Source organism: Notechis scutatus, chromosome 3 (assembly GCF_049901735.1).
Source record: "Notechis scutatus isolate UNSWTSFEM ecotype Mainland chromosome 3, rNotScu1.2, whole genome shotgun sequence".
Classification (NCBI taxonomy): domain Eukaryota; kingdom Metazoa; phylum Chordata; class Lepidosauria; order Squamata; family Elapidae; genus Notechis; species Notechis scutatus.
In genome coordinates this window covers 59,292,313-59,353,260 of record NC_142011.1, presented here as the reverse complement: position 1 = coordinate 59,353,260, position 60,948 = coordinate 59,292,313, and the positions used below count along the sequence as shown (strand labels likewise).

General features: G+C 40.4%; 1 protein-coding gene across 2 annotated transcripts; it reads left to right on the top strand.

The window, feature by feature from the left end:
• Positions 1-534: 534 nt before the first annotated feature.
• On the top strand, positions 535-31,968 carry POMGNT1 (protein O-linked mannose N-acetylglucosaminyltransferase 1 (beta 1,2-)). 2 transcript variants are annotated; one of them, XM_026665794.2, is made up of 22 exons: positions 535-699; positions 2,322-2,518; positions 8,404-8,509; positions 9,531-9,646; positions 10,594-10,659; positions 12,179-12,292; positions 12,822-12,939; positions 13,910-14,008; positions 14,758-14,885; positions 15,611-15,681; positions 16,705-16,780; positions 18,631-18,714; positions 19,074-19,115; positions 19,595-19,653; positions 20,213-20,285; positions 20,419-20,547; positions 22,895-23,020; positions 24,423-24,487; positions 25,681-25,725; positions 26,073-26,208; positions 27,652-27,761; positions 31,663-31,968. In XM_026665794.2, exons 2-22 carry the CDS (start codon positions 2,408-2,410, stop codon positions 31,742-31,744), a joined length of 1,956 nt encoding a protein of 651 aa, XP_026521579.1. In that variant the 5' UTR covers positions 535-699; positions 2,322-2,407; the 3' UTR covers positions 31,745-31,968. The 2 variants fall into 2 exon arrangements, with proteins under 2 accessions (XP_026521579.1, XP_087816327.1); XM_087960201.1 differs by having other exon boundaries at positions 562-718.
• The last annotated feature ends 28,980 nt before the right edge of the window (positions 31,969-60,948 follow it).

Sequence of the window (60,948 nt, the reverse complement as noted above, 5' to 3'; positions counted from 1 at the left end):
GGTGGCGGTTCTTCAAACCCAGGAGATTCCAGAACGGCAATTTCGAGGAGAAAACTGGTGCCGAAGCGAACGAGAGACCGCGCGGGTGCTTGCACACCGCGCCAACATTTCCCTCCAACGATATATCTGTATTGGGAAAACCTCGACTTCGATGCAGGCCCAGCCCGGGGAAGGCAGTTCTTCTCATCCCCTCGTTTCCTTCAGCCCAATGCGGGTCTACTCTCCACATCGCCTGGGGGGTGGGGGAGGGTAGGAAGGGAGAGAGACTGACTGACTGCTGGATGGAGTATTCCCACCCCCGCGGCCACTTTCAAAGGAGGGGCCCCAATTTGAATAGACAACCGAGATAACCAATCACAGGTTGCGGCTGTTTTCTTGCAGTTGGGTTTTGCCGCCGCCTAGCTGAATTGGAAAAGCAGAGAGGCCTCGCCTCTTCTCCGGCCGCTCCGCCTTCCGCCCCGTCTATCCCAACTTGGCCACTTGCCTTGCTTTTGAGCCGTCTCCTTTAAGAGCCGGGCTTCTAACCTTAATATCCCGCGCCGGAAGCCGAGCGGCGCGTTCAGTTCAGCTTTTCCGAGCAAAGGTATCGACAGCTGGGGTTGCCACCCGCGCTCGGGCAGGGGCGGCTGGAGTTCTGCAGGCGCGGGCGCTGGGCTATGGGGAGAAGCTCCGCGGCTGGCTTGGCGGGGCTCAGCGCCGGTAAGTGGAGAACGGCAAGGTGTGTGTGTGTGTGTTTGAAAATGAAAAGGATTTGCTTGGGAAAGCGGGAGGGGTGGGGATGTCCGTTCCCAGATTCTGACGATTCATTTTGCATCATCATCATCATCATCACCATCATCATCCACCCCCCTTCCGTTTGTATTCTGGGGGAAACGGTTCCTCCGGTTTATTAATTAGTTTCCCTTTTAAGGCGCTTTCCAAACCCGTCTTGTTTATTAACGGGCGGGTGGATGGTAGGAGGAAAGAGATCGTCCGGCCCACGCGTGGGGTTTGTTTTGAGACAGTTGTAGGATTGCCCGGCTCCTTTGTTTGGGAGCCAGTGCTGCCTTTCTTCTCCTCCCGCCTCTCCTGCGTGGGCATTGCTGCTTGTTTTTGTTTGTTGACCGCTTATCCGCCTTTTATTCAAGAGCTCCAGGCGGCATTCCCGTTTTCCTTGATGAATGTAACTCTTGATAATGAGCTTGCTTTGGGTTGAGGTAATTTGTGAGAAGGGTTGGGGGGAAAAAAAACGTCATGGGTAGTAGAAAACGGATGTTTTGTACAGATATTACCCCTATAATTCTCTGGCTGGCATGTCAATGAAAGGGACGTTCGAGTCATTAAGAGCTTCATGGGATGGATGGATGGATGGATAGAATACTTTATTGGCCATGTGTGATTGGACACACAAGGAATTTGTCTTGGTGTAAATACTCTCAGTATACATAACAGAAAAGATACATTCTTCAGGAGTTGAGAATCATAAAGTTCAACACTTAATGATAGTCATAGGCTACAATCAACAATCAAATCATACTAGGAAACAGAAGTCCAGAATATGGTAGATAGCAGATTGAGGAAAAAGCTATTTGGGGAAAAAAAATCCTCCAGAAAATATCCTTAGGGCGATGAAACCTTAGCACAGATGCTGATTCTAAAGGATAAAAATAATCTATAATATTTTATCACTTTGATGTGTGATCTGGATCAGAAGGCAATTCACTGAACTCTCTTAGCAGGATTGATTGGCAGGATGGTTCTGTATGGGAAATTCAGAGCTAGATCTGGTTCTTTTACAAGCATTGCAAACTTAGATCAGCCCCCATGCCATTTCTAGCAAGTTCAGTTTTTTTTTTCTTTTAATTTTATCTTTCTGAGAATGGAAATGGGACAAAATTTTCTGGATGCCTCTAAGATCTTGCCTCCCCCTCCCATTTTCTGCTTGTCTCCAACATCTACTTCTGTTAATCTGAAAATATGTTTTCTGGGGCGGGGATTGTACATATATGTACACAATATGAATATAGTAACTGATTTGGGGGGGGGAATATGGCATAAAACTCGAGGTCCTTTGCTTGGCTCCTTGTTCAACAGTCTTCATTCTTCTTTTAGTTTTTCCCTGACAAAGAATTCATTGTCATCCCTTTCAGTCTGTCCTTGTCACACCATTACATTCTGCAAACTTGCAAGTGTGCTGCCCAGAATAAATTATGTTAATTAAATATTTGTACAAACTTGGGGTTAAAAAAAAAACCCCAGCAAAACATAGTGACATTCTCTCGGGCATTTGAACCTAAATATGACCAGCTCTTCCTTTCATTTTGTTTACTTTGTCCTGCCAGGTTTAACTTGAAGAATTCAACTAGGGAAGAGCAGATGGTAAGAGTTACCTCATGTTGCCTCCTACTATCCATTTTGCCCTGCTGTGATGGATGAATGGAAGCCTAACCCACAACCCAAGCCGTGGAAGAAACGCAGCTGGTGCCTGTCCTGGAAGTACAAGTTGACAAATCAGAGGGCACTCAGAAGATTGTGTCAGGTGAGAAGATGCCCTTCTCCTCCTCCTTCTGTTTAGATAATTTGGTAATGGGGAACATTATATCTGATAAAGTGCTTAGCAAAGGTCTTTGGCTTTATATACTTCTGGATTATAGTGTTTAAAGGAACAGTAATCCTTGAAATGGAATCACGTGGAGGTGATATTCTTTATATAGCCTCAAGAGCCTATTTACACAAATGGATGCACTACTTTGGAAAGACAGGATGGTTGTAGGATTTTGCAAGCTAGCAGATCTATTATAATTCAAGCTGTTCTTCAGGCAAGAGTGCAGGCCATGAAAGCTCATGTTACAGTAAGAATTACTCAGCATAATACATTAAGACATTTGTGTCTCTTTAATGTGTCAAACAAGGTCATGTGATCTCCTAAATTTGTTTCTTTTGGAGGTTCATCTACTTTTTTTCTGTTTAGTTTATTTTTCTGCCTGAAGGCCAATTGCATGCACTTTGCATTAAATATATAAAAAGCTGTAATAAAGGGTTTTTAAACCATTTCCAGACTGATACATCTGATAATTACAAATTCATAAATTGTATCCTATTTTGATTGTATGAGTGCATGTTTTGAAAAGAAGTGGTTCAGAGCTTACACAAAAACAGAAATCTGTACTGTAAATTAAACTATCCATCTTACATAAGATGACCAGCTGGGCAGAGTACAATAAAAATCAAGAATTAGAACATACAATAAAACCATTTAAAATACTTATATAATCAAACACAAATAAGATCACAAGAAAGTTAGAATCAGAATGTTCCACGTGGTTCAGTTTACCCTGGTACCAAGAGATTCCCAGTCTCATGGGGGGAAAAAAACATGTTTTGAGGCCTTTCCAGAAGACCAAAAGGATTAGAGCCAACCTCACTTCAGGGGAAATGAAGATCCTTTTGTAACATAGTAATTTGTATCCCACTTGCTACAAATTCTGTTCTGGCATGATGATTTCTAAATGCACTAGACTGTAAATTCTCCTCCAGCATTTTCAGAATAGTAGTACTACATTGGGGATGATGTGCTAGTATTTTAAATCCAGAACTAGTAAGGTTGCCTTAAGAGGAGATCTGTGCTTCACAGAAGCTTCCTAGCTTGCAGCTAGACAGAACTTTTTTGTAGATTCATTGAAACTAACTGATGCTACAATGTATCCAGTTTCTATTGTCTGTCTGAACATAGAATTTTCTTTGCCTTCACCTTTACATGTGATTTATCTGTCTGCATTGATACATCTAAAACTCACTTGCATTGCTTTTATGGTTTTAACCAAACAGTTAAATGGGTCTGTTATAGATTGTAATGCACACATTGTAATGTAGTATGTGTAATCAAGCCAATTATGCCTTACTCAGAAGCGATGGTTAAGTTTGTGCTGCATCTGAAAGGATATTGGAAGCCAGAAATAATTGGAGTGTTCTTTGTTCTTTTCCTTTTTGCAAAGCAACTTGGTACTCAGGTACTTTTGCTGACAAGGAATAGGATGGGCAAAAGTTCCTGCTGAGGACCCTGTTAATGCTTGCATTGGATGTGGACGATAATTAGTTCATTTAAACAGATTCATATAACAGAATTGGAAGAGACCTCGGAGGCCTTCTAGTCCAGGGGTTCCCAACCAGCAACGAGGCCATGCAAACAAGCAAACACAAGAGATACAAACTCAATGTAAACCGCATCAAACTCGATTGCAGAAAGCACGACTTCAGCAACAGAGTGGTCAATGCCTGGAATGCACTACCTGACTCTGTTGTTACATCCTCTAACCCCCCACTCCTTTAACCTCAAACTATCCACTATTGACCTCACCCCATTCCTAAGAGGTCTGTAAGGGGCGTGCATAAGTGCACCATCGTGCCTACTGTCCCTGTCCTATTGTCCCCATTTATTTCCTATTTCCTGTATTCTTACTCATGTTTATATTTATACCTATTATCTTGTAAGTGATTGACAAATCAAATAAATAAATAAATAAATAAAAAGCCCCATGCACAGAATGCAGGCAGCATGCAAAACCACACCCCCTTTTTGTCTGTGGAAAAACCTTTCTCCATGGAACGAGTCCCTGGTGCCCAAAAGGTTGGGGGCCACTGTTCTGGTCCAATCCCCTCCTCTAGCAGGCAACCATATATCTTGATTGTCTCCTTTTTGTCAGGTTATATACAAGTGCATCAAAGTTGTAGTACTGGCTGAGGGAAGAGCAGCAGTTCATAACCACTAAGAACAATTGAATCAGGGGTTTCAAACTTGACAGCTTTAAGACTTGTGGACTTCAACTCCCATAATTCCTCCTCCAGTCATGTTAGCTCAGGAATTCTGGGAGTTGAAGTCCATAAGTCTCAAACTTGCCAAGTTTGAAGACCCTTGAATTAAAGCCTTCATTAATTGATTTATCCAGTTGAAATCCTGACAGTGGACTTGCATTGAGATACAGTAAATCATTGGCACCATTTCTGATACAAAACTCTATTATGGCTACTGACTGGTTTAGGTTTGGGGTTTTTTTTAAGTAATGTACATAAACCATTGGGCAGATTTATGAGGAAGGGCTATGATTTTTCAAGGAAAGGCTAAGGTTTTATAAAGTAAAAAAAATCCTTCCTTACTTCCTTATTTACTTACCTAAATACATTCTAATGTGCATGCAATCCATATATTGATACTTCAAGATAAATGCACACGTGAACTTGACAAACTTTCAGCTCCATGTTAGTTGTGATTGCCATGATCAAAAGCCACTGTGGACTAATAGCCATTTTTTCCTGTGATGCTAGGTAAGTTGCAGGCATGCCAGTTGTTCCATATGAAAAAAAAATGTGTTCATCCGAAGACCCCAAAAATGATTTGAAGTGAACTGGGGAAATCTGGGTTTCTCTTACACCCTCAACCTATTATATAACCAAATCACTTTTCCTTATGTAGACTGCTCTGGGCCTCCCAAGTCCAAGTCATTAAACATTTGTAGGAGAACATAGAATGGAAAATGGCTTTCTGAAATGCAGTTCCCAATTCTGTTTTGGATTTACTGCTGATGATTTGTGACTAATAATGGATTTCGTAGACATTTTATCTTCCTAAACAAAGGGGATAAATTTATCCTACTACATTTTAGAGACTGACAGTGCAGCAGTCAGGAAGGTATGACAAATGTATTGCAATATCTTGTTTGGATCCCAGTGTCTTAAAATAGCAAATTTAATACAAAGCTGTCAGTGCTGCAGGAGATCCTGACTCCTTAGCTATATGTAGCCAGGTTCCCATAGAAACCTATATGCTCTTTGTGCCTTCATCACCAGAAACTTAATCATTATAGTACCATACAATATGTTGTGCAAATGTGACATATTCTGCACATAGCATTTTGTTACCATATAATGAGAACAAGAGTGATATTCTTTTCCCGTTGATATAAATTAAGTACAAGAGAAGTTGGTTTCTTGTGGGGAGATTTTGTGCCCAATAGGAAATTAGGAAAATTTGAACACATGTAAGCATATGAATTGTAGGACATGTAGTTAAATGATTTTAGAATTTCTTGTTGGGGAAAATATTGTAACAGAATGAAGAAACAATTCATATTTTTCAATATAATGCCCAAATGCTTTATTTCTCAGTTTTGAAGCCCATTTTATTTATAAATTTTATTTTTGATCTTGTATTTTCATATTTTTATTAACACCTTTGTCTTATTTTTAACTTTAAAATGGAAAGCATTCCCATGAAGGTCTGATCCATTTGGCTACCTTAATTCAAGTTTATACAAAAGAATTTTCACCAAAAATAAGCATAGTAAAAATAAAAGTTAACTTTGTCCGTTTTTTAAAAAAATTCTTAAATCATTTGTTGGTTAAATTTTGTGTCAACATTTCCTGAATCTCTGAACCTTAATCTCTTTTTTATTTTTGTAATACAGAAAAAAAAAGTCACACTGACTTGGGGGGAGTGTTGTTGAAAAAGAAATCTCTACCTGTAGATTAGTTATATTCAAAGGTGGCTAATAAATGAGCACGGGTGGATTTAATATCCATATAGGCAATTGTGAATGAGGATGGAATACCACAACTCCTAATACCGCAACTCCTAATTGGCTCAGGAGCTGATTGCAAAAGCTTTTGTTCATGCAGTTTAGTCCTGAGGAGCAGCTGTCTGGAGTAAATATAGGCTTATCTCACAATCTTTTCTTGATCTGAAGAGATTTTACTGGCCAGTCTCTGCCCTCAGGTCAGATTCTCAGCTTCAGTGTTGGGGAACTCCTTCAGAAATGTCCAAGTTGACTTTAATCCCCATCAGATATCACTATTGAAATACACTGGATGTCTCTAAATCTTTCTGATTTCCAGCTATGTTTTAGATGTGATATGAATCCTGACCCCAGATAAAGATTAATGATTAAGTCCTAAGATTGTTGATGTGAAATCCGAGGGTAGAGACAGAAACACAGGGAAGTTTAAAAAAAAAATACATTACATAGTATCCAATGAAAATCTATTCATACCTGCACTACAACCACCTAGGAAAACAAAAGCTTCTAATTCATAGTGATGGGACAGAATTTTGCTGCAATTATAGAGACTTTCTAATGCTGATCATTTGGCAAGTAGTGTACAATTACCGTATGTGTGTGAGCTATATTATGCTATAGCATAAAATTATGTTCCGAAAAAAATATTTTATGTTTGATGCTCAAGACTCTGCTTTTATTTGTGCTTATTTGTGCTTGTCAGTTTGTCATCCACGCATTGCCATGCGTTACATTCTCAAGATTTAAAGTCAATCCACAGACCACAAAAGCTAGGGACTGTTGCTCTACTTTTACGGCTGTTGTCCTGAAAGAGAACAACCATGAAGATAGACTGAACAATAAGAGGCATTCTGATTTTATAGGCAAAATTCAGTGAACTTTATTTGGGAGTTTTCTCTGAGATAGAAAGCATAAATCATACTCATTTTGTACAGACAGCTCTCTTCTCTGAGACTATGCCTTCATATTACCCAGCCTTTTGTTTCATGGATTGTGCATGCTCCACTAAGAAAATCTTACTGCAGTTTGCACCTTTGCTGTGATTCCATGTTCCTATCAAGTAGCTTGTTTTCACTACTCTAAAATTTGTTCATAATTTGTCAGGGAAGGCAGCCTTTTTGAACCTGTTGTGGTAAAAAGAATTCTTCAGACAGCAAAGACCATGTGGGGTGGCAGTTCTGAGAGTTGTACTTTAAGCATTCAGATGCCAAGGTCTCAGGGTCATCTAAAAGCATGGTGGGGAGAGGTCAGAGTTATATTTTAAGTGTTGTATTTTAAGGGTGATACTAAACACAGATGAATGTATGACATGACCTGCTATTGTCACAACTATTATTAAGGGACGTGAATGCAGTCCACTTAAAGAGCTGTATGCCACTTACTTATTTCCATTAATAAATGATGGAAAACATTCCATATTTATGTCAAATGCCACTTAATCCAAAAATTGATTTCCATAATCAAAAGTCAGCAATTCAGTTTTAAGGAATAAACAGCCACTGTAGAAATCTGGATGTAACCTTCAGGACATTCAATATTTTCCTCTATTTCATCCTTTTACATGATCACGGAAGTACATGATACACAGTGATAGAAAGGCCTGCCAGTATGTCAAATGAGACTTTTTTAAAAGAAAAAAAAGGGATAAATGGAAGCAGGAACTAAAATTCATCCCTAAAGAACAATGGGAGACTTTTTACAAGTCCAAAAACTCTTGTCACTAACTTTTCCAGTGCTATGTCCTTCCTGTTATGTCTAGCATAAAAATCTGTGTTTTCGCCCTGAAGGTGTTTCAAGCATCAGGTTTTCCAAATGTATTTTTCCTAATCTAATAATGGAGACTTTTGCCTTACAGATGGGAGCGGTCCTTTTCTTGCTGGTAACTGTTATTGTGAACATAAAGTTGATCTTGGACACTAGAAGAGCAGCCAGTGAAGAAGAAGAATCAGCTCAGGATTATGGTGAGCAGGAAATGTGATTAGATGGTGGTATTAGAATGTACCGTATGATTGGTAGTCACGTTCTGGGAGAAATAGAATGTTCTAAGGAATGTAGACTGCTCTGTGATTGGAGAATGGAATTTTCCATGCAACATTACTGGTTAGTAAATCCCATCCCATATTCCTACTTGTATAAGGAGCATTGAACATGGTCTAAATTCTTGATAGTTTTGCTTGCAAAATAGTTTTCGATAGTTTAGAGAAAGATAATATATATAACAATGGATGGGTAATACCTTCCAGACCTTGTTTAATTTTCAGGTAAAATTAAGCAAGTAGGTTGCCATGGTTTTATATTCTGACTTCTGTCAAAAAATATGGCCAGCAGAAAATTGATTTAAGTGTCAAAGGGAAGCAGAACTGGAAGCAGTTTGGATTTCTTGTATTTACAAATGAAAACCAAGTAATTTAAACTAGTTTTACCAGGTAATCATTACACCTAAAATTTTAAGATCAAGTAACAACTCTGTTGAAGTCTTTAATCTTATGCTGCAGGCTGTTAAAAGCTAAATGGAAGGAAAACGTTAGTTTGCTTTTTATATAGACAACATGATGTCCTTTGGAGATAATGCCACCTGCTTCCACATCAAATGTTCTATCTGTGCTTTCGTGAATCAACCTCACCATACCTGTTGGTATACAGCTAGTCCTTGTTCGGTGTCTACATTGGGACTGACAACTCTGTCATTAAGCAAAGCAGTCACTAAGTCATATCCCAATTATGCTTACAATCTTACGTCAGCTTTCCTTTCCTTTACAAACCTGAGAAGCTCGTAAATGTGAGGCGTGATCACAAAGGTATTCTTCGTTACTGTCATAACAGTGAATGGTCGCTATTGGAAGTAGTCGCTAAATGAAGACCCTCTGTATACAGAAGGCCTTTCATAATGTTCATAATCTAAGGGGAAATTACCAGAGGATAAAGAGCATTAAACATATGGCCATAAGAATGTAAAATATGGTGCTTTCTCTCCTTTCCTAGATGAAGGTTTGCAGAAGCTAGAGATCCCTCGGCGGCCTATCAATAGCAGAAAAGTTCTGGACATTGAGGTCTATTCCAGTCGCTCCAAGGTTTATGTTGCCGTTGATGGGACCACGGTGAGAATCTGCACTGCAGCTGTAAGATGCAAGAATCAGGGCAATAATAAATTCTCACATGGTTTACTATGGAGGAGAGCAGGGTGCTTCTTGAATTGGACACTCTCTTCCTGCATTATTTGACCGTGTGTGTGTGTGTGTGTGTGTGTGTGTATTCAGGCTTTCAGTTTTACTGTGTCCTATTAGGCCAGCTAGTATATTTAGTAACTTTAAAATATACGATACTCAGTTTGTGTCTTTGGATGGTCTTTTATTTTTTAATAAAATTTCTAAGTGGATGTATTCATGGTGATGGAACAAAGCAATTTTTTTTAAAGAGCAATCTGTTCATTAATACAAAGTGAGCACATTTTCTGATTACAGTTTACAAGAATGGTGGTTTTGTAGGAATCACCACTGATTAAAGAATCAGCTCAGAAATTGTTTCATGATAGCTCTATAATAGTGTGTTTTACCTATGTGTTTGCATACCCACATATAGAGATATGCCTATCATGAAACAATTTCATGAGCTGCTTTCACCTTATAATCAGTGGTGGGATTCAATTTTTTTTGCTACCGGTTCTGTGGGCGTGGCTTGGTGGGTGTGGCAGGGAAGGATACTGTAAAATCTCCCGTTACAGGTGTTTATTTGCCAGTTCTCTGAACTACTCAAAATTTCTGCTACCGGTTCTCCAGAACTGGTCAGAACCTGCTGAATACCACTGCTTATAATGTTTTTATATCTCACCTTCCAACTTATTAGTATAACTCCAATGTGCTGGATTATGTTCTGAATAAAGAGCACAACTAAGTTGCATAAGCTAGTTCAGAGGCATTCTAGGTTACAAAACATCACTGTAGAATATTTCTGGAAGAAAATGATATACAAGAAACAAGGGAGGACTGATAAGCGTAACAGGTGTGAAAAGGATAGTTTGATAACAATTTATTTTGTTACTGTACAGGTTTTAGAAGACGAAGCACGGGAACAAGGCAGAGGCATCCATGTCATTGTGTTAAATCAGGCCACAGTAAGTGATGAAGAGCATAATCTGACCTAAATGAGGTCAATATGCTCCCTTTTTCCTGACAAAAAGACAACGTGCAATTCCTTACATTTCCACAAAACTATTATTCAGCCATCACTGAAGTCCAAAAAAGCTGTATTTTGGAGTAGATTTTTTTTGGTCAGCGTTCTTGGTTTTTGGTCAGAGTTGTACAAAAGTCTTTTAAACTCCACTGAAGGTTTTGCCAAGTTTCTAGACCTCTAGCACTATGTCAGGCCTATGTTGCCCAGTACTAAAGCTAAGTTTAAAAGGAAGTCTAGATAATAAAGGCAATTTTTGGCTTACAAACACATTTGAAGTCACAATGCCCCCCCCCACACACACACCAAAAGGTACTTATGACTTGGATTCCGATGGCTGGCGGGGGGGTCGGTCATGTGACCATATTTTGGACACTCGACAACTGGCCTGCATTTACGGCTGTTTACAGGGTCCTCCATTCAGTGATCGCAGTTTAGAATCTAACAACCACTGCAAAAAAGGTCATAAAATCAGATGTCACATGGTGGCCCACTTAACAACTGGAATGATGTAAGACCATAATTGCAAGCTCATTTATGGTTGTAAGTGAAGGACTACCTACATGCTACCCTCCCTGAATTACAGCAGACTTCATCCAATTCAATGGGCTAACAATGGTGATGGCACTTCCCAACTGGCTATACTAAAAAGGTGCTCACCATTCTGTATTTCCAGTTAAGTTCCTTTACTAGGGGAAGGAATTTCTAAATGCCAACTTCCTCCCCTCCGACTTTCTCCAAGCCTATAAGATGCATGGTTGGGAAGTCTTGCTTTTATAGCCAGTGGACCTTCCCTGGCATTGAGCTTTCCACCGCTGCCTGAATGTGACATATGTTCCTATCACTTTTCTTTAAGAAAATGAACTGGGATAATACATGCTAGAATACAATGTTATAATGGGGAGGAGAGGACAGAAATATTTCCTTATTTGGATTCATCTGGAAAAAAACTGCCAGATGTTTTTAACATATTTCCTCTGTTGCAGACATAGAATTGTAAAGAGTTGGAAGGGGCCATAAAGGATCATCTGGTCCAGGGGTGTCAAACTCATGTCATCAAGTCACGTGACATATTGGGACTTTCCCCCCCTTCGCTAAACCAAGCGTGGGCGTGGCCAGCGTGTGTGATGCATCCGGGCCGTGGGCCGGGAGTTTGACAGCCCTGATCTAGTCCTAACCTTTGCAATTATTAGGAAAGCCAGTTAAATCGTCCATGACAGGTGGCTGCTCAGTCTCTTCTTAAAAATCTCCATCAATAGAAAGTCCGCAACCTCTGTAGGTAGATTATTACATTACAATGCAAATCAAGAAGTTTGTCTTTATATTTGAACAAAATCTGCTGCATATTGATGTCTCAACGTCAGTTCCAAAAAAAAAAAAAAAAAGACTTGCAGTCCCAATATATTTGGGAGATCACAGTTTGAGAAGAAGTGATCGAACTACAATTTTGGATTGTTTTGTAGGGCCATGTGATGGCAAAGCGGGTTTTTGACACCTATTCTCCCCATGAAGATGAGGCCATGGTCCTGTTCCTCAACATGGTGGCCAAGGGTCGCGTCCTTATCTTCACAATTAAGGTAAGTTGAAATTGGTGTTGCATTTTTTTCCCCGGATAGCTGACATTTAACAGAAATTAAATTTCTTGTTTCACTTGAACACCATCTAATGAAGCTAGAAACACTTCGATAAGAGAAGGAAAGGGGATTGTGCCACTATTAAACATTAATTTTGGATTGTATCTGAAAATTTAATCTTGTTAATTTTGTATGTATTTAATCTTTCATTATTAAATCTTAAATTTAATCTTAAATTATTTAATCTTAAATTATATGACACACTAGAAAAGCAAAAAAAAATAAGTGTTACTTTGACATCTTATTACAAGTTTAAAAATAATAATAATGAAGCTTTATAGCTTAAAACATGGGTCTCCAACCTTGGCAACTTTAAGACTTGTGGACTTCAACTCCCAGAAATCCTCAGCCAGCAAAGCTGAGGAGACCCCTGGCTTAAAAGAACCGAGGCAGCATCGAATGATTCTTTAATGCTTAAAGAATATATAAGCCATGTATCTGTATTAATATTGTGGGATTTCTTCCTTTTCAGGATGAGGGCTCCTTCCACCTTAAAGACACAGCCAAGAGTCTCCTGAAGAGTTTAGGGAGCCAGATTGCAGCTTCCCTCAGCTGGCGAGACATGTGGACATTTGTGGGGAAGAAAGGAGGTCAGAATCGAGCAGGGGCAGAAATCTCCAGGGGAGAAAGGGACGCAGGAGAGGGCCCCTGGTGGGTTGTAACTTTTTCAAGGAGAAGTATATTAATCAGGCAAATATTTGGCTCTGCTCTAGCTTCTTGTTTTTTGTACATTCATGATATTGGAACTTCTCATCCCCACTAAATCGGAGCATAAGAAGCTGAGGATTTTTTCTGTTAATAATATGGGGGAAGGGCAAAGGCAACTGCAATGTTTCATATCTAAACCAATTTTCCCTCTTCTACAACAGTTGAGGGTGTCTTTATCTTCTCCTACTTTGAGTACCATAGAGCAGGGGTCTCCAACCTTGGCAACTTTAAGCCTGGGGGACTTCAACTTCCAGAATTCCCAAGCCAGCAACTGGCTGGGGAATTCTGGGCATTGAAGTCTGCCAGGCTTAAAGTTGCCAAGGTTGGAGACCCCTGCCATAGAGGGATTTGTCAGAGTGTTTGCAGCATGACTACTATTTTGAGACAACTCAGTAGCACAACACAGCACACAGAGGCTTTGTCTTTTAACAGTGGTTTATATACAAGACGGCTATATACATAAATATACATGGTAGGCAAATACCTGGCAAGCAATCAATCTTCTTTGCTCTGCACAGAGAAACACAATGGAGATAGAACACCCCCTCATGGCCTCATATATATAGACAACTTCTTAAAGTGGTAAAACCCTGTGGGACCCATCCTCAGTCTTAAAGCGGCAATAACCATGCTGATTCATCCTCATAGCATCAGCCTTACGACAACTGGTCAGCTATTAAATCTCAATACATTTGTTAATCTCTATTTTGCACTATAAAAATGTCCAAAGGAACCTAGTAAAAAAGTAAGATTACTGACTGATTGCCACATCAGGGATCAAATAGTGGACAAGCCAAAGTAATGAATGATTATTGGCTGCCTATTGACCATAATGTGTTGTGTTCTCTGTAGGTGAAGTCTATGGTGAGAAACATGCCAAGTCCGCACTGCTCTCCTCGTGGGGAGAGCCAGTCTTACTGAAAACGGAAGTCCAATTAACCTCTGTGGAAGGTATGTCATTCATTCCCAAAAAGAGTAGTAGACACTACTCTTGAACAGCTCAAAAGCTAGGAAATCATAAACCTGGCTGAGGTAAAGAATTGAGGAAGAAGACTAAAACTAATAAGGTTTCTGCTGAAGAGGGATAACAGTTTTCAAGTACTTTGTCTGTCACAAATATCGGAGACTAAGCCAAGGATAGATTGAGTTCCTACTCAGTATAATACAGGGTGATCCTCAACTCACAAACATTCGCTTAACAACTATTTCAAAATTACAGTGGCACTAAAAATGTTATTTGGAATCAGTCCTGACCCTTATGATTGTTGCAGCATCCCCAGGGTGGGATTCTACCGGTTTGGATAGGTTCAGAAATTGGCAGCTGCTATTATACTGACTTACAGTGCTGTTCTCTTTGGTTTCTCCTGAAGCAAATCCAATGAAATTAAAAGCTTCCTTGAAGACAAGACCGTATTTTGTTATTCCATATTTAAAAGAGAGTTTCTTTTAAAAAATCATTTTCTGTTTGGTAGCCAAGCATTCTTTGTCATACAGATGTTTTGAATTTTCAGTCAAAATTCACTCAAAATTCTTTGATCATTAGTGATGGTTTTTTTTTGCTTATGGGTATCATAGATTGAAACATCCTAAGAACGTTCTGAGCTGACTATAGCAGAACATAAACTGATAAAAGGCTACCTATCTCAAAGCTCTCCTATATCTCAAGCTAATCATATGTATACATATGATGTATTCCACAGAGGCAGAATGCCATTGGCCAGATACTGAGTTGAATCGGCGGCGAAAACGTTTTTGCAGCAAAGTCGAGGGTTATGGAAGTGTCTGCAGCTGTAAAGATCCTACACCTATAGAGTTCAATCCTGATCCAGTAAGTAAAATAATGGCCTTCTTCTTCACCAACTCTTTCTAGAAACAAAATTTCTATCTAATTACATAAATTTAACTGACCTATCAAATGATTAATGTGAGATAGATAGATTATCTATCTATCTATCTATCTATCTATCTATCTATCTATCTATCTATCTATCTGGCAATAAAGTTTACCAGAATGTGTAGCTGGGAGTCAGATTTTTTTTTTAAATGATCTTTTATATTCATCTGATTTTTGTATTTATCTTCATGACTTACTTATTTTTTACCTTTTCTGTCTTTTACTTTATTTCCAATCTCCTTCCTTCTTTGCCAAGTGCCTACTTCTCTGGATTTGAGATACATGAGACAAATATAAATACTACTAGAAATCTTTTCTGAATTCTGCAACACATAAGTAGCACACTTTAAAACCTACTCATACAATCCTAATTATTATGGAAGTGGTCACAAAATATTGGTTTGAGTTCATAATCTAAGTCTCAAACTATAGGCAAGGAAAAATGCTTGTTCCCAGTTTTCCCCTTCAATTTCTTAATCTTGGTAACTTGAAGATGAATGGATCTCAGTTCCCTGATTTCCCCAGCCATCCATTCTGGGAGGTTGCCAATGTTGAGAAACGCTTCCTTAAGAAGAAACAAAAATAAAAGGTGCAACGGGTGGGGAAAGGGGTTTTGGCAGTCTGTCTTAAATTTCTGTTTCTGGTGTTCCTTTTTTTAGCTGAAAGACAACAAAGTTTTTGATGTACCTGTTGCTGTCATTGCAGGAAACAGACCTAACTACCTGTACAGGTGAGAGAGGGTTAGTAGAAACAAAGTAATTGCTACGAAATATTAAGCGGAGAATTCATATTTCTTGCCTGCCTAGTTTCTGTTGGAACATAATCTCTAGTTCCCAAATAATGTGGTCAAGTGTTCTTGATTTTGTCCTTCTAAACCAGAGGTCTCATTCTCGCAGCCCGCGGGCCAATTGCGGCCCGCAGGACGATATCCTGTGGCCCCCACCATGATATGAAAGTATAATATTAGTGTATAATATAAATATAAAGTATAATATAAAGTATAATATTATGCGGCCCAGCCTCACCCAGACTCTGCCTCCAGCGGCCCCCAGGTAAATTGTGTTTGAGACCCCTGCTCTAAACCATGGGTGTCAAACTGGTGGCCCACCGGCCAGATGCATCATACACAGGCCATGCCTGCCCCAGCTCCACAAAGGGGGGAAATGTTGCAATATGTTACGTGATGGCAACATGATGCTGCGAGTTTGACACCTATGCTCTAAACCAGGGGTAGTCAACCTTTTTATACCTACCCCCCACTTTTATATCTCTGTTAGTAGTAAAGTTTTCTCTAACCACCCACTGGTTCCACAGTAATGGTGATTTATAAAGCAGGGGACAAAACCCCTACCACCCACCATGAAAGCTGGAACACCCACTAGTGGGCGGTAGGGACCAGGTTGACTACCACTGCTCTAAACAAACGAAGTCTTCTATCCCAAAAGGAAGGGAGAAGGAAAGCACATAGTTGTCACATCCAGAGTCAGCTGGAAGATTTCACCTATAATAGAACAAAAGTGTAAATCTGAGATCCGGTAAGTCTTATCCTTTGTTTATTTGTAAACAATTTATATTCTAAACAGTCAACTCTGAGTGGCATACAATACATAATTTGAGATTAACATGAACAAAAGTTAGTCAAGTTTATATCAGTAATGCTGAAGTATTAATCTAGTATTAGATATATATTCTATGAATACATTAAAAAGCTTTTTGGGTACCACAGCAAATACGTTAACCCTTCTCTCTTTAGGATGCTGCGGTCTCTTCTGTCAGCACAAGGGGTCAATCCTCAAATGATAACAGTTTTTATTGATGGATATTATGAGGTAAGTCATAGATGTACTTCTACTTTGGAGGTGTGTAACTTTGGGGGGTCCAGTTACAGAACTTTGGGTGGCCTTTGGGTGAGATTCTTTACACCAAAGAGTTAGTGAGGCCAGGAAAATTCTTAAATTTAAATGTAAATTTAAATTGCTCCCGTGCTATATTCTCTTTATGAAAGAATTCACTTCATTGAGAACTTTTGAAAAGGCTCTCAAGATAAATGCAGTGCCTGTAAGTGACTAGGATATACGTTCAGCCTTCCTTCACTAATCACTTTTCATATTGTTACTGTGCGAGATAGGAACTTTAGGAGAGCCATCTTTATCTGAGCATTGCAAATATATTTTGCCTAAAAACACTGAGGAGATTTTGTTTGATCTGTGCCTTATATTATTAATACTACTTTCCTTTGTGTTTTGTCATGAAATTTCTTCTGGAGGTAGTAGTAGCATTTACTAACTGGTATGCTTCAACTCAGATTTAGGTTTGTTGGTCTATACAGCAGAGCTGTTTTTCTTCCTGAAAAGGAATACCTCTATTCACATGGTAGATATTCCTTTGCAGAGTTGTTTTGTTGCCATAGCAACTGTGTCACTCGGCTACAGAAGGACAGCATGAAAGCAAGCCTTTAAGAGATATAATGATTCGGTTTTATGCTTATGCATGTATGAGAAAATAAATGGATTGGTTTTTGTATAGATGAGAAACTTCTAGATACAAAGCCTTGGTGTTGTGGAGCGGCGGCAGATACTGAGACGGACACAGGCTTGACTTTTTAAAAGGCTTTATTCACTCGAATAAAGGGTTGCCGCGGCTGCCGGGGCTAACTGGCAGTCAGCTGGCGGCAACAGCTGATGCCGTTTGACAGCTCCTTTTATAGCCGGCCATCAAACGGCATCAGCCAATGGGAACGGTCGGCGCTCCCGCCCGGGTGGCGGACCTGAGTGAGGACCGCCGTCAGTCTCTGAACACAACACTTGGGATCCTTGTTGATTTTAGAAATCAATCTTAACTAGATCCCTCAGCAATTGACCAGATCTATAATAAGATTGACACCACCTAACTACTGAGATATTTAATTGTAAATTGTATTTATGGTGAAACAAAACTATGAGTCATACCCCTTTTTCAAAGACTATTTCAGGCGCTTTGTTCAGCCCAATATCTGCCATTGGCTATCCATATAAAATAGTCTACTCTCTTTGAAACTGTGATGTAACTACTTAATAAAATGCAAATGGAATATATATTCTGATCTGCTTCTGTTTTTCTCTGAACAAAATGAACAACTTGTATTCTGTGTGCAAATGAAGAGCCTTCAGTATTTGGCATTGAAGAAGCATATCATAAAAACATATTATGACTATAATAATATATGCCAATGTGCCATTTTAAAAATATAAACTTTATGTACAGAAATTTGGATGATTTTTTAGAAGCAGACAATAATTGTTCATTAGGTACATGAAGTTATGCATCTTGGGTTGAGGATCTGAAGTTCTAAGATACGTAGGTCAGGTACACATTTTGAAAACCTGGGGATCAGAGTGGGCAGAACACTAATACAAAAGTAAGAATTGTGCACAGCTTTCACTTCATGTATCTCCTGCCTCAAAACAGTGATAAATTATGATTATTAAGCATTAATAGTTTCAAAATGCACTGAGGACTATAATGAAAAAGCTATAGGTTGCTATACGAGGCCATAGGTTGTTTACCCCTATTCTAGAAAAAAATCCTGTTCAGTCTTGGAAACCTCTAAAATAGAAGGTATGTATAAACCTGGAAGATGCAAATGAATGTGCATAGTTCAGAAAATCTTCTTTACCACACACGTTTCCTTCTTTTCCAGGAGCCAATGGATGTAGTTGAATTATTTGGCCTGAAGGGAATCCAGCACACACCCATCAGCATTAAAAATGCAAGAGTCTCTCAGGTGCGTGGCTCATTTTGTTGCCTTGGCTGCTGCTTCCATTAAACCATGAACTCCATTAGAAATCCTATTCTGTACTTGTTATCCTCCAGACTGATTTGTGGTGGATGAGCTCAAGCACAAGCCTTGGCTCTCCATTGGCACTCTGAACTTGAATTTGCAGCTTTGTGTGCAATTAGAAATGCAGGGTATGTATAATTATTACTTTGAGGCACAAACGAAGCCTAGAGAGAAAGATGGGTGGTCCGGATGTTCTAAAAAGTAGCTTTTCAGTAATGATTCTATTAGTTTCACCATATTTATAAGAATACACAGATTTCGAGAAAGGCCCCATTCTTACTGCTTCTTTTGTCCCCAAATAGCATTACAAGGCCAGTTTGACCGCAACATTCAACTTGCATCCGGTATGTCAGCTCTTCTATTTTTGCCAGCCTAGAGAGGATTATTCATTTAGGAAAATTCTGCTTTGGAATATGCTCTTCTATGTAACTACTGAGAGTTTTAATTAATTAAAGGAATTATAGTATTAAGCCTCTAATGCAAACCTGGAAGTTGCAGAAGCTGTTTTACTTAAACATGACATGATGGCAAATATTCATAATGCCATGCTTTTTAGAAATATGGGTTTTAATGATTTTGGTCAGAGGTCTTCAAACTTGGCAACTTTAAGACTTGTGGACTTCAACTTTAAGTCCACAAGTCTTAAAGTTGCTAAGTTTGGGGACCCCTGATTTAGGTGGCACTGAAAATGGAATGTTCTTATGTTTTGGTGAAGGTAATACATTGCTGGATTGTCAGCTTTCCAGAAATTCTTATTCTGAGTGAGAATATGTATATAGGTTTGAAGCGCTATAGGTTCCCTTCTATCCTGATTATTTTGTAGGATGCAAAGTTTGCTGTGGTATTGGAAGAAGACTTGGACATTTCCATCGATTTCTTCAGGTATTAATTGAATTCATTTTCTACCTTGCTCCTATTTTGTTTTGGCAGCAAAGATTTGCAGCTAGGTCTTGATACCTTTTCTGTCAGTGTGGCTGACCAGTTTTAGATGAATGTATTCGTCGCCAATGGAAGTATAATTCCATTGCAAGGGAAATACTGTAGGATGAGAGGTTCTCCATCAAGCCCAGCAGAAGAAATTCTGATGGTCAGGAAAGATAACTTAGATCACAGTAGGCAAGCTGATTCAGAAAAAGTCATTTCACTGAGAAGTATGCATTAGCATTTTAACACAGAATGAGTCTTTAGATCTTAGACAAAATGTCTGCATATGTTTGAAGGTTGTTCATTATCCCATTTTCCAATCCTTATACCCAAAGTGAGAACATATTTAGCTCAGGTAACTCATCCCTGTCCTTAGTTTTTCTAGTACTTCATTGACTTTTTCCCAAGCAATCTCCTTTTTAAAAGAATGCTTCAATCTTAAGCAATTCACAGCATCAACTTTCATAAATCAAATCAGTGTCAGCTTGTTCTTTGAAATTTTTCTCCATTTTCTTAGCTTTCTAAGCCAGTCTATCTATTTGCTGGAAGAAGATGACAGCTTGTATTGCATCTCTGCTTGGAATGACCAGGTTAGTTATTTGTTACCCTGATCCTCCCTCTTAATCACATTTCACCTCATTCCCCCAAACTTGCATGAAGGACTGTGTATAACGAATTTCCTGCTTGGGAAGATTTCCTAAATCTTTCTCTTTTGTTAATTAGGGATATGAACATACCGCTGAGGACCCTTCACTTCTGTATCGTGTAGAGACCATGCCAGGCCTAGGCTGGGTGCTAAGAAAGACTCTGTATAAGGATGAATTGGAACCCAAGTGGCCAACACCAGAGAAGGTCAGTCTGTTTTCACAGGTAGTTTTTCCTTACTGAATAAGTGTGTGTGTGTCTGTGTGTGTGTGTGTTAGGTTGATGGCCAGTTTTGCATTACTACCATCTGGTATGCAAAATGAGTTAATGATTGTATCATTGGGATTATGGGATACTCTTCTAGCATATTCTTTCTAACTTTACAATTTCCAAATAAGTAAATGCGGCATTCTTACTAACAACCCTGTTGGCTAAGGCTAAGCAATTCTACAAGATGAAATCCATATGCTGTATCTAAAGTGCAACCCAGGTTCAGGAAACCTGCTCCAACACTGCATTCAAAAAACTTCCTTAATTGGGAAAAGTTAGAACCATTGGAAAGGTTTCATTATTATTTTTTTATGCTTGTATACATAAATGCTGCTTTAAGATTTAAGCAGTCGTGAATTGTCCCTCAAATCATCTAGAGTTGTACAAAAAGAGTCAGGAAGAAAAATTTCAGAAGTTAGTACATCAAGGTTTCAGTAGAACAGAATAAAAGGAAGCCTTCCATCCTTCTGAGGTCACTAAAATGAGGACCCAGATTGTTGGGGGCAATATGCTGACTCTGTAAACCACTTAAGGAGAGCTATAAAGCACTGGGAAGCAGTATATAAGTCTAAGTACAATTGCTATTGCTATTAAAATAACTGACTTCATGATAGCTATCTAAAAGACTTCAGATTAGAAGTCTGCTGCTTTAATAATAATAGTAAGCTAATGTATCGGCCTCTTCTAATCTGAAGTCTTCCAAATACATTGAATTCCATTTCTAATCATTTCTAACCACTATGCTCAAAAGGGAACAGATTTGGAGGTCCTAGGCTGAGAAAGGCAGATTTAGTTTCTTCTTCTAAAGAAACACTTCATAAAGGCAAGCATTGGCAAGCTGTTGCTGTGCCTTTATCTACCATCTGCTTAGAAATCATTTTACTGATTGGACTTGGTAAAGCAATTGAGAATGCTTAATACAGATCTAACAATTAACGTACTTAAATAACACTTGGTCATGCATGCTTGTGTATTTTCTAACAACTTCACATCATTCCCAACTGTTCTTGCAATCTAAATATCACAGTGAGAGCATGCAAGTGTTTTTTAAAAATGTGGGATATACAAGAACAACAAAAGCATTACAAGAGAGAGGAAATGCATTTTTGAAGCATTCAGGTTTTACTCAAGTAATAAGCTCACCGACTTGCCATTTTCTCCCATTTATCAGTTTTTTATTAGTTTATAATGTAGCATACAAAGAAAATACAAAAGTAAAGAATAGGAAAAATAAGCAAGGGAAAGGGGAAGAGAAAAGTGAGGGAAAGAAAAGGGGAAAAAGAAAGAAAAGGCATTGACTTGCCATTTTCTAACTCTGTGACAAACTCAAGGCCTGTAGGCCGCATCCAGCCTATGAGGTGCTTAGATCTGGCCGGCGGGGCTGCCTTGGAAACAGCAAAGGACTGGCCCATGGTGCCTCTGCCAGTGAAAATGGAGCACCTCTGCTAACTAAAATGGAGCTTGGGCGGGGGGGGGAGATGACAACGATGCACTGGCAGAGGGCTAGCAAAACAAATGAAAGGAGAAATGTTTCCCCTTTTGCATTTGCGCATGCAAGAAGGGACAGGAAAAGAGAAAGGGAAAGAAGAAAGACAAAGAAAAAGAAGGAAAGAGGGGAGGGAAGAAGAAAGGAGAATGAAGAGGGAAGGAAAAAGAAGAAAGGGGAGGGGAGGGGTGGGGAGGGAGGGAGGGAGGGAGGAAAGAAGGAAGGAAGGAGATTATGAGAGTGAGGGAGGATCTGAGGGAAGTCCTGCCTTAGCACTTGGCCACCACAGGTGCCCCCAACATGAGTGACTTTGAACTGGCCACGTCCACCCTGCCCTCCCAAGGTCAAACACAATCTTTATGTGGCCCTCAATGAAATCGAGCTTGACACGCCTGCTCTATAATTTCCAGATTATTTTTTTTAAATCAAGTACCATTATGTGACTAGCAAATGCCTAAACTAATGCTATATAATTGCGTTAGTCAGGGATTCTAAAAAAGCCTGACTTCTAATGCCAAAAAAAGTAACTGAAATCGACCACAACAAAACATATTTCCATTTTGTTCAGATTTTATGCTTATGTATAAAGTATATGTTGGAACGGAAATCTCTTGAGCACTAGTGCCAGGATACATTCCATTTTAAAAACTGAGTAATAATAAGAGCCACATCTGAAACTTGGGCTGAGTTATCTTTTGTTTCAGAGCTTCAATTAAGCATTACAAATACTTATGGTGGCTGCAGTAAAATAAGTTGCTCTTCTCCGTGTTGTATTTTGCTTGTTTTGTTCTCTCTCAGCTTTGGGACTGGGACATGTGGATGCGCATGCCGGAACAGCGGAAAGGCCGTGAATGCCTCATCCCAGACGTGTCCCGTTCATATCACTTTGGCATTGTTGGCCTCAACATGAATGGCTATTTCCATGTGAGTCACCCTGCTATAAACTCAAATGCAGAAATAGTAGCTCCTCTTCGTATCCTTATTTATTCACAAAATAGCCTGTGTAGGTATTGAGAGGTGTGATGACCCGGGGCGTGGCACAAAAGCAACAAAGTCACAAAAATAGGTAAAGTCCCTTTAATACCTCCAACTTGGCCCCCAATGTCCAGTTATCATCGGCTGGAGAAAAAAACTCTCCCAAGAACAGTTTTTAAAGAGAAGAAATTCCATCCGAACCTAATTTCCAGATTATTTTTTTTAAATCAAGTATCATTACATATAAATTATAAATAAAAACCAACACAAACCACGCTGCAGCAATTAACGAGACTGGGCAGGATAAAGAATTGAAGACTTCAAAAGATAATGAAACACACACAGTTGGGAGGATGCCAGAACTCGGATAAGACTTGACAAACCAAAATAATTCACGCTTTGCTTCCATCAAGGAGCTGTGCGCAAACAACCTCTTTATCCTGTTTTCCCAGCTGCAGCTAATGAAGGGAATCAGGGCCTTTTTCTCCCCCGTCACCCACGTTGCTCCCTTCTCTGTTCCTCCCTGTGTGCCCTAGGATGAAGAGTGTGTGGGTCTGGGTCTTCCTCTGAATGCCCAGCTGGACTGTGCCCTTCTCCAGTTTCCTCCACAGCCACCGGAGCCACACTCCCACTCCCTGTCAGCTGTTCCACCTCTCCCTCGGAATCAGATTCCAACAGGGGCATGACAAGAGGTTTCAGTTGAAGAAGAAGCACAGTGAGCTTGTTCAGTGTCACGTGCTTCTTTGCCTTTGAGACAATGTCTACCGATGACAGCCTAATTTTGGAAGGAGGAGAAGCTGATATTTTAATAGTCTATGCTAATCTCCCATATTAGTATTCAAAGACCATTATAAGTGAATGCAACTTCTCTGGATGGGCAAAGTAGATTTTAAAGCTTCATCTTCTGGGACTAAAACAGAAGACACCCTCCTGCTTGTGAGCACTCAGAGAGAATTGAGTAACTGTTTTAGGTAATAGAGTAGAGGGCTGGATTAACTATGAATTGACCCAGGAAAGCAATCAATAACGTCTTCGGTTGATTTATTCCTTAATCCCAATGTTTGCAATTTGTCCTTTTAGTCAGACATTGATAAGCAAAACTCAGCAATTTGTTCACCAAGTACAGCTCTCTCCAAATGCTTGCTTTTAGCATTATCTATGAAACAAATGAGATGGTTCAGCTGTAGTTGTTTTTCTTAGACAATGATGGAAAATATTTTCCTTGCAAATTGTTGAATGCAACAGCAGTATCCATGGCACTCTCCCTGCTGTACTTCAGAAGAAAAAGTGGAAGGCTAGGGTAAATGATAACTCGAAACCACCTTTTTTTTCCCCATTCATATTTTTCTAGGAAGCTTATTTCAAAAAGCACAAGTTCAACACGGTCCCCAGTGTACAGCTTAAGAATGTGGAGAGGTAAGTTCAGTACATAGAGAATATGAACAAGCATATAACATGGATGCCTTCTGATCTGAGCATAAGCTTTCTTGTGTAGGCAGCTCACTAATATGAAGGTCACCATTTCAGAGTACTTTAGGAACATGAGCAAATCAAGATCAACCTAACATAATACTCTTGACTGGAAACCCTCCTCAGGATGGAAATTAGATTCCCTTACTATTTTCAGACAGCAAGGATTTGGATTAATGGAGGGACTGTTTACTAATGCCCAACCAAGGTAGACTTGTAAATTATAATTCAGTGGTTGACTCTTGGCAGCTTCTGGTTTGGTTCAAAAAATATGCACCTATAAATGTTCCATATCAGTTCATGAGCACAAGGAACAAGAAGAGACATTGGAATAAAAATAGAAGAGCAGACATGTAAGCGCAACTAGTTTGGTGCAGCTGGTTAATGGTTTAATAGGGGCTTCCATGTGCAGAGGGAAAACATTTTGTCATGGAAAACTGAATGAATGAATGAATGAATGAATGAATAAATAAATAAATAAAATACAATACATACATACATACATACATACATACATACATACATACATAACACTTCAAATTGTATATCACATTTGAGTAACAGCCTGCTGACTATAAAATGCCTTTACAGAAAAGAATGGAGTGGGAGATTTGGGATTAACCATACCTGCCTTAGTAACTGCGGCATTTACTGGGCTTGTATATCTCTGCAGGCATTATCTGCCATTCCCTGGATTATTATTTGAGCCCTATGTAAACACACACACCCATACACATAGACATATCAATGTTTGTAGATTCTGACTTTTCTCTATTGCTAAGGAATTTTTGGAAAGTGGGAGCAAACGCTGAGGCCTCTGGGCAACAATTCAGTAGAACTTCAGCAGCAAAATGGCTGAAGTTTAGCAGCCTATTTTAGGCGATGTTTCGAGGATCGGCCGGAAGTTAAGGATGGAAATAAGAGAAGTCTTCCTGCGCTTCGCCCTACTTGCCACTTAAGATTTCACTGTTTATTTTGAGAGGAAAGGATGTGGAGATAGGAGAAGATGCAAATCAGCCATTTTGACACCCTCTTTTTGTGACACAGTCTTAAGAGTATGCGAAATATTCCATCCGCCTATAGAGTATAAAGCAATTCAGTTTTGGTTCTGATTTTTTATTTCTCTTTCTACTGTATAGTTTAAAGAAAGATGCATATGAAATTGAACTTCATCGTCTGCTCAGGTACCTTATGTGTTAAACAATGGATCACTGAAACTGATAGAGAGGTGGATGTCTTATATGGCCTGATCTAATGTGCAAAATGTTGGGACTGGAATTATGAAATGCTAGCAAATGCCTGAAAAGTGATTCAGAAGTGCATTGTGGCCAATTTGGTAACTAGCATACCTTTTTTTTAAAAAAATGATTTTGAAATAAGAAAGGAATTTTATTATCTCTCCAAGCCAGTTAATATTTTTGGGGTTGCATGTTCCTGTTTTGTATCTTTAATGTGGCACTTGCTTCATATTGTGGACTTTTCTGTCTACTTGCCCTCTCTGATCTTGTCTTATTTTCGCCCACTTCTTCAGCGAGGCCGAAGTCCTAGATCATAGCAAAAATCCTTGTGAGGATTCTTTTGTCCCAGACACTGAAGGAAAAACCTACGTGATGTACATAAAGATGGAGCAGGAGGCAGATTTCACTACTTGGACTCAACTTGCCAAGGTATTTTTCAGACACGTGGACAGACAGACAGACAACCTACTTAGTAAAATATCTTATATCGATATGAAAGTTGAAAAAAGTGTTAAAATAAATCAGTATAAGTGTCATATTGTTATACAGTCATTAACTGCTTTAGACAGCATGATTTAACACAGTGGTCACCAAACAGTGGGCCAGGGACCACTGGTGGTCCATGAGAAAATTTTGGTGGTCCCCAAAGAAATTTCCCCCCCAAAGCACTTCCCCCAAAGCAACTAATCAAGGCTGCACGGGAACACAAGGCCGTGCCACCCACATGGCCCACCCACCCGCTGGCCCCCATCCTTCGGCCGAGTGCAAACCTTACCTTGAGTAGAGCCACACGAGCTGGAACTGGAAGATAAGACCAACAGCATGGGAGGGAAATCCGTCCCGGCTTGCTGACGTTGGTGGAAAGTCGGTCCCATATTCTAGAGCTGCAGTAGTCACAAGACTGGCCCTTTAGTCATCCCAGAGCAGCTCCTCCAGTCCATGGCAGGCCGGTGCACCCGGGTGGAGGAGCAGCTGCTCTGGGATGACCGAAGGGCCAGTCCTGTGACTACTGCAGCTCTGGAATATGGGACCGACTTTCCCACCAACGTCAGCAAGCCACCGTCAGTCAAAATTCATGTTAGTGGTCCGTGGGATTTAAAATTATGAGTTTGGTGGTCCCTGAGGTCCAAAAGGTTGGCGACCCCCTGATTTAACATATATATATAATAAGCTAATTAAAAAGCATTAACTTCTGTCTGACTTGGAAATCTTAATGATTTTAGCAGACCATCAAAAGGAGAAAAAGCTAAATGTTAAAAGTTTATGTTAGGAGAAAATGAACTTGAGACGTAATACAAATCTGTTTACAAAATTTTAATCCAACAATAATTCCCACATTCAGTTATATTTTCTATCAGATTTATTTTTTTAAAAGAAACTTGGTTTTAACATTGATTCATACACCCATAGAGTTATTTACCATTCTGTTACAGAAGGAATTCTTTCCTAATTTACCTAATATTTGCTTTTGTATTCTTTTTGCATGTCAGATTATAAATTAATAAAACTATGAGAATCAGAGAAGGAATTATGTGTACTTTCCATAAAAAAGTATGGAATATTCTAGTAACTGTTGCCATGTACAAATATAATTCTTTTTGTAGGTATATTTGGTTTAATAATTGGTAAAAAGATAACAGGATTAAAAGATTAAAAAAACACCCACCATTAAAGCCTGTTTATTTTCCCCCTTTACTTCTTGCCACACCTGTGATAAGGTTGCAAAGGCATTTCTGCTCATATTTAGGCTTTACCATATTGCAAGCAGGCAATGAAAGCTGCTTAGAAACACTCAACTGGTTTAGATTTTGAATCTTTAGTCCCATATTTCATCCAGTCTTGCTGTCAGACACTTATAATTTGTTTTTTTAGTGCCTCCACATTTGGGATCTGGATGTCCGGGGGAATCATAAAGGACTATGGCGGCTCTTTCGGAAAAAGAATCATTTCTTGGTTGTAGGAGTCCCTACCTCTCCATATTCGTAAGTCATCTTTGTGTGTCAAATTAGACTTTATGGTTGTATAAAACTTGTCTTTTTCCCGTCAGACTCCTATGGGGAGATTATTTGGCTAGCCACCTTCTCCTTTGATGTTACACATGTTGTTCTTAAATAAAATATCAGATCAAATGATTTTTCCCCCCAAAGGGAATAATGGAGACATCTCCTGTTATGAGCCTCTGCCCATTACTTGGATATTTAATGGATTTAACCATATTTAACCGCTCCGGAGCTGGCGCCTCCAATGCGGAAGCAGTGGCACGTTATGTGCCGCCACGTTCAACACCACCGCTCCCCTGCCACCTCTTATCATCCCCAAGGAGGCTGGCAGAGGGGCACTAAGAGGCAGCAGGAAGGCGTTCGAGGCACCGGCTGGCCCTGCAGTTTCACCCATTGAGGCGCTGGCTCCGGAGCTGTCTACAGTCAGTGGGTGAACCTGCAGGGCCGGCACCTCGAATGCCCCCCTGCCGCCTCTTAGCATCCCCAAGGGGGCCAGCAGAGGGGTGCTAAGAGGCGGCAGGGGGGCAAGTGTGTCAAATGCGGCCGCGGTGGCACGTTACATGCCGCGGCTTCCGCATTGGAGGCGCCGGCTCTGGAGTGGTGTTAGTCAATGGGTGAACCTGCAAGGCCAGCCGTCGCCTCCTTTTGGCGCCCCTCTGCCTGGCCTCCTTGGGGACGCTAAGAGGCAGCCGGAGGGTATTCAAGGCGCTGGCCCTGCAGGCTCACCCCATTGATTGTTGTACCGCACTGGAACTGGTGCCTCGAATGCGGCAGCACGTTGGGAAAAGCCACTGCCACCACTTTCCCAAAGTGCTGCCACTGTCACATTCTGTCTGTCTGTCCGTCCATCTGTCCATCCATCCAAAAGGTCTGTCTGTTTGCCTGTCTGCCTGCCTTCCTGCCTACCTACCTACCTACCTACCTGCCTGCCTGTCTGTCTGTCTTTCTGTTTACCTACCTATCTATCTATCTACCAATATAGATCTATCTGTCTACCTATCCATCCATCCAAAAGGTCTGTCTGTCTTCCTGCCTGCCTGCCTACCTAGCTATCTACCAATATAGATCTATCTATCTATCTATCTATCTATCTATCTATCTATCTATCTATCTATCTATCTATCTATCTATCTACCAATATATATCTATCTATCTGCCTGCCTGCCTGTCTCTCTCTCTCTATCCATCCATCCATCCATCCATGTTCGAAGCGCCGGCCCTGCAAGCACATTGGGAAAGTAGAGCAAAGCCAGTCTGGGAGGGAAGGAGGGAGGGAGAGAGAGAGGGAGAGAGAAAGAGAGAGAGACCTGATGCATCAGATTAAATGAGGCCTAGTTTAGACAGGCCCTTTTCCACATTGAAACATCTTTGCCAGCACATTGAAACCTCTTGGGCTTCTATTAAAGGTTTTGTGGACGAAACACGGTCAAGACTATCAGGAAGCTCTCACATTTTGTTGAGGCTTTAAATAGGATCCATTGGATCAGATCTCCACCCTAAGAATTACTTTTCCCCAATGTATTACAGTGCCAATTCTGAAGAAGGTAAAACCAAGATGTACTGGTAAATTACAAGGAGAACACACACACACACACAAACACACACCCTTCTAACCCTACTGGAGCAGGTGATTGGACTAGAATAGATATCTCATTATCTTTCTCCTCCATCCCTCCCTTATTTCTTTTTCTTTCTGTCCCTTCCTTCCATCCCCCCTTCTTTGTCTATCCATTTTTTCCCCTTTTCTCTTTCTTTTCTTCCTCTCTTTCTCTTTTTTCTCTCTGTCTCTTTCCCTCTTTCAGGCTCACCCTTTAGATCAGGGGTCGCCAAACCTTTGAACCTCAGGGACCACCAAACTCATAATTTTAAATCCCAGAGACCACTAATATGAATTTTGACTGACGGTGGCTTTCTGGCGTTGGTGGGAGAGAGAGAGAGAAAGAGAAAGAGAAAGAGAGAGGGAGGGAGGGAGGGAGGGAGGGAGAGAGAGAGAGAGAGAGAGAGAGATCTGATCCAACCTCTCTTTCTCCCTCCCTCACACACACACAGGCAGGAGTGGGATTTAGACCCCTGATCTAAAGCTCTGGGGAGGCCAATCATAAATTAGAACACTTGCTAAACAACCGGCCATTAAGTGAGGACCACTTGTATTTGGTTTGCCAGTCACCTGGCCACGCCCACCCAGTCACATGACCAGCAAGCCATGCCTACCCAGTCACGTGATCAGCAAGCCACACTCTCAAATAAGGCCACACCCACAGAAATTTGAATCCCACCCCTGGGTGGGGGGCACCAAGGATGAGTTTGTAGCACCAAGGGGGCGGTGGACTTAAAAAATTTGGGAACCACTGGTGTAGACCTTTAGAGCAAGAAGCACTAATGGGACTACAGAGACCTTGTAATCCTTGGCTGTAGTTCCAGAGGTTTTCAGAAGTTATTCTTAAATTGCAGTTTTTAAACATGCGGAAAGAAGAAACTGTTAAATTCGCAACAGGGCAGCAATCATATTAAAGTAGTTTTAATTACATTTACATGTAGATAACAGATAACAGATAATCAGAGTTGGAATGGATCTTGTAGATCATCTAGTCCAACTCCCCGCCCAAGCAGGAGACCCTACACCATTTCTGACAAATGGCAGTCCAATCTCTTCTTGAAAGTCTCAAGTGATGACGCTCCCATAACTTCTGAGGGCAAGCTGTTCCATTGTTGATCGTTCTCACTGTCAGAAAGTTTCTCCTTATTTCCAGGTTAAATCTCTCCTTGTTCAGTTTCCATCATTCCTTGTCTGGCCTTCGGGTGCTTTAGAAAATAGCTTGACCCCCACCTCTCTGTGGCAGCCCCTCAAATATTGGAAGACTGCTATCATGTCCCCCTGGTCCTTCTCTTCGCTAGACTAGCCATGCCCAGTTCCTGCAACCGTTCATCATATGTTTTAGTCTCCAGTCCCCTAATCATCCTGGTTGCTCTTCTCTGTACTTTTACTAGTAAATATACATTTAATAATATCAAATGTTGTCCAAGTCCCACCCTTTACTTTTTGGAAAGCAGTGCCCAGTCTTCAATGGCTCAAGGTTGACTCAGCCTTCCATCCTTCCAAGGTCGGTAAAATGAGGTCCCAGATTGTTGGGGACAATATGCTGACTCTGTAAGCCGCTTAGAGAAGTTTGTAAAGCACTATGAAATGGTACATAAGTCTAAGTGCTATATTGCTTAAAAGCCAGATGTGAACCTTGGGCCAGCATAAATTTTGCACTCTTGCTATTCTGTGAATCATAATGATTGTTCAGAAGATCTAGAGATATGAAGACATTTAAACTGAGGATGAGAGAGTCATAGGGACAACAGATTAGAAGAGTCACTTTGATGGGAATAGCAGAGCCTAATAAAAGCTCAGGAGGAAAAGGAAGGCCTCTACTGGATATATACAGCTTATTTGGTAGTGGATGGATGAAAAGTTCTATTGTGTATCTTCAGAATAGAACAACTATGAAACGATAAGCAGGAAGGGGCAAATGCTAAAAGATGCCCTGCATTTAGGACATACAAAATATTCCAAATTCAGTCCCCATGTAAAAGCACTGGATACTTTATTAGTTGGATATTATGGAAGACTGGTACAAATCAGACAGCACTAGGTTAGATGGATGTATCGCAATCCACTTTACCCAGCTTGCATTTCCCCTAACCTCAGTCATTGACTGATATCTTAGAATTCTAAAGTTGAGACTTGGTGCTTCTAGAAAACAGTGGATAAGAAAAACTCTGTAATACTTTGCCCCTTGAGACAGTTTTATATATTGTGTTACTCATCCTGTTGAATGTAAACTTTCCACCTCCCTTTCTGTACTGGTAATTCCAGACCAATTTCCTTTTTCCCTAGATTCAAAAAACCTCCTTCGGTGACCCCAATCTACATGGAACCCCCAGCCAAGGACGAGGCAGCAGGAGCAGAGCAAACATGAAGCAAAGCATGGAGCGTTGACCATATTGCCTTCATAGCCTTCAGGATAGGAGGGCAGAGGAACACTTAGAACTCTCTGGGACTGGCTTTTCTCTGGAAGTCTTGAGAAGTAGGACAAGCCAAAGGGAGCTCTCCCCAGCCCCCATCCTCAGGCTGCTACTGAGAGAGGATAAATTGCCTTGGAAGAACAGGCATCTTTAATATTTTTCTAAGCCACTGAAACAATGCAGTTGTCTCATTTTTAATATTGATGCTTTACTAATTGTGGGCCACTATTTCCCCAAATTGGGGTTGGCCTAAGGGAGCTGTTTGAAAGGGACTGAGTCCCTTTGGAAGCTCTCTCCACATTGTTTTATATATATATATATATATATATATATATATATATATATATATGTATGTATGTATGTATGTATGTATGTATGTATGTATGTATGTATGTATGTGTATATGTACACATGTACACATATATATTAATTTATTAGTTTGCTGCAGTGGTCAGCCACCTTCTAGAGGCTGTTTTCTTGCTTTATATTTCTGCTGGTTTTTGAGGTGAGTCACAATGATGGGAAATGTCTCTGGAGAGCATATGGGGCTATACCTTAAACCCACATACCACCGCCTGGCTAGTGACTTTATGACCAGTGATTCACATGCGCACAAAGAAGAGTTTTGTGACCTTGGCTTCGTGATCAAAGGATGCAAGCTGCAAAAGAACTGCATGTATTTACTGTGTATTGAATGGTCCTGATCACTCGGTCTCAGAATTCCCCTTTTTCCCTCTCTCATCCTCTCCTCCCATTGGGCAGAGATGTCAATGAAAGGTGATCCCTTTCAAAGCTATGGATTCTAGGTTCCCAGTGGGTCTGCCTGGATTCAGCTAAGGCAGTTGGTCTTGGTTGAAATACCTGAAAAGATATAGGCTATATGGTTTGGTCATTTCCATAAAATGCCTGCAGGAAGAGCTAAGCAGAGTAAAGACGAAAAGTGCCTTGAGCAAGCCTGTGCTGGCCTGGGAGGTGTATCAGGGTGCAGAAGTAGTAAATGAATCAGATTAAATCTTACTCGGGAGTGAGGCTGGTCTGTAGGTTTCTGAAAATTGAACTCAGAAGTAGCCAGCCATCATGGGGTCTTTCTACCACTAATTATGACTCCGTGTGCTCTCTCTCCTATGATATAAACTGACTCCTCTCCTGTTAAATGTGAGGTGCAGATACTAAAGGATTTTGCCCCCAAAGGAAAATCCAAAGGGACTTGTATGCACTGGGGAAAGTTTTGATACTAAGTCCTAACAAAGGGCAACTCGGGGCTCTACTAGATAGATAATCAGAGGTGAAAGGGTGTGGGGAGAGAGAGGAAGCAGCAATTCAGGGATAAAGAGGAAATCATAATTTCCTCTTGGATATCCTGTGCCTTATGGGGAAGAGGGAAGGTTTAGGTCTCAAATATGACTCTCAATATGTTCACACCATGAATAGATTAAGGGGAAAGAAAAGGAGCATTTCCCCTCAAGGGAACAGCTAGATTCTACTTTTGAGACCACCTTTCCTTCGTTTGTTGAGTTACCTCTTTGTGTTTTCCTCTTTTTCCTCACTGTCCTCCAAACTTGTCCGATACCAGTATGAGTTAAAAGAGCAAATATCTTTTTCTGCCCATAAGGCAGCTTGAAAACTTCTTGAAGTATCTTGTTTGGATTAGTTAGCTAATGCAAATTTCTCCTTGAAACCCAGCCTCCTGCTTATTCTAGAGCTCAAGGGTTTCTGTGCTTGAATGAGACCTCAAGTAGAACATATGATCTAACACTCTCCTAAATCCTATATTTGCCGAGGTCACTGGTCTGCTGCATCACTGCAGTTTTCATTGGCAAAGTAGCGAATAGTTCATGCGAGGATTTCCACCAACAAAAATTGTGGTCCTCTTGGCACTATCAGTCTTGTTTGTAAAGATGGTGGTCTTCCATTTGCAGGATAAATGCGAACTCCAATGTGGGAGTACAACCGTGCTGTTTTTGCTCTGCCTTGACTTCATTTCCTGCCCTGTTGTATGAAGAAAGAAACACAGAAGAGACATAACTTACTAAGATTCCTGAAAGGGATGTCGTTATGTGTGTTTTAAGTATGCAAATGTGCATAAGAAAAAAAAAACCGTTCTGTGCAAATGCAGGTGTATGAAATAGCTCTCATTCTGAAGCCAGTTGCACTTTGGCCATTTTGTGGAACTTGGCATAGAACTTCCTTTTTGGACTCATGTAGTCTCCCAAAGCTGAGAATATTAAGTAGCTGGTTCTGTTAATGGGGAGTAACTTCTAAATTCGGGGCTGAGAAGTCAACAACTTGAACTTACACCTTTTAGAAGCCTGTTGTGTTTTTCCCTTTATTTGTTTGGCCCCTTGGATTGATGAAAACAATCCAGTTCCCTGATCTATGTTCAACCCTTAATACTGGTGATAGAGACTCCATATCAGAAACAGATGGTCCTAAAGGCTGTTTTTGGGGAGTGGCGGGGCAGGAGGAGCAGGAAGAGATTTAATAGATTTGCTACCAAGTGAATATCAATCAATGCATGGCCCCCTTCTATTTGTAGGTGTAAATTCAGATTTAATATTAGGGTGTTCAAAATCCTTGATCTTGAAAGATGGAGTAGGCTACATTTGGTGGGGGGGAGGGAATTCAGGAACAGACTTCTGGCCAGTGCTAATCATTAATGTGTTGCGTTCTCCCTGCCTTCACAGCTCTGATGTCCATTGTCCCTTAAATCCTTGGTAGAGAAGAGCACATGCCACTTCCCTCTGTTGCAGTTTCATAGTAGAAAGGCCATTCTTGCAAACCTAGAAACCCTGCTCACTTCATATAATACTTCGATTAAAGTGGTGGAGGCTCTTACACTTACAAGGTCCATCCCTTTCAGAACTGCATTTTCTGTACAGTGATGCAAGGTTACTTTGTTAATACAGAACTTCTCATCAAGGCCAATTCAGCCTTGAAGGTAAAGGCAAAAGTCTAGAGATCCATAAATGCCTAGCTCTTCATTCATCAAAAGGCAGTTGGAGTGTATTAAAGAAAATTATTTGCCCCTGCTAAGCCTGTGTAGCCAAGAAGGAACAATTGACAGCAGGGGAAGAAAATGGCAAGAATATGTTTATGCTGATTTTATTTTCCTTTCATCTAATTGTTGTTTTTTTAAAAAAAATATCTCAGAATTGTTCTTTTTCTTACCAAAAATGCATCTTTGTAAAATTCCCTGAAAAAGTTTACACCTGATGCTTCTGTTATATCAATGTACGGTTTGGAGAAAAAAAGAGCAGTATTCATCTCCTGGATTAAAATGAGATTTTTTTTGTCCTCATCAAACAACAAATAAATTTAGGGGATCTGATATGTCTAGTGCCATTCTTTACAGACTGCACTGTACAGAAAATGGCAGGTTGAAGTTTCTCTCCAACTAGTTTCTTATGCTAATACACTCATTCTGGTTAGCCACTCTTGAAGACAGGCTACTAGGTGAAATCAATTTTATGAGAGTCTACAAGGCACTGATTATTTAGCTCCTTAAAACAATTGGTGTGTGTGTGTAGAGTGAAATAAGCAATTGATTGCCCTTTTTGAGATTTTGTTTAAATTTGAACTGTCGCAAAACACCTAGCAGTTTTCAGGCATGCCTAAAACATTGGGATATATTCAGATATTGCTGGATTGATGGTCATTTTGTATAAGATCTTGTGGCCTAAACTACTTATCAGAATGCAGGTCCAATCTCCCCCCGTTCTCGATACAATTATGCTTGGCTCCATACTTGCAACATCAAAACTGGTGTTATGGTCCTCTGAGTAGATTCCATCTTGGGTAGACTTACTCTTGCTGCCCTTTTTTCTATTGTTGATCTCTCTCTCTCTCCCTTCCCCTTTCCGTTTCTCTTTCCCTCTCTCCTTTATTTCCCCCTTTCTATTGTTCAACTTAAGCAAAGTATACCTTTGTGGCCTGAATGCTCCTGGTTTGTGGGGAGGCATCTCTTCTTGCATGCAGTCAGAGAGGGAAGGTTGAGAGGTTGAGTGAAACTGAGCTGGCTGCTTTGGGGGATCTCATGTGCCTGTGTTTTCCAAAAAATAAAGATGGCAGAATTGTTGCATCTCCTGTCTTTTACATCTCTGTGCATCGTGATGTCCCTTCCTGCAAATAAAGGCTGTCCTTTTTTAGTAGGCGTGACATAGATTGTCATTTCATCCTGAGCAACTTTGACAAAAGTGTTGTGTTCTCCACTCACTTATCCTCTCGGGTCCTCAAAAGGCACAAACAATAAATTCTGTCCTGGGGTTTACAGAAGTTTTCTAAATTGATCATCCGCAAACACTACAGTTAGTCCTCAACTTACAGCAGTTAGTGACAATTCAAAGTTACAACTGCACTGGGAAAAAATGTCTTATTTTTTAAAATAGTTTTTCACACTTAACAACCGTTGCAGCATCCCCATTGTCATGTGATCAACAATCAGATGCTTGGCAACTGACTCACATTTATGATGGTTGCAGGGGTCACATTTATGATGGTTGCAGGCAGGGGTGGGATCCAACAGGGTTAACTACCGGTTTGGTGATTTACGAAGTGCTTCCCTGCACGCTGCGTGTGTGTTTGTAAATCTTCATCAGCTTGCTGCCTGGGCAGCTGAGCAGCACTGCGTGCAGGGAAGCAGCGTTTGAAAAAGCACTTTTCCCCCTGCTTTTTCAACCGCAGCTGTGCCTCGCATGGCAGCTGAGGTTGAAAAAGCAGGAAATAAAGGTCAGGTAAGAGGCCAGGTGGGCGGGTGGGTCAAAACAGCAGCAGACATAGAACCGGTTGTATGTCTGCTGCTCTTCAGAGCTACCGGTTCTACAGAACCAGTAGAATCCCACCCCTGGTTGCAGGGGTCACCTTTTGCAACCTTCCAGCAAGCAAAGTCAAATGGGAAAGCTAGACTCACTTAACAACCATGTTACTAACTTAAAAACTGCAATGATTCATTTAGCAGCCGTGGCCAGAAAGATTGTAAAATGCGGCATATTCACTTACCTGTCTCGCTTAACAATAGAAATTTGGGGCTCAATTGATGTCGTAAGTCAAGGACTACCTGTACTTAGTCCAATCAGGTACAGAACGTCAATAATGTTATTCAAGGTGGGGCTACCCATTTTGTTTCTATGTTTTTTCATCTTTTCCCCCCACCAGACATTTTGCTCTGTAGTGCCAAATAAAAGAACTGTTACGTAGAACCACTAGAGGTCCCCAGCTCTTCATAAGCTCCAAAGGGGCAAGGTGTTTTTAAGCACTGGTACGTTTTTTGGAAATATAAATGAGCTGAGCTGAATCAAAAAAATATCAGTCTGTGGGCTTGTAAGGTGAATGATCTCGCTATCACTTGCTCCAGGTAAGAGACAAATTATAATGCTATGTCCCTGTTCAGATGAAGGGCAGCCCCTAAAAAGTGGCGTGGTGAACATTTATAACTGAAAAAGTGTGTTCCTTTTAGTGTTGTATAAATTTATTCCACTAAACTCCACACGTGCATCTACTGTAGTAACTTGGCAAAAGCATATTGTTCCATTCAAACCCTGTTGCCCAATCAGGTACATTAAAACATGCTGTTTCAAGCACAGATATCCCTTAAAATCTGAAAGACAGAAGCCTAGTTTGAATTGGCAACAGAATTGCCAGCAACATTGAACAAAAAATGCCATTAGCAGCTTTGCATGCACATGTTGAAAAGTCAAAAATCTGAAGAGAAAATGCATTACATTTTTACTGTATTAAAGTAATGAACAGCATATGTCCATTTGTGCATGGTTGATTTGGCATATTTGCCAATGGGGGATGCTTTCTTATAGCATTGACTGACCCTATGATATTTTACGTCTATTAAAATATATACTCCCTTGTAATGCAGTTCCAAAGCTGCCTTCCTTTCCACATAAAAACAATGGCAGAAAATATTTAAAAAATTGTATTAAAATGGAGGGAATAAAGATTAGATCTTCATAGTGTTCTGAATATTTTAAATAACACTTCAGCCTTTTCTGAAGCTATATTGTGGACTTTTCCACCATAAAGGGCACAACAATCTAGTAGATTATCTGATCTGGCAGAAAAACAATCATAGTTAAGAAATGATGCAAACTCAGGTGCTTTTATGTGCCTTTCAAAGAAACATTTAAATGTTCCTTTGACTCTTGGTCAGTTGTAAGCCTCTTTGGACCAAATGCAACCATGATCCTTGACGAGTGATAGAACTGCATAATGAAACCAATGCACAAAATGAAAGCATTTATTCATATTAAAATGTAGTTCATTGGGCATAAGCATATTTCCCACTTTTGTTCATAAGCAACTGAGTCAGAGAAGCAGGCTATCTGTAATAAGGGAAGTAATATGAAATCATCATGCCTTGTAGCCATTGTCCATGCCTCATAACCTCCATGAATTTCTTACTTACATTTGAAACCTCAAATTGATGGCTATCTATAGAGCCATGACAACGTATTTTGCATATGTTTTACACTCTTTTCTGGAAAAGTGCTTCCTTTGATCTGTCCTTATTTTCCCACTCTGGTTTCACTGGCTTTGAATAAGTTTTATTTTGTGTATGAGTTGCCTAATCTAAGACAATTTAGATTAGGCAACTCGCTCTACATCTTTCAGTTTCATATGGTAGTACCAGTAAGAAAAGGATATCCTTTTACTAATATTTTCCAATGACATATTAACTTCCACCACTGTAAGGTTAAACTGTAACTTATGCAAATGGATATGAAAAATCAATAGCGCTAGCGGGTGAAAAAGATAAATAGGAATAAAAAAGCTTGTACATGAATGACGTCAGAACAGAACAGGTAAGGGCACAACTGATGCTTGGATAAGATGGCTGTTACAATATTAAACATTATAATGCTTGTAATTCTTGTTAGTTGGCTTTTTTCTTTGCAGAGAGTGAATGAGGAGTGTTCCGTAATCCTTAATTCTCTCTCTGTGGAACACAGCAGTGTAATCTAGTTATTAGTTGCCTGGTATATTTGATGGAAATGACTCAGATGGTTTGTATTTGGCGTTAACAATAAATACGGAGTTTCCTTAAGCACAAAAGTCAGAAACTACAAAGTAATGAACTATACTAGAAGTATCGAAGAAGGCAAGACAAAAACAAACAGAATATCTGGCTAAATCTCAGAATAATGTTCAGAAATTATTTCCAGGGAAGAAATGGGAACTGGCCAAAATGAAGCTGGTGTCTGATGGAATAAAGAGCTGGCAAGTAGAACAGCTCTTTGTAATTTTTTACAACAAGGAGAGGACTGGAAATCACCCACAAGTACTCCATACATAGAGTTGCTTCTCACAAGGAGGCTACAACACAACAATCTCCAGTATGTTCAGCACTTTAGGACAAGCAAATAGACATCTTTTTACTCAAATCACAGTCGGCACCTTCAAAAAGACACTAGGTTCACAAAGTTTTAGAATTAGAATTCCCATTCTAATCATGGGAAAATATTTGTTAACTTAGTTATTAGGAATCTTTGGATCGTCAAGTTTTATAGCACCAAGTATGTTTACTTCAATTCTTAAAGAAGTTTTAAATATAAGTTCAAGGATTTAAAAAATAATTTTGGAATAAACAGCAAAAGGGTGATTAGAACTTTGATAATGAAAAGTGAAAAGGGGACTAAAGATCTAGATGGATTTGAAATAAAATTTTTGAAATTAATCATAATCTCCCTGTGGGAAAATACTTTTGTTTTTGAGCATCTTTCTGTCTTCGTGCCTGCCTTTCATCTCGCATAACTCTGTGCTTTCTTTGTTATCATTTTGCAGTCTTAATGGAGCTGTTGGTATATTGATTCTTCTTTTAAACTAAAGAAGTCCCAGTGGTTAGGGTTAGGCTTCTCTTTTTTGATAGTAGTTCTATAGTTCTAGGCTGGCGCTACTCTTCCTTTGTAGTGTGGCATGGGTAGCCAAAAGAGCTAAGATGGTGGTTGTATAACAGTGTCATGGAAGCTCTGCCTGTTGTGTGCTGCACATTAAAAAAAAATGGAAGTTTGATTGTACCATTGCATCTTGACATTTTTGAGCACACTCTTTGAGCACCCTTGAACTGGAGCCTCTTTCCATTTCCTGCACTGTGCACATTCTTTTATGTTTTCTTATCACTAAGTTGTCTCCACCCATTTTGGCTTCTGTTGTCCTTTATTCCCTTCCCTTATTGTAGGGTTGGGCAACTATGGCCCCTTTATGACCTGTGGACTTCAATTCCCAGAATTCCTGAGCCAGCCCTGGCTCAGGAATTCTGGGAGATGAAGTCCATAGGTTGTAAAGGGGCCATGGTTGCCTATCCCCACCTTATTAGGATGATTTGTAAGTATCCTTTTAAAATCTCCCCCTTTAGGAATTTCCATTTATCCACAGCTCAGTTTCCCATTAGTTTTCCCTGACACGTGGTGCCAGTTATCAGTCCCCTAAGTATAGTAAAATCTAGGACTTTGGGCTTAGGTGGCTATTTTTTCTCAGGTTCACTTCCTCATACTGTTCATAATAACATTACATCTTCCTGTTGATCAGTATCGAGTCAAGGCTAGCCGATTTACTTGTGCCTTTTTCTATCATATGACTCTGATGTCCTATACTTGGCTGAGCTTATCTCCCCAAAAATACAAGAGTTCACAAAGCATTCATCCACATCTTTTCTCGTACAGGCAAGCAATAATAGACAACCGCTAACACTTTGTTTATTTGTTTCTGCTCTTATTTTAATTCAGATGATCTGTTAAGCTGGTGGAGTGGACATTTTTCATAAATAGTACAAGTGCTCCTCCCTAGCTTCTACTTCTGCTCCTTTTCAACAAATTATAGCTTTCAGGTGATATACTCCAGTCATGTAAATCATTCTACCAGGTTTCGATTAAACCTCTTAAATTATATTTGCCTTTCCATGTCAAAAGTTCAACCTCTTACCTCCCACACTCTGAGGTAACTAATAGCATAACTTTTTTTATACATACTCAAAGAATCATATATTTTTAAATGAAGTGCTTCTGGAATAATCCAAAGATAGTCTAGATAGTGGACTTCTGTGGTGTGTATGTTATTTTTTCTGAATAGCTTAAAGAAACATTGCACAATATGTTATCGCTCAAAGCTGGTTGAGACTCTTATTTCTACCATTTCTAAGCTTAGAAATATGATAGTAAGCTGGAGAAGTGAGTGGCAGCTAGCTAAGCAACCAAGCCTGGAATGTACACAAAATACAATATTGTTGTATTGCTTCAATCCTTTGGCCAGTGTAAATACGTTATCCATGGCTAGAATCACGTTAAAGATTACAGAAGAAGATTGCTGGGTCATGCTCACCTTTCATAAGTGAGATATGGTCAAGTCGTTGTTGAAAATGGATCCTCAGTATTGTGAAATTGCAAATATCCATATTGTTTTTCTCCATAGTTGCCCTGTGTACTGTATATCAATTTATGTTGAAAAGATTGTCTAATTAATACTAAGATTTAAAACCTTTATTTTGTGAGGAAGTCCATGGGTGTTTTTAAAGGAACCTACTTAATATAAAATAAGTTGTAGTACATTATGCTTAACATGCTTGAGCTTCATTCCCATCCTTATTTGATGGAAACACATTTGATACTGTATAAAGCACAGGTGTCAAACTTGCAGCATCACGTTGCCGTCATGTGATGTTTTGCAATGTTTTTCCCTTTTTCAGAGCTGGGGTGATGCATCTGGCCTACGGGCCGCCAGTTTGACATCCCTGGTATAAAGTAAGAAACTATCTGAGTTGCTATCCTTATATCAAATTCCTAGTTTTTCATTTTTCTAATTTGTTATTTAAAAATTTCAATCTGATTAAATAATTTAACCTCTACTGCATTTGTACAAATGCTTCATTACAATTCATGCTGAAATACTTAAAGCAGTGTTTCTGTCTCAGACCCTTTAAGGTGTATGGACTTTAACTCCCAGGATTCCCCAGCCAACATGGCTGACTGGGGAATTTTGGGAGCCAAAGGTATTGTGAATCAATAAAAGTTACTAGCATAAATGCAAATCGGGGTTTGGGAACCTGCATACCTGATTGGCCCTTGTACAACAACTAGGGATTGGTCCATAAGTAGTCCCTGATTGGCCACTATTTGGACACTTCTCATTGGTTATAAGTTTGAACTTATTGCACATGTCATTGGTTAACAAGGTAGCAGATAACCCTATAAAAGGGTTGCTGTTGCCCATAACCTTGCTCTGTTCTATTCTATTTACAATTATTAAAGAGTTGAAGTCACTGGTCAGATGTCTGGTCTCCATTATTTCCCAAACTTAACAAAAGGCCACACACCTTACAGGCTCTGAAATTAAGAAACACTGGCCTGGCCTGGCAGAATGGTTGAGGACTGGGTCAATAGATCAATAAGACACCTAGTTTGGGATAATCATGTTCATATAACCCAGAGGTCTCTAAACTCAGCAACTTTAAGATTTGTGGACTTCAACTGGCTGGAGAATTCTGGGAGTTGAAGTCCACAAATCTTAAAGTTGCCAAGTTTGGGGACTCCTGATATAACCTAATAATTCTGACAAGATTGTTATGAAGAAATATAGAAGTATTTTTTTAAAAAAAATGAAGAATGGGATGGCAGAGATGATTAAACTGAGCAATACATTAGGAAGACAGGACTCCTTTCACTTCAGCAAAAAACGGCACAATCAAGGATAGGACTAGAAAAAATTCAAAGCAGCTCCAGACCTTTCACATGGGTGCATAAAAGATCGGGATTTTGATTGTGAGAGTACAACTGGCTAGTCACATTTAAATAAAACCATGTCATTCACCCCCCCCCCCAAAAAAATAGTTGTCTGGAGAAATGTGTAAGCAAAACAAACACATTTTAATATGAAGTTATTCTCAAGATCAATAAATTACTTGCAAGTAGGCATAAAATGAGGAACTAAGAAAAACTGACAAGTATTGATTCATAACTGACATCCCTAAATCTGGCAATATACAAATAAAAATTATATGGCAAAAGTCAAATAATGAGTGTGTTCCCATAGAGATAAAGCCATCACCTTAACCATATTTTGTTAAATAAGCCATAGTTGCCTGGGTTCAGTGACCAGCATCAATGTGTTATGCTAAATCTGTTAAGTCTGGGCGGTGGGTCCCAAGGAGAGGCGAAACTCGGAAGTAGTAACAACAGCTCTTTATTAGTATTAGATCTGGAGGAGTGGGCGCAATAACGGAGACGAGGCATCGATAGTGACTCAATTCAACTCTTTAATAGTGACTTCAGAACAGAGCAACAACTAGGGCAGCAGCAGCTCTTTTATAGAGCTGGCTGCTGTCACAACAACCAATGAAATTGAACTAACTGCTCTAAAAGCATCCAATCAGAGACGGCCCGTTGTCAGCCAATCAGATCAGCCCGAATTGGCCAATCACGATTCGCTTATCCGCGGGCCAATCCGAAGTGCAGGATTACAAGCCTGCTGCTGAAGTAAGCTAGTATAGTTATTGTCAAATGAGTTTGTTTAGTTCGTAACACCCCTTCCCCCTAGATTCCGTCTTAGGGGTGGGGTGACGTATTCTCGTAAGTAGGCAGGCCGTTTCACCTGTCTATTCGATTTTCACTGTTCCACCGGTCTCTGCTCTGGTGCGGACTCCGGTGGGCTGTTTGTAGAACTGGGTGGCGAAAACGGTTCCACTGTTTCACTCGGGGACTCAGGGCTGTCCTCTCTGTTGTCATCCAGGTTCCCTGGACTCGCTTCTATGGCTGGGCTGCTTTGTGGCGAAACAATCACCCGGCTCGGTCCTCCTCCGGAAGGTGAGTATCCCATGGTTGGTCGTGCAGACTGCTGGGCGTCAGTTAGTGGGTCGTCTGCTATTTCTATTTTGGCCCCCTCGATTTCCCTTCCCCCCAGTTTGAGATTCAGGGGTTGAGATAGGGTTAGGTGCCAATCGGGAACGAAGTTGGTCTATATGGCGCTTCCATAATTTCCCATCGCTTAGTTTGTAGACGGTAAGATCTGGGGCCCGTAATTTGAGTTATAGTAACGGGGACCCACAATGGATCACCCGAGAAGTTTTTCGCAAAGACTAAGTCGCCTACCTTGAACGCACGACACTTGCTGCTGGAACCGCAAGGTTTTTCTGGCGTGTAGGTTGGGTGCAGGCGATCGAGGTGTGAGCGAAGTTTCCGGCCCATCAGAAGTTCGGCCGGGGTTCTGTTTGTGATGCTGTGCGGGGTGATGTGTTGGAGGAGAAGCATTCTGGTTACTTTGTCATCAATGTCTCCATGTTCCATCTTGTGCAAGGTTTTTTTTTTATGAATTGGACCATGCGCTCAGCCCTGCCATTGGCTGCAGGGTGAGCCGGTGAAGTTAAGGCATGGCGGATGCCCCGGTCGGCTAGGTACTGTTCAAATGCTAGGGCAGTGAATTGGGGACCGTTATCCGAGACTAAAACGTCAGGCAATCCGTGCGTAGCGAATAGTCTATTTAATTTTTTAATGACGGCTTCTGTGATGGTGCTCTTCATTTTGTGGACTTCGAGCCAGTTGGAATAGGCATCCACAGTTATGAGGAAAGTGTGTCCCTTGGTGGGTCCCGCAAAGTCAATGTGGATGCGGGACCAGGGACCATGAGGTGCGTCCCATTCAGTTGGAGGTGCCTTCGGTGGGGCAGCGCGGATTTCCTGGCACTTGTTGCATGTGGCAACCCAGGCTTCTATCTGTTTATCGATACCTGGCCACCACGCGTAACTTCTTGCCAATGCCTTCATTCGCACGATGCCTGGATGACCATCGTGCAACAGTTTTAGAACTGTATGTTGTAATTTTTCTGGAATGACGACTCTGTCTCCCCACAAGATGCAGCCCTTTTGGGAAAACAGTTCTGTCTGTCGGTGTTTGAACGGCGCGAAGGTGTCGTTGGTTTCGGTATCAGGCCAACCTCGTTCCACCCAGCTGAGGACTCGAGCGAATACAGGATCCTTTTTTGTTTCCGCGGCGATGTCTCGCGCAGTCAGGGGTGGCGCAGGGAGAGTTTTGATTTGGAGTGCAGTTAAAGTTGGAGCCGGATCGTCTATGGCAGGGGTGTCAAACACAAGGCCCGCGGGCCAAATCCGGCCCGCCAGACCTCGTCTGATGGCCCGCGGTGCTGCCGCCAGCCTTGCAGCCTCCCCCCTTTTTTTTTCAATGAATTTACTCCATGCCTGCACGGAGTAAATTCATTTTAAAATGGCTCAAGTTAAAAAAAAAAAATTTACTTACCTTCCGGGACCTGGCCCAACTTCTTCCTGCCCGCACTGCTCCCTGGGTGTCGGACGTGACGTCATCACGTGGCGTCCGCCCGACATCTCCAGGGATCAGAGGAGCGCGACGCCTTGGAGAGGAGCAAGAAGAAAGAAGTAAAAGAAAGAAAGAAGTAAAAGGTAAGTAAAGTAAATGGAGGGGGCAGATGGCTGGGCACTATAAAAGGGGGCAGATGGCTGGGCACTTTAAAAGGGGGCACATGGCTGGGCACTTTAAAAGGGGGCACATGGCTGGGCACTATAAAAGTTAAAAAAAAGGTAATGCCTTGTGTTTTCCATATGTTTAATAAACAGTGTTTGGCAATATTTGTATGTTTAAAAAAAAATTAATGTTTGTTACCAAAAAACATTTTTCAATACATTGTACAATAATTGTACATTTGAATATCTACTTGTCATTATTCTGACTATGTTTCTGCTTTCAGAGCTAGTTATTACTTACATTATTACAAAAAACAGTAATAATTGAATGCAGTGACATTAATTTATGATAATAAAGAGTGGACACATAGACCTACAGATACAACCGGCCCTTTGATGGGGACCAAACTGCTGATGCAGCCCCCGATGAATTTGAGTTTGACACCCCTGGTCTATGGCTTCCGGTAGTGGAGAACGACTCAAGGCGTCAGCATGGGGAATGGCTTTCCCCGGGTGGTGTTGCAGTTGGTAATCGTATGCGGCTAGAAACTCTGACCAACGGGTCATTCTTGGTGATAATATGTGGGGAGTTGGTTTGTCTCCCGCTAAAATGCCCAGCAATGGCTTGTGATCGGTTATTATGGTAAACGGTCTGCCATATACATATTCATGAAAGCGTTTAATAGCGGATACAATAGCAAGAGCCTCTTTATCGAGTTGGCTGTAGTTTCTTTCAGTCTTTGATAAAGTTTGTGAAAAGAAAGCAATAGGTGCTTCATTTCCGTTTGGTAGGACATGACTTAAGATGGCTCCTACCCCAAACGGTGAAGCGTCGCAGGTGACCATTAAAGGCAATGTCTCGTTATACTGCATTAATACAGCATCTGAGGTTAAGAGATCTTTTACTTGCTGGAAGGCTCGTTCTTCCCAGTGTCCCCAGACCCAGGAAGCCTTCTTGTCGAGTAGTCTATGTAGGGGCTCAGCTACAGTCACCTTTTGGGGCAGGAAGATGTTATAAAAGTTAATGAGTCCTAGGAAGGCTTGGAGATCTGTTTTATTCCTGGGTCTTGGGGCATTTTTTATCGCAGTTACTTTTTTCTCAGTGGGATGGATTCCCTTTTTGTCAAGAAGGTACCCCAGGAATTCAACCCTCTCAGTATAAAGTTGACACTTGTCTTTTTTTACTTTTAAACCGGCGTTTTTGAATTTCTGAAGGACCGTTCTGAGTCGTTTCTCTAATACGTCTTTAGTGGGGGCAGCTATCAATATGTCATCGAAATAAGGCACGACTCCTTTTATGTCTTGCAGCAATCGCTCCATCAGGCTTTGGAAAATGCCTGGTGCTACACTCACTCCGAACTGGAGTCTATTACATTTAAACGCACCTCTGTGCGTGACTATAGTCTGGGCCTCAGCAGTTTCTGCATCTACGGGTAGTTGCTGGTATGCCTGGGTGAGGTCCAATTTTGCAAATATTTTTCCGCCACCCAGGGAGTGAAGAAGATGTTGGACCACAGGTACCGGGTAAGCGCTCTGCTGAAGCGCGTGATTTAGGGTGGCCCGGTAATCCCCACAAATTCTTATCGATCCATCAGGCTTTGTGGGAGTTACAATCGGGGTTTCCCAATGGGCGTGATCGATTGGTTCTAACACCCCCTGAGCTATTAATTTGCCCAATTGTTCATCAATCTTTGGCTTGAGTGCGAAGGGCACTCAACGAGGCTTAAGGCGGATGGGCGCGACATCGGGGTTGAGGCTAAACGATATGGGGTATCCCTTGTACTTGCCTAGCTTCTCGGTGAACACGTCCTGGAACTCCTGGATGAGAGCCGCTTCCCAGTCGCTGTTCCCGGTCTGGTGAATGCCAGCTAGTTCAATTCCCAGTAGAGCGAACCACTGTAACCCCAACAAGCTGGGTCGGTCTCGATTGACGATGGTAATAGGCAGAATTGCAGTGTGGTCCTTGAAGGACACCTGGACGTTGCGGGGAACCGCAACGGGAATCCTGTTCCCTGGTAGTCCCTTAATATGATTTTTGGGTGCTGAGATCCTAGCGACGGATGTCAGGGATCAGCTGTTTGAAGGTTTTCCACGATATCATCGATAGGGACGATCCCGAGTCTACTTCCATTACGCATGGACGATTCTCAATGGCAACCTTCACTCGGATCTTTCTTGCATCCAAGGATGATGCGTGACCAATGGTAATGGTTTGATGCGCCTCTTCTCGCCAGCTGACGCAGCAGGCGCCGATTTCTGTAGTGATAGTGGTTCCATTGGTGATTCAGACGGTCCCGATGTACAGGTGGGCTGCCCGTTGTTCTTCGGATTGGGCTTGACGCTCGCTTGCTTCTGCAAACCTTTGCGATGTGGCCCCTCTTTCCACAGGAACGGCAGAGTGCGTTGAGGAATTTGCACTCCGATCGCAGGTGATTGGCCCCGCAACCGACGCATTGACGTGCAGGTTTCTGGCTCTTTTGGTCTCGCTGGTCATGCTCTGACCTGAGTCGGTTGACCTCTTCTTCCTCACTATCAGATGAGGATTCGAGGTCTTCATGGTGAGCCATTGTTGAGTGCCTCGCGGAAAAAGGCATAGTATCACTGGCGAGTTGGCGGAGCGGTGCGTTGGTGCGGTGCATTCGAGCGGCCGACTTCCTGGTTGCTTCTGCTGCAGTAGCATCGGTGATGACATCTGCGAGGTCGATGTCCCCTTTAGCCATGATCTTGCTCTGTGCAGTGTGGTCATCTAATCCCAGAACTATGCGGTCTCTCATGGCTTCCTCGAGGTTTGCGAAACCACAGAGGCCTCCCAGGTTCCAGAGGTCTGCAATGAAGTCCCCAACGCTCTCTTTTTTCCGTTGGTCCCTCTGGTAAAATTCGTGCCTTCAGATAAGCGTTGGTACCGCGGGTGCATAATGGGCTTGGAGGATCGATGCGAGGGTATCCCAATCCATTGTCTTAACTTCCACTGGTTTAGCAAGTGCCTTAGCCATTTTAAAAACGGCAGGCCCGCAATGGGTCAGGAAGGTCGCTTGTTTCTTGCCAGGCGCAGCGTCTTTCAGATTGTTGGTCTCCAGGAACATCTGGAACCTGTCTATATACGAGTCCCAGTCTTCGTTAGCCAGGTCAAATGGAGCGGGTGGTATGGCACCGCTGGCCATCTTGCCGTTGTTGGCGCACTCTTAGCCACGTGCTCTGTTCGGTACTCAGCAAGTGCTCAGTCAGCTCTGTCGTCTCCACATCCCATCCTCGTCGCCAGTGTTAGATCTGGAGGAGTGGGCGCAATAACGGAGACGAGGCATCGATAGTGACTCAATTCAACTCTTTAATAGTGACTTCAGAACAGAGCAACAACTAGGGCAGCAGCAGCTCTTTTATAGAGCTGGCTGCTGTCACAACAACCAATGAAATTGAACTAACTGCTCTAAAAGCGTCCAATCAGAGACGGCCCGTTGTCAGCCAATCAGATCAGCCCGAATCGGCCAATCATGATTCGCTTATCCGCGGGCCAATCCGAAGTGCAGGATTACAAGCCTGCTGCTGAAGTAAGCTAGTATAGTTATTGTCAAATGAGTTTGTTTAGTTCGTAACAATTAGGAAATCAGATACTGAGACAATGCTCCTAGCCGCAGCAGCCCTTTTTATAGAGCTGGCCGCGGCTAGGCAGCCTATGACATGCTTTTGAGCTTGCCGCGCTTGGTTTTACCCAATCGCGGCAGCCCGTATATGAACCAATCAGGATTGCTTTAATTGTCCAATCACGGCCCGGCTTTTCCGGACCAATAGGAACGCAGGCCTACAAGCCTGCTAGTATGGAACAAAATCTAAACTATGAGACCCTGTTTGGTATAGTGATTAAGGTTAGTCTAGAAACTGGGAGTCTGTGAATTCTAGTCATGTCTTGAGCATGAAGTCAGAGCCAATCATTTGTCCTAGGAAGGTGGCAATGGCAAACAACTTCTGAGAATTTTTTTCAAAGAAACCTGCAGGAACTTATTCAGGTAGTCTCAAGAATCAGCATTTTCATTTAGTATGGTGTATGTGGAACACAGGATCATGATTTAAACACGGCCCTATTCATAGATACAAAAAGTTGCTGATCCCACCTTCATATCTTGCTTCTTTTGACCTTTCCTCCTGGTCCCACTGCCATGGACACCACTCTCTGGGGAAACCCAGCCAGTTAAGGAAATGGAACTGACTTTCCTAAGCAAGAGGAAAGGGGAATTCAGTACGCTAATAATATCCAGTTCTTCCTAATCAAGAATTGAGAGGATGCAGAATTTATTCAAGTTACCAAGTTCAGATTTTGTTAATATAAATCCTCCATGCATATTCTCTGAATCACAACTTTATTGCTGGACATCAACTGAATTCATCAACTGGATCTACTGAGAGTCTTTTTTTTTTTAAGTACTATTGCGTCTGTTGTCCTTGCAATTTACAGCCGTGGTCTTTTAATTAGTAACTTTTTCTTGTTTAATAGTAAACCCGATGCATCCAATAAGCTTTATGTGGATTCTTAATACAAGTGAGATGGTTTTTCTGTTTTTATAAATAAAGTTTAGTAGGGCTTTCAATAGATTTAATGAGAATATTTTGTGGAGGTTTCTGCAATTTGCAAGTCAAATTCAAAAAATAATTCACATTCAAAACTTCTGAGATCTTTTTAATATTGCATCTGAACTTAATTAAAGTTCAATTACATATTCAATCTGAACATAGTTAAAACTTAATTGACTTGTTCCTATAATAGCAAAACAATGCACCTCTCAAATGTTTCATCAATGACTTCAAAACTGGAATAAAATAGCAAATAAAACAGTAGCGTACAAGTTATAAAATCAGTAATCAAACTGCAAACATGTCAAATATTACTGTTTACTGAATTATAACTGAGACAGAACACAATGATCTGCCAAAGGTTATTTAAGAAGTCCAAAAAGTACAAAGCTGTAAACTGAAATAAGCAATTTAGTAAATGAATAATGATCACGTTGTGACAAAGACAAAATGAACCCATTTCACTACAATCACTTTAATGGAAAATTATTAATGGCATGCTTGCATAAGAAAGCGATTCTACTGATTTGCTAAACCATAGCCTACTGAATAAGCCATGAACTAACTAAACCATAAACTATTATTCACAAAACTTTGTGGTTGGGATATATATGACAGGGGTGTCAAACTCAAGGCCCGGGGGCCAGATCCGGCCTGCGGGGTGATTAGATCTGGCCCACAGGGCCACCCTGGAAATGGCAAAAGACTGGCCTGCGGTGCCTCTGCCAGCAAAAACAGAACTCGGGTGGGCGGCACACGGCCCTCTTGAGCTCTGTTTTCATTGGCAGAGGGTTACTTACAGGAGGCCGTTGCAGCTGAAAACGGAGCTCAGGAGCCTGTTTTCTCTGGCAGAGGGCTCGGGCCACCACAGGCACCCCGACATGAGTGATATCGAGCTGACCACACCCACTCTGGCCACGCCCACTCTGGCCCTCCGAGGTAAAATACAATCCTGATGCAGCCTTCAATGAAATCGAGTTTGACACCCCTGATATATGAGAAATATGGCTTCACAAAATATGTTACTTTTTAATCTTAGATGGGCACATTGTTACACTGGAACTAACTTTCATAATAAACACAGTTACTTTACCAAGAATATGGGCATGTATCAAGTATACTAAGTGTTGAATTTTGTAATGCTTTAATACGTCTTTTTTAAACTAATGAAATAACATTAAAATGAAGCAATGCACCTAATATATATTATCTGATCATGTATCATTTATTGTTTTGTCTTCTCAGGCAATATTTATCTTCTCAAAAAACCTGAGATAAGGAGTTAAACACTACAAAGGCTTCCATACAAAGTTTTTTTATTGAATTATATCAGGCATCCTCAAGGTATAACTCACAGTTATGCTGAGATTCATCTAATGTCCAATCTTTGAATTGTCGTCTTCATAGTGTGAAAAGATAGTTATCTTCATCCCATAATAATACAGCAAAGGGAAGACTCCAGCACGATGCTGGGGTCCAAGTAAGAATGACTGAAACTCCCCCCAACCCAACCAGGGGTCAATTCAGTGACCAATCAGGATTACAGATTTGACCACATGACATGAACTACATCTTCCATGAGGCATTCACTACATTTCCCATGAGGCATTCCCATAAGGGGACAGCTCTCATTCGCAAACTAACTATATACTGTGTAACCAGCACATTTTTCCAAACTTCTGCTTGCTGTAGCTCATGCCTGCACTCATTTCATTGCACAAGCTTTATGGAGTGTTGCAGATAGGCCGACCAGCCTGCCTGCCTCACAGGCTCCACTTGTTAGAGGCCCTTGCAAGGTTGCCAACTCTCAATTTCTCACCATGGCTACATAGGAATAGTAAGTATCTGGGCTTCCAAAGTAACATTTAACTTGAATGCATAATATTTGGGAGTAGTTGTAGATGAGAGGTGACTGTGCAGGTTGTGTTTTTTGGACCCAACCCTCCTTCTTTGACTCACAGGTTGCTAGCTCTGGCTTAGCAGCTTTGACAACCAGGAACTGGGGGGGAGGGAGGAGGCATTGAACTAGCAGGTGTGTTAAGGTGTATTAATTGCCTTAGTTTTCTCAAGGTGCTATGTTTTTTGTATAAACTTCATTAACCAAGAGGGGCTAGAATAAACAGGAATAAGGCTGTGCTGTCAGAGAATGGAACACCTGGGAGTGCCATGACTTACCCATTTCCTTTTTGAAAGCATCTTTTTCTTAAAGGGCCTTTTATTCTCTGCTGTTTCACAGAAGCAGTGAAGCAGAGGTAACACACTGTACTTCCGAGTGGCTTGTCCTTGGTGCAATGGATATTAGCATCCACTAGAGCTATTAGTCCCTCTTAGCATTTAAAGAAGGAAAGCAATAAAAAGATTTAAGATGTTCTGTACATTGTATCAGGTCAGGAAATATCTGTATGACCACAAAGTGGAACTGCATATTGATTTTTTTCCCTATTTCCTGCTGCCATCTTGTGGTCATCAAGATTTATGCAGGTCAGGTTTAGTAGACCTACCTGTCTGGTACCCTCCAAACAGCAGAATCTACATTCATCAGCCTAAGGAAAGGAGTGTCCATTTGGTGCATATGTGCAACATCATGACTTTAAAAAGCTGTGGCTTATATATCACAATACCCCAACTCCATTTTCATTAACCTTTAGATTATCCTTGTCCCTCCAGAAGACCCCACTGACTTCAGACATCTGAGGTGGGGGCATGATGGTCTAACTCAACTGGATGCCAGTGGAGAACAGTGTAAATATGATTTCTTAATCATAATCTTCATTTATAGTGAAATTGTGAAATTGCACCTAGTGAAATTGTGAAATTGAGGTGAGTCGGCGGAATATGGAAATGTTTATGGCATTCTCATGTGGTACTTTGAATCATTGCTGAACAGGAAGTAAAAGATATATACATACATGGCCATAATGCCTCAGCTGTTCTAAACCTCTTATCAGGAAACTAATGAACAAAAACGTTATCTTCAAACATTTTAAAATGTTTATTTTGGCTTTTAAAATAGTATTTCCCTGTGGGAACATACACTGTTCTCATTAAATTGTGATAAGCTCATTTCACCCTGGGTTTGATGATGAAGTCTTCAAATAGTCTCTCTCAGAACAGATTATAAAATATACCAAATATGTTTTATGAATTAATTGATCATGCATATCCGCTTGCACAAGAGTCTTCAAACTTGGCAAATTTAAGACTTGTGGACTTCAACTCCCAGATTTCCTGAGCTAACATGACTGGAGGAGGAATTCTGGGAGTTGAAGTCCACAAGTCTTAAAGCTGTCAAGTTTGAAGACCCCTGCTCTTGCATCTAAGCCATAAGGAGACCATGGCTTAGACCAGAATCTTATAACCCTTTTTCATCCAAACACACATGCACAGACCTGCTGACCTGCCCCTTAAGGCCACAGCAAATATAATTATGATACAGGACATTATTAGAGTGGGCAAATTGAAGGACCTTTGGATTTTGGAAGTAGCTTAGTGAGAAGAGTAGATGTTTCATTCTGTAAGTACAGTAACATCTAGGTGCAGTAAGCTATTAGTTATCTTCAAAACTTTTTATTATTTTCTATCTTTATTTCATACTTGTAATGATTCTTGCTATGGGTGTGCATGGTAGGAAAATACAACTCAGATGAGGACTATTGGTCACAAAGGAATCTCAGCTCTTGGAAAGTATTGCGAGGCCAAGCAAGATCCATTGCCTGGGTAACTTGTGAATCATCAATAGCCTTGTACCCTGCTTCGTCTAGCCTTTTCTGGTTTCCAAGATTCATAGAGAAACAAAGCTTTTTTTTAAAAAATAATGCAGATATAGCCAACCAGGAAGATGACGTGCTTATTGATTACTTTGCCTTTTACACACAAATTGTATTTCACAATGCCTGATGTGCTCTGTCCAATTGGCTAATTTTAGTAACAGTTGATGTATTTGCATTCACTTCCTGTTGCAAAATCAAACTGATGTCCAGAAAGTGGCTCTCTTAATGCCCTCTAGGCTTTTATGGCCTGCCTACAGCAGGCAAGTTAGTAATGACTTCTATTCACCATCTCATACTTGAAGATACTTTGATCACACTACTGGCTGGCAATGTTGCTTATCTGGAATTCCCCCTTTAACAAGAATTCCTCCTAGTGATTCTTGTGAACCTTAGCTGGCCCCTAGCTGGTATTATAGGAAGATAAACAATCCGATGCATCCTGACAAGAATATATCTATTACAGTACATTTGACTGCCACTTTTACTTGTTAACGTCTCATTTACACAACATTCAAGGTCATTTTTTAAAGCAGTTTATTGGCTGTGTTTATGGGAACTGCTAAACCACCTGATGCGATTATAGCTTAGTGTAATGTGTGAATCATTATAATAAGTTGTGGTGGGGGGAGAATTGAACCTTTCGCCCCTATACCCAGGTCGGACGACCGATTTGCACGTCAGGTCCGCTACAGACCTCCACCAGAGTTTCCTCTGGCTTCGCCCTGCCCAGGCATAGTTCACCATCTTTCGGGTCCTAGCACGCGCGCTCACGCTCCACCTCCCCAACGGGGCGGGCGAGACGGGCCGGTGGTGCGCCCTCCGCTCGGAGGCCTCGGGATCCCACCTCGGCCGGCGCTATGTTACACTGAACTCAACCCCATGTCTTGTGCCTGCTTAGTAATGTGCTTTCTTCCTGTTCCTGAGAAAGGAAGAAAGCATGTTGAAAGAGTAGTTAAGTAACCCAAATTATTTTCAGGCAAGAACTAATTCTCTAAAAAGCATTCCTTGAGGGGGAAATGATCTCCATACCAGCCAACTCCACTACCTGATTTTTAAAAAATATTAAAAAAAAAACATTACTATCCAGTAGGTAGAATTTCTTTTCTGAGAATCAAAGGGCCAAGCAAGCAGCTAGAATTTCACTGAAAAAAGAACATCTAGCCACATACCCCAAAATTCTAAAAAAGTGAGAAGCCTACAGAGAATATTATTTGCAAATTCAGGTGAGTCCTGGGGATAAAAATGATTTCAGTATTGATGGAAACATCAAGCTCCTGATAGACCAGTGGCTGGTCTTCTGTTAGTCAACATTTCCCTATCAAACTACAATAAAGAAAAAAAAAAGAGGTTGCACTTAGCCATAGCAAGACCAGCCATGGAGAGGCAATACCAGAAATGCGGGGACAATTGGAGGAGCAATCCTAAAGCAGGCCATTTGAAGCCCAGCAGATTGCCATCTTCTGAAGATTCCTCTCTGTGATCTGGAACAGGGGTCACCAACCTTTTGAACCTCAGGGACTACCAAACTCATAATTTTAAATCCTGCAGACCATTAATATGAATTTTGACTGACGGTGGCTTGCTGACATTTTCCCAGGGTCTCTGCAGAAAGCAGCAGAGACCCTGGGAAAATCCCCGAAAAAGTCTGCAGGAAAATTCCCCACCTTGTTTTCCTACCAATTGATCATTCTTTATTTGGGATCGCAGGATACCATCTCCAGCTCCGTTCTCGGGGGGGGGGGTGGGGGAGAGAGAAAGAGAGAGAGAGAGAAAGACTTTTGGCTTCATGCAAGGAAAGCAGCAGATGCAGCAGAAGTCTTTCTCTTCCCCAAACTCCACCAGAAACGAGTCTTTGTGAGACTTATCATGCTGGCGCAACAGACTCATTTCTGGCAGAGTTTGGGGGAGAAAAAGAAAGACTTTTCTGCTTTCTTTGCATGCAGCCAAAAGCAGAAGAAGAAAGAAATGGAAAGAAGCAACCCGTTGGCCAGGCGAGGTGCATGGGATGAGTGGGGCAAATTCCCCCTTCCGCCCTTCCCCCCCCTCACTACCTTGTGTTGTTCACAATGTAAGTGACACAAGCCTTGTGTTCCTGCGCAGCCTGGATTAATTGCGTTGGGGGTTGCTTTGGGGGTGAAATTTCTCTGCGGACCACCAAAATATTCTCGCGGACCACCAGTGGTCCCTGGCCCACTGGTTGGTGACCACTGGTCTGGAATATCCTTTCGGGATGACTTCTGCTGTGATAACTGGAAAACTCTATTTTTATGTTAGAGCATTTTATACTGGCTTCAGTCAGCCTCAGTCCATTATGGGGACTATATTCTTGGCAAAAACTAAATGGGCCAACTTTACGTTTCAATAATGCTGCTGAGCCCAATAATAGTAGCAAAAGTTTCTTTAACAGTGGCTAGAATTGTATTTGCTAAGAATTAGAAAAATAAAAAAAATACCTATGCAGGAGGAGGTTATTAAGAAAATTATGGACTGTGCTGAAATGAGTAAATTGACATTTGAAATTAGAGAACAAGAAGATAAACAATTTTATATGATATGGGACTTATTTTATCAATGGTTAGGTAGAAAAACATGGTAATGAAATAGACTAGGAAATTTTATAATAGAAGACTAATAGATTGATATAGAACATAATACAAAAATATATAACCATTGGATGAATGCATAATATAAACGTATAATAAAATTTAGAATATCTCGTATAAAATGATGGAATAATAGTTTAGTCAAATGAATGATTAATAACTGATAAATATATAAGCATATGTCAGATTGACAATGTGAGAACCAATACAACCTATGAGTAAGGACTATGAAAGGATAGCACAAAAGATTTGTAACCAACTGACACACTGTATGTATATAACCGGAAGATGGTTTTATGTTTTTATTATGTTATATATTTTATTATGTTTTGTCTGTATATATTTGTCTTAAAAAATATTTTTTTTTATTAAAAAAAGTAGCAAACGTTTCCTACAGTTAATACGATGATTCTATGGTTATCATAATGAACATCAGAGGAGCTGCTCTGAAGTTTGTAAAAGTAGAGGTTTTATTGGGAAAAATAAAACTGGCACTTGTATATTCCTTTTCATAAGCTGTCCCTGGCTCTACCTTTCTCCATCAGCATTCAAGATACTGAGAGTGTTTGCTCACAAAACATTAATGCTTGCTCAAGGGCAGACTTGATTAACCACTGGGTCTTTTACTGCTGTCAGTTTTCTGTGTTTTTATGTTTCTATGATAAGGGGATTTCTATGCTCCACTCACTTTTAGAAATTCCAGGAAATGTACTGAAGAAATTTCATAGTACTTCCAAGTGCTTCTTTTTTAATGACTACACAGTACTTGCAGGTGTGGTAGAAATAATAGTTGTGAAGCTTGACTGGAGAAGGATCACATCTAAGGAATTAGAACTTGACAATATGAGGATTTACTATGCAGTATTTTCAAATGTTAGGCAATTCATTTTATTTTTAAAAGCTGAATCATATGCTCTATAGATATTAGAATTCTGATTCCAGAGAATTATATTTTTAGAAATATAATTTTAGTCAGAGCTTCCTTATTTCACTGTTCAGTGCTATTTTCAGGCTAGAGACACCTCTTTGGCTAGATGTTTGGATATATATTTTTATAAGAAACATATATTAAAAAGCTTGCCAAGCAGGATATTCAGGGTAACATAAGGCTGTTTGTTCACCTATAATGCCAATCTCAATTCATATTTGTCTAGAAAACACACTTTCTTTGTATTCTAACAAACAATTTATTATTTAAACAATTTATATAACATTTATATAACAGCCCAAGTCATGAAGATGATTCTAAGCATTGTATCCTTATATGGCAAAATAGGTCGTGTTTTCTGTTCCTAACAGTATAAAAACCTTGCTATTGTAAAGATGGACAGGCACACTTCTAAGAGAAGGCAGTTATCACATCTGTTCATTCAATTTAGCTTTTCTAGGATTTGGCTGAAACATGACATGCATGAAACATGGATGTGGCTTGTCACAATCATGAAACTCATTGCAAAGCCTTGGGGCACATACCATAGTTTAAGATGGCCTTCATTAACAAGATGCCTCCAGGAAGGCTAATTAGTATCAGGCCTGCTTACTACTTGAATGGGGGAAACTTTAGAGAATACCAGAGTGGTAGACAAGACTGAGAAGTTAGAAAACAATCTTGGAGGTAGACAATGATAAACATATTGTTGCCAAGCAAGCTACAGAATGTGGATGTGTCTATGGCAGTGTTTCTCAGCCATGGCAGTGTTTCTCAGCCGTGGCAACTTGAAAATGTGTGGTCTTCAATTTCCAAAATTCCCCAGCTAGGATCAATGGAATCAGCAGGAATTCAGCTTCAAGGCAAGGAAACATTTGCCATCTTTCCTTTAACCTGCAACATCCTATAAGGAAGTATGTTATATATTCAACTATTGAATGTATTCAAAAACCAACAACAACCTAAATTACATCGTCTAGGTTAGCAGATAGAAGGCAGCCAACTGTCCATTCTTATCTAGTTGCTACTCTCCTGTATCATATTACATGACAGAAACAGTTTTGTCTTCTTCATAGAAGTATGATACTCCCTTATTGACATTGAGCTGTTGCACAAACTTTAACTACAATACTAAATGCTAGGGACAATAGTTATAATTACCTTTGCCTAGTTTTGTAAACACTCACATTTCTGTGGAGGGGTTTCCTTGTCATGGAAATTCTGTTAATATGTATAACATTATTACTTTCACTGCCAGTCAATGCATCAAAAGGGCTTAGTCATGGCAAACGAAAGCAGGAAACTATTAATTGACTCTCTCTCTCTCTCTCTCTCTCTCTCTCTCTCTCTCTCTCTCTCTCTCTCTCAGTAAATCCTTGCATTAATCCTATACCACATTGGCAGATTACTTCAAAGCATTATCTCAAATGGTAGCCTGGTGCAGATTTATTTAAAACACTAGTCATTTTTTTTCACCTCCTACTCCATGCCACTTTTTTTGTGGATTTCTACATATTTAATAAGAGGTATTTCGAGTCAGGGTGACATCTCAGTCTTTCTATGGCATGAACTGGTGGCATGTGTCATCACTACGGATCCCTGTCTCAGTGTTTTCTTTTATCATTGAACAAGGAAGTATATTTTCTTTTTGTAAAGGCTGCTAACAAACAACACCATTGGCCCAGTTAGGAGAAGATGCCCTAATGCAGAACTGCAGATCTACCATCACTAAAGAAAGATTGCCACTGTAGTAAATGGAAGCCTCATGAGTATTTCTTGAAAGCATTTGATTATAACTTTTAACAATTGACTATATTTTTTTTAACAATTGGCTTGTACGGTGTCCCTGGGGCATTTTATCCAAACAACAGACATGTATATAAAAGCACATAGAAAAAAAATGGAAAATAAGAGAAAGGAATTCTAGCTTTTTAATGTTTTATTTTATGGAGAAATAATTTTTAAAGCATAGATATAGAAATTCATGGGTTGCAGAACAAGGTATTCAATCATTAGCCAGCTAATTATTATTATTTAATTCATTCAGAACTTTTACACTAAATTCCTTCAACTTTGACATTCTACTTAAAAAGAGTAGGCATGAGAGAATGAACTGTCTAAAGCAAAAATATTTAGGGAATCTCATTCAGCTGATGTCAGGTCAGAAACGATTACATTTGACATTTTAATAAGAAAATTAGCACATCTTTTGCTGAGTCTGGCAGAGTCATTATCTGGGAGGAATATTCATATTATGGTATCCAAGAATGCCATTGTGCTGTGCTCAAGTCCTGATGACACCACAGGCATGACGATTTGGTTTCCTTGGAAACAGCAGAACTGGGTTTTCTTATTATCTTAATAGGAATATTTACTATCTGTCTATTAGCTATCATCTATCATCTGTCTGTTTCTCTGTCTCTGTCTCTGTCTCTCTCCATCTATCTATTCATCCATCCATCTAGCTATCATCCATCTAGCTATCATACTCTGTGTGTGTGTGTGTGTGTGTGTGTGTGTGTGTGTGTGTAAGTACCCGCGAAAACTTAAGAATATATATATATATATATATATATATATATATATATATATATATATATATATATATATATATATAATATCTTACCTGAAGATGGCACATGTATGGATTCTCGGTATTTTCCCACGTCCTAGATGCTTTTAAAGTTGTAGCAACGCTCGGCAGAATCTCATCTGCCATCATCAGGCTTCTGTATTGTTAATGGCTGTGAAGTCTGACTCACAATATATAACTTAATAAATATATATATATATATATATATATATATATATATATATATATATATATATATATATATATATATATATGTTTTCTTAAGTCCACTCACCATCCTCAGGCTGGTGCTTCATGCCACGGCAAAGTTCCAGCTTGAGGATGGCGTATTTTCCCCGTCATTGTAATTGTTCTTTTAAAAAGTAGCAACGTTTCAGCAGAATCTCATCTGCCATCATCAGGCTTTTGTATAGTGTTATATGTGTATATGGATCTTTGGTTATTAGGGTTTTCTCCGCGTAAGATTGGAAGTATCTTTAAAGTTGTACAACGTTTCAGATGAAGTCTCATTCATCATCTTCAGGCTTCTGTCTTCAGCTCTGTATATAATATAATATATATATAATATATAATATAATATAATATAATATAATATAATATAATATAATATAATATAATATAATATAATATAATATAATATAATATAATATAATTAATATAATAATATAATATAATATAATATAATATAATAATATAATATAATATAATATATATATATATATATATATATATATATATATATATATATATATATATATATATCATTAAGTTTAAGCTGGCTTTCATCTGGGTGCCTGGTTGGGGTGTGTTTGAGCTGGAGGTATCACGGGTCTGTTTGTGCCCAGGTGCTTGCTAAAGCTTGTAGCATACGTTTGTGAGTGCAGGCTTCCAAATGATTGCCATCATCAGCCTTCATCTCTTCTGTTCATGGCTGTTCAAGTCTTTTTCAATCTCATGGCTTCTCTGAAAACTCTGAAAACATAGGTATTTCCATAGTGGTCTAGGGTGTTGGTGCCATTGAAGTCCTGATGGCAGCATTAAGCTGCCCCAAATCTAAATGAACCACGTTTCTGACCCACTCACGATCCTCAGGCTGGTGATGGCAGATGAGATTCATGCTGAACGTTGCCACAAAAGCACCAGCCTGAGGATGGGAAAATACCCAACGCCAACACCATATATATATATATATATATATATATATATATATATATATATATATATATATATATATATATATATATATAATATATATATATATATATATATTTTTCT

Bases quoted from the DNA above. Each gene is read 5' to 3' on its own strand.
- POMGNT1 (XM_026665794.2), top strand. From the start codon at position 2,408: ATGGATGAATGGAAGCCTAACCCACAACCCAAGCCGTGGAAGAAACGC. The intron at 15,682-16,704 runs GTGAGAGAGGGT...TTCTCTCTTTAG, and splicing joins AGACCTAACTACCTGTACAG to GATGCTGCGGTCTCTTCTGT. The intron at 20,286-20,418 runs GTTAGTTATTTG...TTTGTTAATTAG, and splicing joins TCTCTGCTTGGAATGACCAG to GGATATGAACATACCGCTGA.